Source organism: Capra hircus, assembly GCF_001704415.2.
Source record: "Capra hircus breed San Clemente chromosome X unlocalized genomic scaffold, ASM170441v1, whole genome shotgun sequence".
NCBI classification, from domain to species: Eukaryota; Metazoa; Chordata; class Mammalia; order Artiodactyla; family Bovidae; genus Capra; species Capra hircus.
Genome location: NW_017189516.1, coordinates 65,335,794 through 65,405,472, shown reverse-complemented (window position 1 = coordinate 65,405,472; position 69,679 = coordinate 65,335,794). Strand labels below are relative to the sequence as shown.

Genomic DNA, 69,679 nt, shown 5'->3' with positions numbered 1-69,679 from the left:
AAAAAGATGGCCATTCTGACTGGTGTGCGGTGATAGTTCAGTGTAGTCTTTTTTTTCCCCCCTCTCATTGTAGTTTTGATTTGCATTTCTTTAATAATTAGCAAAGTTGAGCCTCTTTTCCTGTGCTTATCGGCCATTTGTATTTCTAGAAAGATTCTTCTTAACGTTTGCTTTGTGGGGCCAGGGGCAAACTTTCTTGAGTAGAAAAGTCCTTGTTTCTTTGTTTTAGAGCGTCAGCCAGAATGAGAAGCCGAAGCAGAATTCTGAGCTCCATGTAGGTAATGCTCCTCCAGACACGTTATCTTCCTATTAAGCATCAGAATTTTTGTTGTCAGCCACGACTCTGGGATGAAAAGCCAGTAGCGCGTGTGCGCTAAGCTGCTTCAGTCATGTCCGTCTCTCTGTGACCCCACGGACTTGCCCACCAGGCTCCTCTGTCCATGGGATTCTCCAGGCAAGAGTACTGGAGTGGGTTGCATGCCCTCCTCCAGGGGATCTTCCCCACCCAGGGATTGAACCTGGGCCTCTTATGTCTCCTGCATTAGCCAGCGGGTTCTTTACCACTAGTGCCCATCTGGGACAACCAGCAGAGTGGGACATGAAACGCACAGAAGAAGCCGAACAACTGAGGAAGAGAAGAAGCTATATTTTGTCACAGACCATCTGATCGATGAAGTAACTATGCTGAAAACTAGGTATGTAAAAAAGACCTCTAGGAGAAGACTTAGCAGAAGTGTTCAAGAGTCCCAGGAAGAAAAGGTTCTGGTAAATATGCCCCGCCACTGCTACTAAGTCGCTTCAGTCGTGTCCGACTCTGTGGGACCCCATAGACGGCAGCCCACCAGGCTCCCCCATCCCTGGGATTCTCCAGGCAAGAACACTGGAGTGGGTTGCCATTTCCTCCTCCAATGCTGGAAAGTGAAAAGTGAAAGTGAAGTCGCTCAGTCATGTCCGAGTCTTCCTGACCCCATGGACTGCAGCCCACCAGGCTCCTCCGTCCATGGGATTTTCCAGGCAAGAGTCCTGGAGTGGGGTGCCATCTGATAGATATGAAGATGCTTGTTATCTGCTTCTATGGATACTAACACATCAAAGACATGTAATATCAACACATCACTCTACTTAAATTTTTAGCTGCTCACTTGTTGAATTAGCTCAGTGATTTTTTTTTTTCTTTATCAGACTCCATCTGGCTGCAGTTTGGGCATAAGGTATCTCTCCTTGCAGCACGCTGTCTAGCTTTGGAACACGGGTTTAGCTGCTCCACAGTATGTGAGAGCTTAGTTCCCCAATAAAACTGGCATCTCCGGCATTGCAAAATGGATCCTTAGCCACTGTGCCACCAGGGAAGTCCCTCTGATTCTCTCATAAAGAATTTTTAATTCCTTAATAAAGGAAGAATAATAAATAAATAAATGCTTTTAAAAATATGGGAGGTGCAACTCATGTCCTGTGGAAAGATTCAACCTCAAAAAATATATAGATATATATATTGCAAAATTAATCTGTATTTTTTAAAAAATTCCAATTGAAATGCTGATGACTTTTTGTTCTGAGATCTTGGTCCTTGAAATTTATCTCCAAGCAAAATTGGGCAAGAATGCGGACGGCAGTATGGATAATATTGAGAGACTTGCACTGCCATATTAACATATGAGATTTGCACTGCATTAAAATATGGTATAAAACACTCTACAATAAGCCAGAGAACAGACGCCTGCAGGTGTATTTAATGTGGGAAGAACTTCTGATTGCTGGGGAAATAACACATCAATACCTGATGTTAGAAAAAATGGTTTAATTGGTCAAAAAAATTAGATTTTTCATCTCATGCCTTAGAGCTATGTGAGTTACAAATGTTCTCAGTTTTGATATTTGAAAGTGACAAATATCTTAGAAGCTCGGAGGAGAATCTTTCATCTCAGAATGAAGCACTTTCTAAACGTGGCAAAAGAATTTTTTTTAAAAAATGAAAAAAAATGAAAGCAAGAGGAAGAAAATGAGAGATGTTTTCTTATTTCTCAACCTACAAACAATTTAAAAATGCTGTCGTTTCAAAAACTGCTGTTCTACAAACAAAACTGGAAAGCATGAGGACTGAAAAAAACACAAGTATTTGTGATGCTTAGAACAAGTATTAATGCCTTGCTGAGTATCTGCAGTATTTAGGACATTCGGGTGCCTTGTTATGTAAATTACTGTCATTGCTCAGACAGCAAAGTGTAAACAGCTCAAGAGCTCATAAATAATCCCATCGTGAAACGGACAAGGTATGTATTTTGACTTGTTAATGAAGAAGCATGAAAGACAGAAATACACGGGTATCTTTGAGCATGAAATTAGGGGTTCTTAAAATGGGAGAAGACGCTTGAGAATCCCTTGGACTGCAAGGAGATCCAACCAGTCCATTCTGAAGGAGATCAGCCCTGAGTGTTCTTTGGAAGGAATGATAAACTCCAGTACTTTGGCCACCTCATGCAAAGAGCTGACTCCTTGGAAAAGACTCTGATGCTGGGAGGGATTAGGGGCAGGAGGAGAAGGGGACGACAGAGGATGAGATGGCTGGATGGCATCACTGACTCGATGGACGTGAGTCTGAGTGAACTCTGGGAGTTGGTGATGGACAGGGAGGCCTGGCGTGCTGCGATTCATGGGGTCGCAAAGAGCCGGACACGACTGAGCGACTGAACTGGACTGAAAATGGGAGCAGTTCTTTGGCAGCATGTGCAGAAACATAGTGTCTTTCTATGCCAGTACAGTGGCAACAGAAATTGGAAAGCCTTGTAGGGTTTTGTAAGGCACTTCCAGAATGCTTGGCAAGAACCTTACAAATGTTCACACCCTTCAGGGTTGCAGTGATCTATCTCGGGACTCAGAGATTTATGGGAGAGCCTCTGCAAAGATGGCCAACCATGGAACATACCATCAACGGCCACCAAGAGAGGATTCAACTCTTCAGGGCATGTGCATTGAATGGGGTCTTAGTCTGACTGACGACATGGGGAAATGCATTCATATTGTTAATGTGGGAAATAAATGCGCCGATCACTATGTGTGCATGCTGAATCGCTTCAGGCATGTCCGACTCTCTGCGACCCCATGGACTGCAGCCCGCCAGGCTCCTCTGTCCATGGGATTCTCCAGGCAAGAATATCGGAGTGGGTTGCCATGCCCTTCTCCAGGGGATCTTCCTGCTCTAGGGATCGAACCCAGGTCTCTTATGTCTCTTGCATGGGCAGGTGGATTCTTTACCCCTACTGCCACCGAGACGCCCTAACACCATATAGTTTGGTTTATAAACAGAATATATGTGTGTATATGTGCGTCTGTGTGTGAGTGCATTTTCATAGTACCTCTTTTAAAAACAAGGGTAGAACGAAGTAAGTCTCACCGAAACAGATTCAGGAATCACTTCCTAAGACTTGCTAGTGGATGATGAGAAAGTGTAGCAACTTGAAATGAGGTTTTGTTGGAATATATTTAACATCCGTTTGTTTTGGAAAAGCTGCTAGTTAGGAACTATTTAGGAAATTATATGAAGAAAGCTGAGCGCCAAAGAATTGATGCTTCTGAACTGTGGTGTTGGAGAAGACTCTTGAGAGTCCCTTGGACTGCAAGGAGATCCAACCAGTCCATCCTAAAGGAGATCAGTCCTGGGTATTCATTGGAAGGACTGATGCTAAAGCTGAAACTCCAGTACTTTGGCCACCTCATGCGAAGAGTTGACTCATTGGAAAAGACCCTGATGCTGGGAGGGACTGGGGGCAGGAGGAGAAGGGGACGACCGAGGATGAGATGGTTGGATGGCATCACTGACTCGATGGACGTGAGTCTGAGTGAACTCCGGGAGTTGGCGATGGACAGGGAGGCCTGGCGTGCTGCAATTCACGGGGTCACAAAGAGTTGGACACAAAGGACTGAGTGACTCAACTGAACGGATACAACATTTACTACAGAATAAGGATTTTAAAACACTCAGGAGAGTACGAGCTTGCTGTGTGAAAACATTAGAAATGTGGTCTTCTCCTCCCCAAACGCCCCTCACCCCCGATCAGATCTGTGTTTCGTTGTTACTGTTGGTTAGTTGCTAAGTCCTTTCCGAGTCTTTGTGACCCCCGTGGACTGTAGCTCACCAGGCTCCTCTGTCTGTGGGATTTCTCATTTCTGGCTAAATTCTTTTAGTCTCTCCAGCAACCTGGCCTCGTGGTGGGTGGCCTTGTGAGCACTTTCCTGGTTTCTGCTGGAAAGACATCAAGAAAGATCACTTTTCCCCCCATTTTGAAATGGACTCAGTGTGGTATTTTCTGTAGGAAAAATCTCGGTGGTTATTATTATTATTTTTTAGTTATTAGTTTTAAATCCCGGCTTTGACAAAGAGTCTCACTTTCCAGAATCAACAAAAAGGAAATGAAACAGCGGTGGATAGTAATCCTGTCCCCTGAAAACTGTGCTTTTAAGCTCCTCTTTTAACTAGTAATTTAAAATAGACCTCTGGCTACTGCCATTGTCCAGGAAGAAAAACAGAAAAAAAAAAAAAAAAAGCTTTTACACAGAATCTATTTTTATAATCATTGAGAGAAAGATCTTGAGGAAGTCCATAAACTCCCAGCCTTCATCAGACTCAGAAAAAGTATCACTGAATTATCGTCACATATTTCACTGATGCTTATATACCATAAAGCAATAAGAAAAAAAAAGAGAGAGAGAGAGACTGCAGGAACCTTTACGGTACACAGGAAGTCTCTTGGATTTGTTTTACCATTATTTTTGAAATCACGTTGCCAGATCTTAATGGAAAAAATGTGTGAGTCGCTGAGGCATGTCTGACTCTTTGCGACCCCGTGGACCGTAGCCCTCCAGGCTCCTCTGTCCATGGGATGCTCTAGGCAAGAACACGAGTGGGTTGCCATTTCCTTCCCCAAATGGAGAAAATAGCCTCGCTTATGTTTTTTCTTCCAAAAGCCGTGTGTGTGGGTTTATTTTTTAAATAACGGAACGTTGAATGAGGTTTCTCACTAACAGTGAATCTGTGCTCCCTATCTCTTTACGACTGTAAAAATCAAAATACAGTATATTCGTTGTGTTCTTTTAAAAAGGTGCATCTGGCTGCACGGGGGTCTTAGCTGTGGCACACGGGATCGTGACTTGCAGTACCCACACTTAGCGGCAGCATGCAGAACCTAGTTCCCCGACCACGGATCGAACCCGGGGCCGCCTGCTTGGGGATCGTGGAGCGTCAGCCTTTCCAAGGACACTGTGGAAGTCTCAGTGGTATACAGTGCCTGAAAGTGCTTTGCAAACCATAGCCATTTTAAACTGGAGGGGAATAACAGCAAGACTTCTGGAAATAGCAATCCGTACTTGCATGTGTGTACACGTGTGTGAGTCGACTCAGTCATGTCTGACTCTTTGCGACCCGGTGGACTGTAGCCCCCACCAGGCTCCTCCGTCCGTGGGATTCTCCGGGGGAGAATACCGCAGTGGGGTGCCATGCCCTTCTCCAGGGGGTCGATCCCGACCCAGGGATCGAAGTCACATCTCCTCTATCTCCTGCACTGCAGGCGAACTCTTTATCTGCTGACCCAGTTTTGAACTATTTAAGTACGTCTCATTGCAACTGTCTTTACTAGAAGATTTTTAAGAGCTGAGTTTTTCAGGAATGCTATAACGAATTACACCAAACTGGGTGGCTTAAAACAAGGAATTCATCCATCCTTGATCATAGATACCCATATGTAGCTAGTTAGCTAGCTGGTATCTATCTATCTACTGTATAGGTATGTATCAATCATCTGTCTACATAGCTACTTCCATAATCCATCCATGCGTCCATCCACACATCTCTCTATATTTGTGTATCAGACATTGTCTATGAATCATATGTATCGTCCACTATATATTCATGTATGCCCTTTCCATACATTCTGGAGAAGGAAATGGCAACCCACTCCAGTATTCTTGCCTGGAAAACTGCATGGACAGAGAAGCCTGGTAGTCTAGAGTCCACGGAGGCACGAAGAGTTGGACACGACTGAGCAACTTCAGTTTCTGTACATTCATCTATCCACATACCTATTTATCTCCTCTATCATTTAGCTCTTATCTATCCTAGCTACCTATTTTCTGTCATCTCTTTTATCATCATTTAGCTAGCTAGCTATTACCTGCTATATATGTATGTATCCGAGCTTCCCCGGTGGCTCAGCTGGTAAAGAACCCGTCTGCAATGCAGGAGCCACAGGAACTGAGTTCGATCCCTGGGTGGGGGAAGATCCCCTGGAGGAGGGCATGGCAACCCACTCCAGTATTGTTGCCTGGAGAACTCCCATGGACAGAGGAGCCTGGGAGGCTACAGACCGTAGGGTCACAAAGAGTCAGACATGAATGAAGTGACTTAGCGCGCAGGCACGCCTTTATGTATCTAGCAATGATTTGTCCACCTATCCATCCATCCATCCACACATCTCTCTCTTATATGTCATCTACGTCTCTATGTGTCATCCATCTAGGTATCTACATAGTGTCTACCTATCAATCGTATCTATCTGTACATACCTATCTATACATGTACCTATCAATCATCTCTCCATTCGTCTATCCACATACCTGTTTATCTCATCTATCATAGCACTGAGAGGGTCAACTCCTAGGCAGGTTGATAAGAATTCTGGGGGTCCCCAAGGAGAGAGGGGTCTGGAATTCTCAAGGAGGAGGAAAGGACAGACTTGTTTTTTCCTTCTACATTCCTTAGCATTATATCACAATAATGTATCCTGCTTGAGGAGAGTTTCTGGAAAAAAGCCTTCTGGCTAATCCTGTTATCTTAAAATGTAAATTATGGGAGTGGGTCTAGTAAGGTCTTTCCAACGTCCAGACATTCTTCTGATTCACTGTAATAGCTAATTAAAAAGTGTAAAACTGGATTGCTAACACTAGACATTCTTTTGATTCACAGTTCAGTTCAGTTCAGTCGCTCAGTCGTGTCCGACTCTTTGCGACCCCATGAATTGCAGCCCACCAGTCCTCCCTGGCCATCACCAACTCCCGGAGTTCACTCAGACTAATGCCCATTGAGTCAGTGATGCCATCCAGCCATCTCATCCTCTGTCATCCCCTTCTCCTCCTGCCCCCAATCCCTCCCAGCATCAGAGTTTTTTCCAGTGAGTCAACTCTTCGCATGAGGTGGCCAAAGTACTGGAGTTTCAGCTTTAGCATCATTCCTTCCAAAGAAATCCCAGGGCTGATTTCCTTTAGGATGGACTGGTTGGATCTCCTTGCAGTCCAAGGGACTCTCAAGAGTCTTCTCCAACACCACAGTTCAAAAGCATCAATTCTTCGGCGCTCAGCCTTCTTCACAGTCCAACTCTCACATCCATACATGACTACTGGAAAAACCATAGCCTTGACTAGACGGACCTTAGATTCACTGTAATAGCCAATTAAGAAGTCTAAAACTGGATTGCTAACACTAGAGAGGGTACTCTTTCTGCCCTCTTCTGATGTCTATGTCTTTCTCTATCTCCTTCATACTTTAATGAAACTTATTACACAAAAGCTGTGAGCGATCAAGCCTTATCTTTGGCCCCGGATTGAATTCCTCTCCTCCAGAGGCCAAGAAACCCGGCGTCTTTCGTGGTTCAGCAACAACCTTTCATCATTGAGCTATTTTCTGTCATCTGCCATGTACTTATACTATATACTGACTTGATGGACATGGGTTTGAGCAGGCTCCGGGAGTTGGTAATGGACAGGGAAGGCCTGGCGTGCTGCAGTCCATGGGGTCGCAAAGAGGCGGATATCAGTGAGCGACTGAACTGATATTTATATATATCTATCAACAATCTATCCATCCATCCATCCATGTATGTATCATCTAGCTAGCTATTATCTATCAAACTGTATCTCAACTGAACTGATATTCGCATACATCTATCAACCACCCATCCACCCATCCATCCACCCATCCATCATGTATGAATCATCTAGCTAGCTACCTATGTATTATCTAGCAAATTGAATCTACTTAAGATCTCTCATGGTGGTTCTCAACTAAGGGTGAGAGGGGGGCCATTGAAAACATTTAGAGCCATTACTTCACTGCCACACACCTGGAGTGCAAGATGCTACTGGCGCTCCATGAGTATAGCCTACAGATGCTGCTAAACACCCCATGATGCCCACCACAGCCCCCACTCCAGAAGATGACCCAGCCCCCACTCCAGAAGATGACCCAGCCCCCACTCCAGAAGATGACCCAGCCCCCAAAGTCTGTGCTGCGAATGTTGACAAACCCTGTCCGAGATAAAAGCCTTTTGTCTCCGGAGCATGAACGCCTCAAGCAGGACATGTTTCCAACATATCTGGGTACCCCCCGGTACCCCATCCTGGTACCTGGCACATCCTAAGGGCTGTGGACTTATCCTTAAGCCCATAAATGGATTCGTGCCTGAGACAGCATCCACGCTTCCCAGAATGGTGGGAAGCCAAGCTCTCTTTTGCTTCAATGACTGCTATTTCTTTCCAGACTGGCGGCATGGTGAAAACTCACCTTCTTCCCAAACACTTATCTTGCTTTTTACCCACTTCTCGGCGCAGAAAGCCAAAAATTGTGCGCGGGGCATGCACCCAGGATGTCTCTTTCCTAAAGAAAATTAGCTGAAGGATTGCTGTGATACCATTATTTCAGCCTCGAATTGCTGTGATACCTCGAATTTCAGCCTTGGTTCAGATCGGAACTGTTTCCACCCTTTCTTCCAGTCAAAGGGGTCACCAGAACCACCCCCTTGGACTCAAGTTTCTTTGTAATAAAAAGAGTTTCAGAGAATGGAGTAATTCCAGTGCGGTGGATAAAAGCAATTTTTAACCAATCTGATTTATTAAGATTTTTTTGTTTTGTTTTGACGTGGCCCACCATTTTTAAAGTGTTTATTGAATTTCTTACAATTCTACTTTCATTTTAGGTTTGAGTTTTTTGGCCCCAAGGCATGTGGGATCTTCAAAGTCTTAACCCCTGGATCACCAGGGAAGTGAAAGCAACCAATCTGATTTAAAACTCAAATGCAACTCATGTGCTTTTGCCCTTGAAAAATATCACTGTCATGACTGCTTGGCTCTTTGGGAAATATTATTTTATTATCCAATGTACATTATATGGATCTTAAAAATACAGGAAAGCAGTCATGGAAATAACAGATGAACTTTCAGTGGACACAAACGGACAGGAAGAAAGCGATTTCCGGGCCTGTCCAGAAGGCAGGGAGTTTATTCTCTGGGGTCACAAGTTTGCTTTCTGCTCTGTCTCCTCTCATCTCCCTGCAACTTTCATGGGATAAACTTTATTACAAGCAAGGAAATTCAATATGTCACTCCCCTCCCCCCACCACAGGATTCCCTGGGAACAGTAATGTCTTCGTGGTTCAAGAATTTGAAGGAAGTTGAGGAGGAAACTTGCTTTGAATTTCCATGCCTGCTCTAATGTATCCAAGTCTTGTAAAGACCAATAATTTATTATTTTTAAATGAGACAGAAAGTACGTGTTTTGCTTTCTACTCTCATCGTCTGATTAGAAAGAAAAAATATATATATATATATAAAACACTATATAAAAAGTGAGTTCCAGGAAGAAAGCATTCTTATAAAACGAGATGTATTGTATGATACTGGTACTTGGGGGGGGGGGTGGAATTCAATCATTGTGGTTCTCAGCCCTTGTTGGGCAAAGCGGAATGTTGAAATAACGGAAAGATGGATACTCGTTCTAGAAGGTTCTATTGTGTTGAAACTGCAGCAGGTTAACTAGGGAACACATTTTGCAGGCGGGTAGCAAGGCACGGTGAATCTCTATGATTTATTTGCAGTGAGTGCTCCTTAGGGATCCTACAGATGCTCATTCAAGCGGCAGGGTGGTACCAGCAACTCAGAAGTTGAGATCCGCACCCAAGTCCCGTGAAAAGCAAGACCAGAGCACTTGGCATTCTGTAAACATGTCACAAAGTTCCCCCGGCAGCGGCAGACACCTCCTTACAGCGTTTGCGGTTGTTTCCCCTCATCATCAAGCGTGGGTCAAGGTCAACGAGAGCCTGAAACCCACCGACCTGGAGAGGGGCCGCCACTGTGGTTTGTTGTTGGGTCGCTCAGTTGTGTCAGACTCTGCAACCCCATGGACTGCAGCACGCCAGGCCTGCCCTGTCCTTCACCATCTCCCCGGAGTTTGCTCAAACTCATGTCCATTGAGTCTGTGATGCCATCCAACCATCTCCTCCTCTGTCACCCTCTTCTTTAGCCTTCAGTCTTTCCTGTGACGCCACTGTAGCGCCAGACAGACCCTTTTCGAGCTCTGACCTTCTGGCCCCAGCTGTGACCACCCCCCCCCCCCCAAAGCAGGCTTCATTTTAACTTCCTAAGCGATCGCAACCCACTCCAGTATTCTCGCCTGGTGAATCCCATGCACAGAGGGGCCTGGCAGGCTACAGTCCAGGGGGCGTGGGTTGCAGAGAGTCCCGCACGACTGAAGGACGAACACTTTCGCTTTCAGGCGACGTAGGTGGAGGCCTCGTCGCCCAGCGGGGCGGTTCAGTAGATGTGGACGTAGGTGGTCTTAGAGTCGCTGCCCAGGAGGTTTTTCGCAGTGCATTTGTAGAATCCAGCGTCTCTCTGGGTGGCCTGCTGGACGGTTAGGGACCCCTGCGGGTGCAAGAATCTGTTGCCATAGAGACGCGGCTGCGTCCCCGCGGTGAGATGAGACTTGTCCGGCAGCTCCCAGCTTATCTCGGCTTTGGGGATACCCATGGCCATGCAGTTCATCTTCACGACGCTGCCGGGGCGGGCGTAGATGACCGGCGTGGGCTCGCTGGTGATCCGCGGAGGATAGGCGATGACGATCACCGGCACACTCACGACGGAAGGGCCGTGTTCGCCGTCCGCGTGGCACACGTAGGTGCCCCGGTCGAAGACCGAGGCATCCTGCACGGTGAGGGTGCCGTTCTCCCAGAGGGCGAAGCGTCCCCGCACCTGCGGGCTGTCCAGCACCACGCCGCTGGGCAGCGTCCAGGAGGGGCGCGTCCCCCGGGCGCCCGGGGGTACGCAGGGCAGCCGCAGGGTCTCCCCATTGACGATGCTGACCAGGTTGTGGTAGCGCTTGCTCGTCTCGGGCTTCAGCCCCACCTTCAGGGACACCAGCCTCTCCGTGTGGCCCGCCGCGTTGCTGGCCACGCAGCGGTAGGCGCCGGCGTCCTCGGACGAGAGGCCGCTGACGTGCAGCCGGCCGTCCCCCTTGTGGAAGAACCTGTGTAGCCGCTGGCCGCTCCGCAGCTCCGTCCCGTTGGGCAGGGCCCACAGCAGCGCGGGCGTCGGGATGCCCGTGGCCGAGCAGTTGAGGCTGATGGTGTGGCCGGCCATGGCTGTGATCTTCTCGCTGACGGGGTCGTGGAAGACGGGCTTCTCCAGCGGCTCCAGGACGGTGAGCTGGACCACCAGGCGGGCCTCCCCGCCCTCGTTGCGGCCGATGCACGCCAGCTGCACCGAGTCGCTCATCCGCACGCTCTTGATGTCCAGGGTTCCGTTGCGATGGATGGTGATGCGGTTTCCGTAGTAGGGGGCGGGGAGGACCACGCCCTCGGGGAAGGCCCAGAGCACGCGCGGTGCGGGCACGCCTTCCGCCCTGCAGTCGATGAGCTTGCGGCTCCCGCCGGGGGCCACCTCCCGCACCGTGGTGATGGCCTCGGGGTAGCCGTTGATGGTGGGTGGCTGCACGTGGACATGGACCCAGACGGTCTTCCGGTCCTCCCCGGCACTGTTCCTGACCACGCAGGTGTAGTTGCCGCTGTCGGAGCGCTGGGCCTTTTGGATGAGGAGTGTGCCGTCGTCGTACACCTGGTATTTGTCGGACGAGGCGGGGATGAGCCGGTGGGTGGGAGACAGCCAGGTGACCCTGGGCGCGGGCTCCCCTTGAGCCTCGCAGGCCACGGAGACCACGTCCCCGTAGGGCACGTGGATGACCGAGTGCGTCTTGTCGCGGATGGCGGCCGGCTCGCTCACCACCTTGACGCGCACGTGCATCTGGTCCTTGCCCACCTGGTTTTCGGCGAAGCACGTGTAGTCGCCTTCCTCCCGAGGGCCCACCTCGTTGAAGTAGAGCGTCCCGTTGTGGAATACCACGTAACGCTTGGCCCGCCCGCCGCTGTCGTCCGCCTGCATGAAGGAGTTGACCAGGCTCCCGTCCGGGAGGCTCCAGGAGATCTCGGGGTTGGGGAGCCCCGTGGCCAGGCAGTCCACCTTGAGGTCGCCCCCGTACAGGACCTGGTGGTCGTTGGCTTCCTTGCGCTGGATCTTGGCGGCTTTCATGAGCACGTTCACCTTGAGCGCCACGAAGTCGTCGCCCACCTTGTTCCGGGCGACGCACAGGTAATCCCCTGCGTCTTTGTCGGTGACCGATTTCACCACCAGCGTCCCGTTGGTGAACGCCTTGATCCTGGGGTCGAAGCTGACGTGGGGAAAGAAGAAAAGGAGGAAGAAAGTCAGTCTCCCAAATGCTCCCTCTCGCCTGGCTTGAGAGCATCAAAGCCTGACAAAAACTTGGGGTTCTGAGAATTACCGATGCTCAGGCTGGTTGTTTACAGTCACTGAGTCATGTCCAAGTGTTTGCGACCCTGTGGCCTGTCACCTGCCAGCCTCTTCTGTCCATGGGATTCTCCAGGCAAGAAGACTGGAGCGGGCTACCATGCCCCTTCTCCAGGGGATCTTCCCCACCCAGGAATCGAACCCGCCTCTCCTGCATTGCAGGTGGGTTCTTTACCTCTGAGTCGCCTACTCTGTGGGGTTCTCCAGGCAAGAATACTGGAGCGGGTTGCCATGCCCTTTCTCCAGGGGATCTTCCCCCCCCCCAGGGATCCAACTCGCATCTCCTGCACTGGATGGCAGATTCTCTACCGCTGAGTCACCAGGGAAACTCCATCAGTACACAAGGCTGCCACTCAAAACGTCAGATGGTCTTTGCAGCCGAGAGGGGACACGACCCAAACACAGAAGCAATTTATTTACCGTGAATGAGAACTTCCCGGTGGAGCCTGCCCTCTGGCTGGCCCAGCCACGGATTCAAAGATGTGAAATGCAGCCTACGACATCAACCCTGTTAGTGTGTGTGTGTGGATCAAATATTTGCCTGCTGGCCAGTGCGGTGCTTAGGGGAATGATAAAATCAGATCAAATGCTACAATCACAGACAGAATGAATATGCATTAACCTTAGGAAGAGGTGAAATTTTTCCTAAAGAAAGCACTTTATGGACGATTTCTACCGTTGACAGTTCTTATGCTGCTGGACTGAACTGTGAGGCAAACGGAGGTAAGGCAGCAACACCATGGCTCACGGAGGTGTGGTGATCTGAAGAGTTTCGACGCTAAGGTAGGATGCTTCAGAACTTGATGCTGCTGGTCTGTGGTTTCTTCTCTAGAATGTGTCAGGGTCAGTGTGCTCAGCGGTTCAGTCGTGTCTGACTATTTGCAACCCCCAAAGACTGTAGCCCGCCAGGCTCCTCTGTCCGTGGGATTTTCCGGGCAAGAATACTGGAGTGGGTTGCCATTTCCTTCTCCATAAAGCTTACAGACCCTCACCAGCTCTCACTCCCCTATGCTGACATGCCATTTCTCCACGCAGCAGACCTACATTCACACGCTGCTGAGTTATTATGTAAGAAAAAAATTTTTTTTCAGCATAAAGGGGCAACATGGAAAGAAAGACAGAAATAGCTACCCTAGGTACAGGACATTTTTATAAACATATATTGGCATCTCCGCCAGCAGTGCAAAGCTAATGCTACTAATAACGGGTTAAGACATTTGGGAAGTTGCTAGTTTAAAAGTGTCCAGCATCCGAATTACTTATAAATGACCATTCTGGCTTCTGTAGGGGGAACTTGAACATTCATCCTTAAATATTTCCTGTACACTGCCTCATTCTCATAGCATGTATGGAATGGTTAATTAAAAAAAAATGCCTATGATGGAATTCAACCTGATAACCTCATTGGTGCTGTTGTTAAGTCACAGCTGACTCCTTAGAGACACCAGGGACTGCAGCCCGCCAGGCTTTTCTCTCCATGGGATTTCCCATGGCAAGTATACTGGAGTGGGTTGCCATGCCCCTTCTCCACGGGATCTTCCCGACCCAGGGATCAAACCCAGCTCTTCCTGCACTGCAGAGAGATTCTTTACCAACTGAGCTAGAAGCACCTATTGACAAGGACCAAAACAACTGTTTTTCTGGCCATGAGAAAGAGAGTCAAGTCTCCGTGAATTCATCGGTCACTGGAGAGCAGTGAAGACAGAGATGTTTTAATGTGTCTTGGAGTCAGACTCCAGAAATGTATACAGTAGCACATGGCTGAAAAACATTTAGAAATGCCTATGGCAGCAAATCCTAGCCTTGGTCACAATCAGAATCAACAGGGCAAGCCTGAAAAAGGCACCTGGCTCCACCGCACAGGAGACTTGGCTTCAAGACGCCAAAGTCCAATATCTCTGTTGTTTTTTTTTTTTTTTTTTTTTTTTAAACAATCCCAGCGTGTAGGCAGGGCAGAGCCTGCTCCTTTATAAAACTCCCATGGGCTGTTTAATGACACTTTTTTTTTTTCTTCTGAGAATGTAATTAGCCAGAAGCTAGGAATAATGAAGCTACAGAGACCGCCGTTTATGATTTACAGCGAGAAGCTGCAGAACGGCCCCCGTCGACGTTGGAATGACCATCCTTCATCTCAGCGTCCGTTCCACACTTGCCTCAGCCTTGCCAATGTCAATGGAAAACAGGCCTCCGCGTGGCAGGACACCGGCCCAGCTGGAAGACGTTCTGCGGAAAACTGGGTACGTGGTATTCCGGATCGAAAGTTCGCGAGGTACCACCCAGCTGCCTGAAGTTAAAATATACAGGCTGGGAGAATGCGACGGCAACATTTTTCTGCACTGGAAGGAGACTGGATGGCTGGACAGAACCCTGGATGCTGCTTTTTTTTGGTCCTGTCCCCAGGGAGGAACCCACACTGAGCTGCCCGGCTCTGCAGGCTGAAGAGCCGGGGAAGAGGGGGTTTCAACACGGTGTCATGGGTTTGGCTTTGCCTCCCTGCTGCCAAGCACTGTCTCTCTCCTCTGCAGCTTGAAACACTGAACAAAGAGATGGTGGCTTTGGGAGGAGCTAGCCCAGGACTTTGCAGCTTCGGCACTACTGATATCAGGGGCTGGGCGCCTGCCCACGGTGGGTGTCCTGCGCACGGCAGGGTTTGGGGCAGCTCTCCTGATCTGCACTAATTAAACAGCAGCGTGGATGGATGGATGGATGGATGGGTAAATAGACATGGAGGGATGGATAGATGGATGGATGGATGGAGGGATAGATGGATGGATGGATAGATGGATGAATAGATAGATGGATGGATGGGTAAATAGACATGGGTGGATGGATGGATAGATGGAGGGATAGATGGATGGATGGATGGAGGGATAGATGGATGGATGGATGAATGGATGGATGGATGGAGGGATAGATGTATGCATGTATGCATTGATGGACAGATAGATGTATGCATGGATAGACGGATGGATGATGGATGGATGGATGGATGGATGGATAGATGGAGGGATGGATGATGGATGGATGGATAGATGTACGCATGTATGGATGGATGGATGCATAGATGTATGTATGTATGCATTGATGGACAGATAGATGTATGCATGGATTGATGGATGGATGATGGAGGGATGGATAGATGGATAAATGGATGGATGGATGGATGGATAATGGATGGATGGAGAGATGGATGGATAGATAGATTGGTGGATAGATATATGCATGTATGTATGGATAGATAGCTGCATGGGTGGATGGATGCATAGATGTATGCATGTATGCATTGATGGACAGATAGATGTATGCATGGATGGATGGATGATGGATGGATGGAGGGATGGATAGATAGATAATTAGACAGCCACTTAAGCTAGGTCAGGGTTTCTTAGCCTGGTTTTCTCCCCACTCTCTGATGTGGGGCATCCTCTGCACTGTGGGGCGTGGAGGAGCATCCCTGGTCTCTACTCACCAGGTCCAGGAGCACCCCTGGCAAGCTGTGACAACCAGAAATGTCTCTGGATATTGTCAGATGTCCCTTCAGGGCCACGTCATCCCTGGTTGAGAACCACAGCTAGAGATGGATGGATGGATGGATGGATGGGTAGACACACATATGGATGGATGGATGGATAGATGTATATATGTATGTATGGATGGACAGATGTATGTATGTATGGATGTATATATGTATGCATGTATGGATGGATAGATCGATGGATGTATAGATGTATGGATGGATGGATGGATGGCTGCTTGGGTGGTTGGATGGATGGATGGATGGATGGGTAGACACACATATGGATGGATGGATGGATGGATGGGTAGACACACATATGGATGGATGGATGGATAGATGTATATATGTATGTATGGATGGACAGATGTATGTATGTATGGATGTATATATGTATGCATGTATGGATGGATAGATCGATGGATGTATAGATGTATGGATGGATGGATGGATGGATGGATGGATACATGGATGTATGGATGGACAGATAGATGGATAGATGTATGTATGTTTGTATGTATGTATGGATAGATGGACAGATGTATATATATATGCATGTATGGATGGATAGAGAGATGGATGGATGGATGGATGTATGGATAGATGGGATGGATGGATGGTTGGACGGATGGATGGGTAGACAGGCATATGTATGTATGTATGTATGATTGTATGTATGTATGGATAGATGGATGGATGTATGGATAGATGGATGGATGTGTGGATGTATAGATGGATGGATGGTTGGACAGAGAGATGTACGGATGGATAATTAGACAGCCTCTCATGCTAGCTGAGGGTTTCTCAGCCTCAGCCCACCTGACACCTGGACTGGATGGCTCTCTGATGTGGGGCGTCCTGGGCACCATGGGGTGTGGAGGAACGCCCCTGGTCTCCACCCACCCTGTGCCGGGAACCCCGCTTCCCTGCTCCTGAAGTCACATCAACCAAAAATGGCTCCCCAAATTGCCCAAAGTTCCCCGGGGGCACAAAATCCCCCTTGGGTTCAGACCCATCTCTCCAGATTCGTACATCTGGGGCTCGAAGACAGGGAAACAAGGCAAGGTGCGTTTCCTTGTAGCCAAAATGCACTTTAAGGATTTCAAAGGCGTGACCTTTCTGCTGCCACAGTGCCTTTCAATCTTTCTTCCCTCCTTTCCTTCTGTTGATACGTTTTAACATAACATCTGGAGCTTCTATGTGTTTTGTTGAAATTCGATTATAGAAAAAGGCGGCAAACTGGTTTTTTATCTATTCTTGGGTTGTTGCTATTTAGTCGATCAGTTGTGTCCAACTCTGGAACCCCATGGACTGAAACTCGCCAGGCTCTTCTGTCTGTGGGATTCTCCAGGCAAGAATACTGAACTGGGTTGTCATGCCCTTGTAGGGGGAATCTTCCTGACCTAGGCATTGAACCCAGGTCCCCTGCATTGCAGACGGATTCTTTACCAGCTGAGCCACCAAGGAAGCTCAAGGATACTGGAGTGCGTAGCCTGTCCCTTCTCCAGCGGATCTTCCTCACCCAGGAATCGAATCCGGGTCTCTCCTGCATTGCAGGCAGATTTTTCACCAACTGAGCTACCAGCGAAGCCCATTCATTCCAGACAAAGAGTTGTTCGTTTTTCTGTCTGACCCCACAAAAAGGTGTCTCCCCAGATCCCAATCATTGGAAAAGACCCTGATACTGGGAAAGACTGAGGGCGGGAGGAGAAGGGGACGACAGAAGATGAGATGGCTGGACGGCATAACCGACTCAATGGACTTGAGTTTGAGTAAACTCCAGGAGTTGGTGATGGACAGGGAGGCCTGGCGTGCTGCGGTCCATGGGGTCGCAAACAGCCGGACACGACTGACCGACTGAACAACGAAATTCCAACTGGAGGTGGAGGGAGGTGTCCCAAGAAGAAAACTGCAAGGGGAGGCGCGCGTAGGTGTTCCCGGGAGCGCGCGGAGGTGCCCGGGGAATGATGGCGAGTCCGGAGCGCCCCCGTACGTACGTACCTGAAAAGTGCATCAATCATCCGCTTGGATGGCAGCCTCCAGACGATGCGCGGCCAGGGGTCCCCGGAGGCGCTGCAGTCCAGGCGGAGGGTGCCGCCGTAGCGCACGTCGGTCCTCTGCGGGGAGGTGCCGGTGATGCGCGCGTTGGCGGCCGCACGCTGCACCAGGAGCTGCACCGTCCGGCGCGCCGAGCCCACCAGGTTGGCGGCCACGCACTCGTAGCGCCCGCTGTCCTGCGGCGCCAGGTTGCGGATGTACAGGGTCCCGTTGGGGAAGACGAAGAGGTTGCCGTGGACGAACTGCGAGGGGCGGATCTGGGTGCCGTCGCGGAGCACCCAGCGCACGCTGGGCAGGGGCGCGGCGCGGGCGGTGCAGTGGATGTGGATACTAAGGCCGGGCGGCAGCGAGATGTTCTCGGCCTTCTCCTGGTGGATGACCGGGGGCAGGGCCGCCACGTGCAGGCGGATGGCCAGGCTGTCGGCGCCCGCCGCGTTGCTCGCCACGCACTTGTAGACGCCCCTGTCTTGGAAGGACGCCTCCTTGATGCTCAGCGTCCGGTTCTCGTGCAGCGTGACCCTGCCCTCCACAGGGGACACGGTCTGCCACACGCGCCCGTCGGGGAAGACCCAGGAGATCTGCGGCGCCGGGGTCCCCTTGGCCAGACACTCCATGGCGATGGTGTCGCCCAGGTAGACGGTGACGTCCTTGTAGTGGGAGGCCAGGATCTGGGGCTGCTGCACCGTGACCGACAGGAGGACCACCCTGCGGTCGGCGCCATGCAGGTTTTTGGCCGTGCACATGTACTGCCCGCGGTCCTGCACCTGGACGCCCCGGATGACGAAAGTGCCGTTCTTCAGGACCTCGAACCGCTGCAGTCTGGTGTTGGGCGTCATCAGAGCGCCTGGAATTCAAACAATAGCTGCCGTCACATGCAATGTACACCGAGCCCTTTCCACAAGCATGGAATAAAGAGTGTTAGTTAATGGATCTGTGCGTTGCAGCTGCCCAGGCGCTAAGTCGTGTCCAACCCTTTGTGACCCCCCCCACTGGACTGTAGCCCGCCAGGTTCCTCTGTCCGTGGGATTCTTCCAGGCAGGAACACTGGAGAGGGTTGCCATTTCCTTTCTCCAGGGGATTTTCCAGACGTATGGATTGAACCTGGGTCTCCTCCATTGGCAGGCATGTTCTTTCCCACTGAGCCGTCAGGGAAACCCTTTAATCTGATGCTTCTCTTTATGTCCAAACAGCAAAAAAAAAAAAAAAAAAAAAAGGCAAAAGGCCCAATCCCCAGGACTTGCTCTAATCTCATTTGTGTGCGTGTGCTAAGTCACTTCAGTCGTGTCCAACTCTCTGTGACCCCGTGGACTGCAGCCCACCAGGCTCCTCTGTCCGTGGGATTCTCCAGGCAAGAAGACGGGAGTTGGGTTGCCGGGCCCTTCACCAGGGGATCTTCCCGACCCAGGGATCGAACTGGAGTCTTCTGCACTGGCAGGGGGGTTCTTTACCACTAAGCCACGTGCGAAGCCCTTTAATTTATTGACTTCTCCCCTTTAGGTCCACACAGCAAAGAGCAAAAGACCCACCCCTCCAGAACACACGCGATTGTGGAGGTACTGGGGGTGGGTCTTTCTTCCTTTGCTGTTTGGTGTCGCAGAGAGTTGGACACTACTTAGCACTACTACACCATCTATTTCTTTCCCCCTTAAAATGTGCTGCAGTCCATGGGGTTGCAAAGAGTCGGACACGCCTGAGCGGCTGAACTGAACTGAACTGAACTGACGGATGATAAATCCTGGAGAGGGTGTGGAGAGAAGGGACGCCTCTTGCACTGTTGGTGGCAATGGAAGCTGATAACAAGCAGGATGGACTAGAGCATGGAGACTGCTTAAAAAACGAAACACAGAATTAGCATATGACACAGCAATCTCGCTCCTGGGCATATACCCCGAGAAAACCATAACTCAAACAAACAAAAAACACATGTACCACAGCCTTCACGCAGCAGTGTTTACAGTGATGGCACGCAGGCAACCTGAGTGTCCATCGACAGATGAACGGATAAACAAGCCGTGGTACACACACGCGCACACACACACACACACACACACACACACACACACACACACTGGGATATTACTCAGCCATGAAAAGGAACGGAATCCAGTCCTTTGTAGAGAGGTGGATGAACCTAGAGTCTGCCATACAGAGTGAAGTAAGTCAGAAAGTGAAAGTCACTCAGTGGTGTCCCACTCTCTGCGACCCCGTGGACTATGAAGTCCAAAGAATTCTCCAGGCAAGAAGACTGGAAGTGGGTAGCCTTTCCCCTCTCCAGGGGATCTTCCCAACCCCAGGGATTGAACCCAGGACTCCCACATTGCAGGCGGATTCTTTAGCAGCTGAGCCACCAGGGAAGCCCAAGAACACTGGAGTGGGTAGCCTATCCCTCCTCCAGGGGATCTTCCCGACCCAGGAGCTGAACCGGGGTCTCCTGCATTGCAGGTGGATTGTTTACCAGCCGAGCGACCAGGGAAGCCGTTACCCAGGCACCCCGGTGTTCACGGCTGCACTGTTCACAAGAGCCATGACCCAGAAGCAACCTAAGTGTCATCCACAGAGGCGTGGATAAAGGTGTGGTACCCGCACAATGGAATATTACTCAGCCACGAAAAGGAACAAAGCTGAGCCTGCTGCAGAGACGCAGAGGAACCTAGAGTCTGTCGTACAGAGGGAAGGAGGTCAGAAAGAGAAAACCAGATATTGTAATACTAACGCCTACATGTGGAATCTGGAAAGGCGGTCCTGATGACCCTGTTTGCAGGGCAGGAACACAGGTGCAGATGGAGAGAAAGGGCGACAGGTGGACACAGCGGCTGAAGGAGAAGGTGGGGCGAATCGGGAGAGCAGCGCTGAGATATACACATGACCGTGTGTGAGACAGAGGGAAGCTGGGGTGTAGCCCAGGGAGCTCAGCTCGGGGCTCTCTGACGACCTAGATGGGAGGCTGGGGGCTGGGAGGGAGGCTTAAGAGGGAGCGGATATATGGATACTGGTAGCTGATTCACGTTGCTGTACAGCAGAAACCAACACAGAATTATGTAAAGCAATTATATTAAAAAAAAAAAGTGGAGCCAACTAGGAACAGTGTTAGTCACTCAGTCGTGTCTGACTCCTTGTGACCCCCGTCAACTGTATCCCACCAGGCTCCTCTGTCCATGGGGATTCTCCAGGCAAGAATACTGGAGTGGGTTGCCGTGCCCTACTCCAAAGGAAAAGCTGGTGCTAAGAAGCATAATCCCGGTCAGGTAGAAGAAGATGCATGATGGTCTTGGGAGGAGGCGTGGTCCAGGGGCATTCTACGATGGAACAAGGTACAGAGGACGCTGAGGACGAATGCAAATGGGGTCTCTTCAGTGGAGGGACATGCCTTCCATCCGAAGCCGAGTCCTTTCAGAATGAAAAACCCCGCGGTGTCCCCGGCTCGCTTCCTCCATCAAATTCCTCATTAAATCATTAGGGAAGCGTTTGGCATCCGGCGTGGAGACTATCAGAGATGTCAGTAATCCGCCTGCGTCCAGCACCTCTTCTCACAACTGGAAAACGTCCAGCATACGCGAGGTTAGCAGAGAATGTACAGCTGTCTCTAGTGTAACAGCATCGGTCACTTCCTGGGTTATCCACATGGCAGATGGAGGGGAAAAAAAAAAAAAACAAAACCCAAGCTCCTGAACCGAATCCAAGCCTGAAGGACACAGCTGTGCTCGAGAGAGGAGGAGAGACAAAGAGGAAAAGGGAGGTACGTTCACGGAGACTGCAGGGCCGAAATAGAGACGCAGATTTGTGGACACAGCAGCGAAATGAGACAGTGGGATGAACCGAGAGAGGAACACTGACATATATACCCCACACGTGTAAAATACAGACATCGACTGGCAAGCTTCTGAATAACACAGGGACCTCAGCTCGGTGCTCTGCGGTGACCTAGAGGGGGGCTCATCACTTTTAGTTCCTCGCGTCGCCTAGAATCTGGACATCCAAGCAGATGGGTCGTTTTGGAGGAAGCAAAGTGGTCTTTGCAGCACCCCGGCCTGCCAAGGAGAGACCGTTGTGTGGACCCTTGTTATATGGGCTGAATTTTGTCCTTCCGCCATCAATTCCTATGCTGGAGTTGGACCCGTCCCCTCCCCCCCGCCGTTGCCCCTAGAAGCTCAGAATGCGGCTATGCTTGGAGATTGTCTTTAAAGAGGGGATGAAGGTAAAAAATGAGGTCTTCGAGAATGTGTCCTGATCCCATAGGGCTGGGGTTCTGATAAAAAGAGGAGATGAGGACACACAGACGGATGATCACTTGAGGAGAGGCCACTGACACGCCGAAGAGGATTCAGGAGGAATTAGCCCTGCTGTCACCTGGATCTTGGACTTCCAACGTCCCAAACGGTCAGAAAATAAGTTGGCTGCTCCAGCCGCCCCATGTAGGGTGCTCAGTGATGGCAGACGGAGCTGACTCATTGAAATCACAGCTCTAGGTTCAAAGCAAACCAACGCCTGCTGAGCTGAGACCAAACTCCAGCGACCTTCCAAGCCAGTGGGAGGATGAAGGGGGCTTCCCCTCACCCTCCCTTCCTGCAAGCCCCTCGTGGCTTGCGGATGACTTCTGTACCGAACCTCACGGGGATAAAGCAAGAGGTTCCTGTGCGGAACATTTCTAAGCCTCGGTTTCTCATCATTTAGTCGGTAAGTCACATCTGATGCTTTGTGACCTCGTGGACTGTAGCCCGCCACCCTCCTCTGTCTGTGGGATTCTCCAGGCAAGAATACTGGAGTGGGTTGCCATGCCCTTCTCCAGGGGATCTTCCCGACCTACGGATGGAACCCACGTCTCCTGCCCTGGCAGACAGAGTCTTTACTTCTGAGCCCCCTGGGAAGCCCTAAGTCCCGCTTAGGAATGCTACGTATTTCCACGGCTGCTTTAAAAAACAAAAAAACCCTCACACCCTTGTTCATGTTTTTACTCCCCCGTCTCTGTAAAGGGATACACCCGTCGATAAGATTCTCTGGAGTCCTTTCCCATCACACCTACCTGTTGTCCTCTTCTGAGAGTCTCTGCTTCTACGTGGACTTCTTATGCTCAAGGAACCGACCCCTCTTCACCTACCAGCCCCGCTTAGGACGCCTGACGTGTAAAGGCCCTACCTGTGGACAGCTTGGTCCAAGTCACGAAGGGCTTGGGCTTCCCCGTGGCCTCACAGGGGAATGTGACGTCCGTCTCTGCGGTGACGGTCACGGCCTGCGGGGATTTGGTGACGATCTGCGGCTTTTCCCCGAGCGTCCAGAATTTGGACGCAGGCGGCCCTCCAGCAGAGAAGAGCTTTCCGCTGCCGTGATGGAAGCTTCTGGAGGGCGGGGCGGAAGACATCGCGAAGGGGATGGAGCTCCGGGTGGAGGAGACTGGGGGGATGGTCCGTACGTTGGTGGACGGGAGCGCTGTGGTCCTGGGGGGGTGCAAGACAGGAGGCGCTGGGGGCCCCAGGTCCACGTGGAAGATGCTCTGAGAGTGTATCCGAGTGTAGGGACCTACATTGACCTTCCTGTCTCTCAACGCCGGGGCTGGAGAGCTGGGTCCCTGAGGTTTTGGAGTACCTCCTAACTGGGGGAAAGAGACGGTCCTGTTGATAAAGAAAGGGAATCTTCCGCCGGGAAGAGGAGGCGCTCTTGAATTCAGAAGCTTGCCCACGGGGTCTCTTCTTAGATCGGGCAGGTGGTTATTTGCAAATGATCTGGAGTTGCCCTGGAATCGGTCAGCTCCTTGGCCAGTCACTGTACCTGGAACGCTAGGTTTGGACCCAGGCCACAAAACCACCACGGGAGTCGTCGGATAACTCGGTGATCTCGGAGTCGTCGTGTGCCTGCCCTCCGGCCAAACCCTCGACGGGTACGTGGTGACTCCCAGTTTGCGGGTCAGGTGATGAGGGGGCTGGAAGGTGACCGAGTATCTGAAGGGGCTTTGTGTGACCTCGTGCGGGGGTCTCACGGTTCCTCTCGGTGGGATCGGTGTGGCGGGAACTCTGGCTGGTTGGTGGAAAACCGGGACCCTCCCAGCCTCGTCTGGACGGTCTGGAGCACGGGGAAGCACGTTTTTCATTGTACCATCAAACGCTTCCTTTCTTAACGCCTCCTCTGGAGTCAAGGTGAACCTGTCCTGCTTGGAAGAGGGCGTGGATAACTGGTCTGGCTTCACCAGATGCCGAGTCACTTCGTTATTCACGGAAGGCGCTTTGGTTTCTGGGGTCCCCACGTAATGGAAGGAGATGTGGTGTTTGGAAACTTCCCAGGCTGGGGACGTCCCTGAAGTAAGAGGTGGTGTGGGCTCTGTGGTGGTCTCTGCGAAGGGCATCAAAGTTGTGGGTGGGAATGGCAATTCTGGCTCCTCCACTGGGGCGTGAGTGGACACGAGACTCTGAGGTCCGATTTCAGAATGGACGGTAGCTTGAGCGGTTTCACGGCCTCTCTGATCACGGACGGTGGTTTCCGCCGGACTCGAGGATGCCTCTACTTTAAGGACGGGGAGAGTTGTTGAAGGAGCCGCCCGCTGGGGTTGAAACAGCGTAGAGACTGCCGCTGAAGGAGAAAACTCAGTAAGCAAACCTAGATGCACCGGCTCTCTCACAGAGGGTGATTCTGTAACAGCTTCCGAAGGGCTGGTAACAGGTGGGTCTGTGTATTCCATCCCAGGCTGGGATGCCCCATCCCAGCTCGTCGTTTTTGGAAAGGGAGACGTCAGAGACGCCTCCTTGAACCCTCTCGCGCGGGAGACCTCGGCCACAGAAGGTGATGCTGCGTAAGTGAGTGAGCCTCCAGGGACCACGGTTTGATAGTCCCCGAGGGCTGTGACACCATGCTTTTTCATATCCTCTCCATCTGATGCGCGCTCACGTGTGGCTGGAATGGTCTCTCGGAGTCTGCCAGGAGATGAATGTGTTTTGCTGATGCTGGCTGTGCTATAAGCTTCCACGCTGGTTATCTCCCGTGGGTCTCCAGTAGTGAAAGAGACGGTGGTAGGGGAAAGCGCAGCTTGGGAACTGGGGGGAAAAGAGGCTTTATGCTTATCTTCTGGAGAAAGGCTGGGCTTGGACACAGAAGCCGCAGAGCTCAGGGTGGAAGTGATGTATCGGTGTCTGTTGCGCCTCTTGCCCTGTCTCCTGTGTGGGCTGCCCCTGGATACGGGTTCAGCGTGGTCCTCCATGTCCAAGCGTCCGGTGGTACCTACAGCGCTGTTAACCCAGGTCGTAGGAACCAGAGAACTCGCCACGTGAAGGCTTGGAGTCTTCACTTCGGGGACTTGGGTCGGTGGAGTCGAGAAAGTGTCTGTTGGGGCAAACGTCGTATGCGGGGTCTGTTTATGGCGGTGTCGGAATTTGTGGGGTCGGAATCGCCTCCTCCCGTGGGGCCTCTTTCGAGAAGGAAGAGTGGTCAGCACCGATGGTGAAGTGTCCTTTTGGGCTGGTGTGGTCACTGGTGCCATGGTTGTGTCCTTGCCAAACACGACGCCAAGCGTGGACTCCCCGGGAGGCTGCAAGTCAGTGATGCTATTCACCACTTCCAGCGTCGAGTCAAGCGGAGTAGTCGGGTCTATGGCTTGCCCATTTCCCTTGATGCTTCTGGAGTCTGTGGGGTGAGTCTCTAGCATACCCCCTTCCTGAAGTGTCTGAGAAGTCTCCTCCGTGTCCTCGATAGTCAGTGGGTGGCCTGGAGTGCTTAAACCAGTTTTCACAAGCTGCTGGCTGGCTGTCTGTTCCTGGAGGCGCGTTTCAGCTGGGATGTTGGGGTCCCCTAAGGTGGGGTCTTCAAAAGGCTCAGACGTCGTGGCCTCAGCAACCCACGAGGCGGGAGTTGGCGTGAAGCGTGTGGAGGCCTGTTCTTTCACGGTCTCAGCTGGTTGTGAATTTGTCCCCAGGTCGGGGTAAAAGTAGGTCACAGTCTCAGACTCAGCCAAGGGTACGGCGTCCATCGGAGATTCTTCCTCAGGGGATGTGGACTCCGGCACAGATCCAACATGGAGGGTAGACCAGCCGTCTGTGGCTACGTTTTCCTCGGTGGGCTCTTTGTGTTCCATTTCCAGGGTCTGCAGAGTAGAAGATTCATAAAGTACAGATGCCGGTGTTGTGGCTGGGGTCTGGTTGGAGTCAACTTCAGTGGGAGCTGCACCCACGGTCTTCTCAGAAGAGTCCTCGTCGATAAATTCTCCCGCGAGAGTGCTTGTCACTCTGGGTTCACTACGAATGACTCCGTCGTGGCCAGGTTGGAGCGGAACGGTCCTAGGGGAGGAGACAGCACTGGAAACCTGCTCTTCCTCACCAAATACGGACACATCTCCCGAGGATTCTTCTGCACTGCTCGTGGTCTGCCCAGGCGATGCTGAGCCGGGAGCGACGGCAGGCGGAGGTGCAGTCACTTCCTGCCTCATCAGTGAAGGCGAGCGGACTGTGATGACCTGCGGCCCTTCCGTCCCCTTAGGGAGATTTCTCCCACGGACTCTGGCTAAGATATCTGCCCAGCGTTCTGGGTTAATCTGCTTGTTGGCCACGTTTATCCTCCGCCTGGACTCGAAGACTCTGCGGCCTTCAGCGACGTTGGTCTCCGGCTCTTTTGCAGGGTGCTTCCAGGGTTTCAGCTTTCTGCGCCCTTTCCTGGTCTTCTTACCCCCGCCGCCGGCGTCATCCGTTGCTCTGATTAACACCTCTTGGTCCTGCGGGTGGAGGAGTGTCCTTGATGCGTTCTCTCCATCTCCCATGCCGGATCCGCCTTCATCCTCCACGATCCCGCCTCGCCCTCCGGGAAGAATCCTGCCTCCTGGGCGCCCGCGTCTTTTCGGAGACCCCTTCTTGCTCACCTGGACCCCCACCGTAAAATGATCTGCCCCTCGCCGGTTGGCTGCCACACATCTGTAGTAACCGCTGTCGCTGCCTTGAACCTTGGGGATGGAAAGAGTGCCGTCGGCCAGCACGTAGGCGTGGGAGGCGTTGGCCATCGTGTTCAGCAGCCTTTTGTTTGGAAGGATCCAGCTGATCTGGGCTTCCGGTACGGCCAGTGCCTGGCAAGGCAGCATCACGGGCTCCCCTGGGTTCTTCTGAACGGTCACTGTATACGCGTCAGGCTGAACAACTGGGGGCTGCACCAGGACCCTGTAGAGCATCCGGTCCGTCTCATCCCTCACTCGAGCGACGCACTGGTACAGACCAGCATCCGAAGGCTGCGTCGACCTGATCTTCAGCCAGCCACTGGTGAGGACGGAGAACCTGCCGTCGCGGTCTTCCATCGGCGCTTTCACGACGGACCCGTCCGGGAGCACCCAGGAGATGGAGGGGCTCTCGGAGGCCCTCACGTTGCAGCTCAGTTGGCAGGAGCTCCCCTCCAGGACGGTCTGGGCTGTCTGCACGGCTCTGCCGGGCTCGATCATCACCCAGCTTCTGCTCCGAGACAGCCTCGCGTCCTTGGCGGACAGGACCAGGGCGTGCTGAGACGAATAGGACAGCACCACCAGTTTGGCCGAGCTCAGACGCCGGTTGAGCTGCAGCTCTATGGACGGCTGCGTGACCCACTCCGGCTCGGCGAGGATGTGTGCCCTGACGCCCGTGTAGTACAGCGTGGTGTCATCGTCGGCATCTTGCCTATACTGGTAGCCGAGCCTGGGGTCTTTGCCGAGTGCGGGTTCCCGGTGGAGCTTCACGGGGACCTCGCTGTAGTAGGCGATCAGCTTCCAGAGCCTCTCGTAGCTCTGCCGCGTCATGGGACACTCAAAGTCCAAGGCAACCGTGGCGTTGATCTCTATCTCCTGGGGGTCCGTCTGGTTCAAGTGCAGCCTGGACACGTCGGTGGGCTTCTTGATGTCACAGACCAGGTGGACCGTGTTTCCGTGCTCGTCGCTCATGTTCACGGACACGTTCCACCCGGGGAGGTGGAGCCCGTCCGGGGAGAAAGCTGGGTTGTCAGCATCCTCGTCTTCGTCCTGATCTTCCTCGCTACTCCGGCTCCGGTTCTGTCTCAGCGGGGACTCGATAGAGGGCTTCTGACAGCGGACGTCCTGCAGCTTCTGAAGCTCCTGTTGGTGCCACTTGTTGGGACTGAAGCACGTGGAACAGAGCTGACCCCCTTCGTATGCTTTGTCCTTCTTACATTTCAGGACCCCTGAAACACAGCAGCAGACGAATGAGCTCTAAGTCAGTGACCTGAAGAATGGGCACAGGATGAAGCCTCTATTTCATCTTTATCACCTGGGTGCATCTCAGCCAAGATTCACCTACCTGGTGTCCCTGATGTCACCTAGGAGCTTAAATCCATTTAAGCCTCTGTGTGCTAACTAAGGGTCTGGGAAGTTCTCGACAGGGAGTACTTTTTAAAAAGATATTGTTAGGGACTTCCTTCGTGGTCCAGTGGCTAAGACTCCATGCTTCCAACGCAGGGGGCCTGGGTTCCATCCCTGGTCAGGGAACTAGATCCCACATGCGGCAAGGAAAAGACATTTTTAAGTTGACAAGGAATCTGTCTCCATACATAGGACGCAATTTTCCTTTTATGAAGGTTCAGGAGAACCTATGTAAGTCTCTGCAAGCCATGAACCTATTTCCAGGTGCTAGAACCAACTGTGGGGCTTTCCTGGTGCCTCACGTGGTAAAGAATCCCCCTGCAATGCAGGAGACTGGGGTTCGATCCCTGAGTCAGGAAGATCCCCTGGAGGAGGAAACGGCAACCCACTCCAGCCTTCTTGCCTAGAGAATCCCACGGACAGAGCAGCCTGGTGGGCTACAGTCCACAGGGTTGCGAAGAGTCAGACATGACTGAGTGATTAACACTTCAGAACCAACTGTTGGCATAACTCATTTCATACCGGCCTTTCATAACCACATTTTCTTTTGCAACAGTTTTTCATCTCAGGCAGTATTTTCTTTTTTGGATTCACATTCTTACTCTTGGCTTCCTGGACAGTCAATCCTCCAGAGTTTTGTCCTTCTCTGGCCAACACTGACGCTTTCAGCGATTCTCTGCCCAACTCATTATGGATGAACGATTCCTGGACTCGGTCTAACACCCCTCCCTTCTTGCCCTGCCCTGTCACTGAGGGTCTCGCCCACGCGGGTGGTTTCAATTACCGTCTACTGGCCGACGATGAGTTCCGTCTGTGCTTCTCCATTCCAAACCCATCCTAGGAGAGGCACACCGACGCCCTACTTGACAAGCCCGTCAAATGGTACAAATGCTCCTCAAACTGATGTCTACAGAATCAAACTACATTTTCCTCACTGCTAAACGTCTCTCGGCTTTTCTGTATTCATCCGGGCCAAGTCGCTGTAGTCGTGTCCGACTCTTTGCGACCCCATGGACTGTAGCCCCACCAGGCCCCTCTGTCCATGGGGATTCTCTAGGCAAGAAGAACTGGAGTGGGCTTCCCTTTTCTCCTCCAGGGGAATCTTCCCGACCCAGGGACTGAATGCAGGTCTCCCGCGCTGCTGGTGGATTCTTGACCGTCCGAGCTGCCTGCGCGGTCCCTACCTTTGGATTTGGCGTCCCACTGCAGAAACCAGGTCATGTCACAGTCACAGGTCCACGGATTGCCATGCAGGTAGAGGTTCTCCAGAAGCGGCATGTTCTGGAGCATGCCGGCGGGGAGAGTGCGGATGGCGTTCTCGGCCAGGTAGAGGTGTCTCACGGTGGAGAGCCTGAAGTGGTCCAGGAAGGCGAAGGTGGAGAAAGTGGCGGGGTGCAGCTGGTGAAGCAGGTTCCCCTCTAAGTGGAGGAGCCTCAGGGAGGTTAAGCCCCTGAACGCTTCCGGGTGGATGAACTCGATCTGGTTGTGGTCCATGTGGAGCCTCACCAGGTTCCACAGCCCCTGCAGGGTCTCGCCCGTGATGACGCGAAGCTTATTGTAGCTGAACTTGAAAACCTACAAAGACCAGAAGTGGAAAATGTCGCTCAATCGTGGGACAGCCTTTCCCTTCCCCAGGGGACATTCCCAACCCAGGGATCGAACCCAGGTCTCCTGCATTGCAGGCGGATTCTTTACCAGCTGAACCACCAGGGAAGCCCAAGAATACTGGAGTGGGTGGCCTATCCCTTCTCCTGGGGATCTTCCCGACCCAGGGATTAAACCGGGGTCTCCTGCATTGCAGGCGGATTCTTTACCAGCTGAGCCACCAGGGACGCCCTGTTTATAATTTAAATAAAACACCACAAACAGGAACAGAAAGCAGAACAAAGGTCATGGAAGGACAGACAGGAAGCTCGTTTCTCATGTTTAGAAAAAGTGGCCGCTTCATTCACTGTGGAGGAGGATTTTAAAGCTGTCCCTCTCCACGGCTGGTGGTTAGAGGCTGCAGTTAGTGCTGGTCTTATTTGCCCAGTCTGTTTGTTTCTAGTAGCTAAGTTGTGACCGACTCTACGACCCCTTGGACTGTAGCCCACCAGGCTCCTCTGTCCATGGGATTCTCCAGACACAAACACTGGAGTGGGTTGCCATGTCCTTCTCCAGGGTTAGGGTTAGGGTTCCCCACCCAGAGAGTCTCCCAGAAAGGTGTGTGTGTGTGTGTGTGTGTGTGTGAATCGCTCAGTCGTGTCAGACTCTTTTGCAACCGTATGGACTGTAGCCCGCCAGGCTCCTCTGTCCATGGGATTCTCCAGGCAAGAACACCGGAGTGGGTTGCCATGCCCTCCTCCAGGGGATCTTCCCGACCCAGGGACCAAACCCGTGTCTCCCACACTGGCGAGCAGATTCTTTACCACTGAGCCACCTGGGAAACCGCCACGCCTGGTTTACCTGGAGCGAAATGAGGTCTCTCAGAGCCCCGTCGGGGATGCTGGGGATGTCATTTCCATGGATCATGAGGAGCTCCAGCTTCGTCAGTCCGGCGAACGACGTTTCCGACAAAGCCTGTATGCTATTAAACCTAAAAAAGAAAAAAAAAAAAATGGAAAGTCATTTCTGGAAAAAAAAAAAAAAATCATTGGGGCTGTCCCAACAGGAAAGAACAACTCTTTCTTTCAAAACAGGAAAGAGCCACTCTTTTTCTTTCAATGCTGAATGAGAACCCTAAAAAAAACATCTGTGTGGGAATGAAAATCAGGAGCGCTCTGCCAATAACTGGTCATTCCCCGAGGGTTTTCAACCCTTTGCAGACTGCTAACAGGCAACGCAGACCCTGAGTTCTATCTGCGGTAGACACTGCTGTTTTCTCTTTTGCTTTTTTTCCCAACAAAATGCACCATGCCAGCCTCGTTATCTCCTTTGAGGCTGGACTTCCCTGGTGGCTCAGATGGTGAAGAAGTCACCTCCAGTGCAGGAGACCCGGGTTTGATCCCTGGGTGGGGAAGATCCCCTAGAGAAGGGAATGACAACCCAGTCTGGTATTGTTGCCTGGAGAATCCCATGGACAGAGGAGCCTGGAGGGCTACAGTCCATGGGGTCACAAGAGTTGGACACGACTGAGCGACTGACACTATGGAGAAACAGTGCTGTGATATTATGAGTGATATTCTCCTACTATGCGTACTTAATTTTTTCTTTAAATTTTCAATTGGACGATAATTGCTTTACAACATTGTATTGGTTTCTGCCATACATCAACACGAATCAGACAATAAAACCATGGTACGCTGAATCCAGTTACACATTAAGCCAGAGGGAAGTATTATGTGTTGGTGCCGTGAAACTAGTCCTGGTCTTTTTATTTCTTCTTCTTTGGAAGGACTGATGCTGAAGCTGAAGCTCCAATCCTTTGGCCCCCTGATGCAAAGAGCTGACTTGTTGGAAAAGACCCTGATGCTGGGAAAGATTGAGGGCAGGAGGAGAAGGGGACCACAGAGGATGAGATGGTTGGATGGCATCACTGACTCGATGGACATGGGTTTGGGTGGACTCCAGGAGTTAGTGATGGACAGGGCGGCCTGGCGTGCTGTGGTTCATGGGGTCAAAAAGAGTCGGACACGACTGAGCGACTGAACTGAACTGAATATTATAGAAAACCATCTCAAGATACTGTTGGCGGAAGTAGGAAAAAGAGTCATTTTGGTATCTGTCTTTGCTTCCACTGGCAAAGTCTTTGCGTGCTCATTTGCTAAGTCGTCCCACTCTTTGCAACGCTATGGACTGTAGCCCTCCGGGCTCCTTGGCCCATGGGACTCTCCAGGCAAGAATACTGGAGTGGGTTGCCCTGCCCTCCTCCAGGGGATCTTCCCGACCCAGGGAATGACCCTGCGTCTCCCGCGTTTCCTGCACGGCAGGCAGATTCTTTACCGCTGAGCCACCGGGAAAGCCCAAGAGACAAGAGTGATCCCAGATCAACTCTGTTTTCCTTTCTACAAACTCGCAGCGCCCGCTCTACCCTGATTCAAACAGCTTTAGTTCCTCTTCTGCATAAATCAGAAGACTGTGAAAAGGAAGCTGGTTTTAAAATTGTCAAACGATTTAAAGATTATAAAAAGGAAACGGTTACTATTCTCTCTTCTGGCAAAGCCAACGTCTTTTCCCTGTGGAGTGATCATCATCGTGGTTAGATTTTTTTTTTTTTTTCAGACAGTCGAGTTTGCCAAGCTTTTTTTTTTTTTTTTTGGAGAGAGCTATTTCATGGTCCATCGCTATGGATTTGCAAAGTGTTTATCTCACTCTCTTAACTGCCCATTCCGTCACCCTTCTACTGGACCTTCTAATCGGTAAAGGCAAGAATTTTCGAGGCTCTGTACTCAAAGAGGACTTTGTCTTACTAAAATGTCTATTCATCAAACCCTAAATAGTTGTGTTGTTTTATACGTGGGAGGAAGTAGCTAGCATATTTTGCTCAAGAACTCCAAGTGATTGTTTACTATTAGAATTGTGCACATGAGGGCTTAGTATGAAAATTTTATGAGTACCTATAATTCACGGAAATGGACACTTAGGTATAGAAAGTATATATGGGTATACAGGAAAACTGAAACATAAAAATTCTACCCGAAATGCTGCACTGAAATATGTGTTTAGGGGGCTTCCCTGGTGGTCCCAGGTGCAGCGAGGGGAAAAGCACCCACCTGCCAATGCAGGAGATGTAAGAGACGGGGGTTTGATCCCTGGGTTGCGAAGATTCTCCGGAGGAGGGCAATGGCAACCCACTCCAGCATTCTGGCCTGGAGAATCCCCACGGGCAGGACAGCCTGGTGGGCTACAGTGCATAGCGTCGCAGAGAGTCGGACACGACTGAGCAACTAACACTTTCACTTTCTGATGGTCCAGTGGTTGATACTTCGTGCTCCTCCCAATGCAGGGGGCTCAGGTTCAACCCCTGGTCTGGGAACTAGATCCTATATGCCTCAGCTAAGACTTGGCCTGACACAACTAAAGATTCTGTATGTTGCCACTAAGGCCTGATGCAGTCACATAAATAAATATATTTTTAAAAAAAACGGCTTAAAAGACATCAATATTTTAAATAGGCAAAACCTGAAAGAACTCTTATTTCATCAAAGTCACAATTGAGTCATACGGATAATTTACAGGGTCAAAGATGTCTCCCTCATTCTATTTATCACTTTGTAATAACTGCTGAAATCTATTTAAACGCTATCAGCATATTTATGCACGCGTCATATATTCCGCATCTGCAGTGTATTAAAGAACTGTTATTAATGGAAATTTATGAAGGAGCTGAAGCTGTCTCTGATGGGTCATAAGCTTTCTGACAGAGATTTGTGCTGATTAATTAATTCAGATACTGGCCCCCAAAGGACCACATTTAGTAGAGTTATACATGTCCTCTTAATTAGGCCCACATCATGCAAGGCACGGTGACCCACAGACGAATGCACACTCGCCGTCACGTACGTGCTCACACACCCGTACACGAAAGACGAAACCCACCCGCCTGCCCGCCCGCTCGCGAGGAGGCTGAGATGGCTCAGAAGGAATGTGGTACAAACCCCAGATTGATTCTTTCCACATGTGGAGAGATCCCAGCGGGCACAGAGGCCAAGGAGCGGAACGTGCAGTGGACTTCGCTGGGGACGTAGCAGGCGCAGGGGTGGGGGCAGGCCAGGGCCACGTGGGGGCGTCCCCAGAGCAGAATCAGCACCATGGAGAGGGCTCGCCACCGCGCCCATGTCATCGGCATCTCCTCCGGGTGGGCCATCCCGGCACACCTGTCGGGGAACCACACAAAGCCAGGTGTCAGACAGCACTACTGCCAGCTGGTTTCACCTCCACTGTGCCTCACGACACTAAGCTTCGCAAGGCGTCAGCATGGGACATCTGAGTGACGCAAAGCGTGCGTGTGGAGCAACACAAAACTTTAAAAAAATTTTTTAATCATCGTTCGCAACTCAGTTTAATACAACTGTAGAATACAGCCTTCACTCCTGACATTGATATTACGACTTGGAAATGTCGCTGTGTTGTAAGGGAGGGTATGAAATTGACAGGCCCAGTGGAGTGGGCAGCTGCTCCCTTCTCCAAGGGGATCTTCGCAACTCAGGGATCAAACCCAGGTCTCCCGCGTTGCAGGCAGATTCTTTACCGGCTGAGCCACCAGGGAAGCCCAAGAATACTGGAGTGGGTAGGCTATCCCTTCTCCAGGGGATTTTTCTGATCCAGGAAGCCAACCAGGGTCTTCTGCATTGCAGGCAGATTCTTTAGTAGCTGAGCTACTAGGGAAGCCCTGTACATACCAACAAATACACAAATGGGTGTATATATACAAATATATATTTGTGTAAATGTACGAAAGGTGAAAGGAAAGGGTTAGTCAGTCAGTCATGTCTGATTCTTTGCAACCCCATGGACTGTAGCCCGCCAGGCTCCTCTGTCCACGGAATTCTCCAGCCAAGACTACTGGGACGGGTTGCCATTTCCTTCTCCAGGGGATCTTCCTGACTCAGGGATCAAACCCAGATCTCCAGCATTGCAGGCAGATTCTTTACCAGCTGAGCCACCAGGGAAGTCCTGTATACATAAATATTTATTTGTAAAAATGTATATATACAGACACAAATGTACAAATATATGTATATGTAAATATGTATTTATATAAATATAGATATAAGAGCTTCCCAGATGACTCAGTGGCAAAGAACCTGCCTGGCAATGAAGGAAAGTCAGGAGACACGGGGTTCAATCCCTGGGTCAAGAAGATCCCCTGGAGGAGAAAATGGCAACCCACTCCAGTATCCTTGCCTGGAGAATCCCATGGACCAAGGAGCCTGGCGGGCTACAGTCCATGGGGTCACAAAAAGCGTTGGACATGACTTAGCAACTGAACAGCAATGTATATATACACACAAGTATATACTTGTATAAATGTGTATATATATATATTTGTGCTTACATATAGCAGTGAGAAATTCCATGGACAGATGAGCCTGGTGGGCTATATAGATCACGGTGTTGCAAAGAGTCAGACAGGACTGAGCCACTAACACCCACACATACTTGGATGCCAGATACATTCATGTTTCAACTCAGAAAAGTAACTGTTATCTGCCCACCTCTGATGTTTATCTCAAGCCGTACATACTCTGTATAACTGAATAACAAGCTTCTCAGGAAATCCATTATGACCAGAAGTATTTCCTTCTTTTAATGGCATTCCTTAAAGTTTTACTCAGACCGTCTTCAAGGGCTTTATAGAGATGTTCACTAAAGCGGACTGTATTCCATTGTATGTGAATTCGTCTCCTCTGTTTAATTCCGCGCCCCCCACCCCCCAACCTTGGAAGAACCAAAATGTTGAGAGGAAAAAACATTACTCTTTTACCAGGGAGCAAATTTGGAGAAACGTCTGAAAAATCTGCCATGCGAGAAAGAGGCAAGGAGTAGCCTGATGAAGAATCTTGAGGGAAACAAAAAAGGTTAGTAAGACCCAAAAAGATACAGAGAGAGGAAGGACAAAGGATAGGAAAGAAGGGAGGTCAGAGGAGAAAAAAGGGAAAGATGAAAAAAGAGAGAGAAAGAGAAGGAAACGATCAGTTACAATATTAGGTTGCATCAGCCGCTATCTCCTGCAGAAAGTCAGTGACTATTCCTTCATGCATCAGTCATGCCTCCATGAAATCAGGCTTTCGCCAACTCCTGCTTGAAGGTTATGGATCAGTAAGTAACAACACACGGAACACGGTTAGAGAAACGCGCCGGTTCCCGACGGCGGCGACCCCTGACTTCTGATCACAAACGCTGCATTTGCTCCCGCGCTGTAGGGACACCCCAGATGCGCGCACAGCGTTTGCTGCCCCTTAGGGGGACCTGGGAACAGACGTTTTCTGAAGCCTTAACGCGTTTCGCTTTTCAGCTGCTCCTAAAGAGCTGACGGTGCAAGCAGCTTTGCAAACACCGAGCCCAGGCGCCTCCTCTGCGCCTTGGCACCGACTGGCTTCCACGGAGCTCTTTTCGGTTCTCCAGGCCCCGCACCCGCGCGCTGGACACTCCACACGGGCTCATGCCCAAGCCCTGTGCACGCAGGCGGACCTGGCCCCCGGCGTCCCGAAGCCTCGCTCCCGGCTCCCTACCCAGGGCGCCCCCCGGAAGACCGCAGGGACGCGCCCCCGCGCCCCTCTGAACCCCAACCCCGAGGCCTCGCGGGGAAGCCTCCCTGCGTCTGCGCGACCTCCGGGCACGCCCGGCGAACCCCGGGAAGCTGGACTCGGGGCGCGAGGCGGTCGGCGGGCGTCCACCCGGCCGGGGGGAGTCTGGACGGGCCGGGCGCGCGGCCTTACGCCCCTGGCCGGCTTCCAGCGCGCGCTCCGGACGCGCCCGGGCAGGCTGCGCTGTGACTTCACAAAGCTTTCCCCGAGCGCTTCTCGGGTTACCCCGAAGGTCTCCGAGGCCAGAGACTCGGACACCAAAGGGCGGCTCTCCCCCAAATCATGACTTCCCCAGCTTGCGCGCGGCTCAGACACTCCCCCCACCCCAAACCCCCGTCCCCTGGCAGAGGAAGGGGGTTGCTTTGCGTCTCCCCACTTTGCAGGGCAAAAGAAGGAGGTGGGCGGGGGTTGGGCGTGGAGAGTCTTAAGGATCTGGAGAAACTGGGGAGACGGCCCCGCAACTGTGACTTGCCTCTCGCCACCAACGCAGGAGCGCAGCCGGTTACACTTGAGGGTCTTGTTGGGGGTCCCGGGGGGAGGTGAGAGAGGCCACTTTGGAAAGGGGACCTTAGACCTACTCTGTGCATCTTCCGGCACGATTTCTGTGCTGGACGGCGCGGTGCTGTGCTTAGCCGCTCAGTCGTGTCCGACTCTCGGCGACCCCACGGAATTCCATGGGATTCTCCAGGCCAGGATACTGGAGTGGGTTGCCGTTTCCTTCTCCAGGGGTATCTTCCCCAGCCGGGGATCGAACTCAGGTGTCCCGCATGGTGGGCAGATTCTTCTACCAGCTGAGACACCAAGGAAGCCCGTTCTGGATGGTAGCTGGAGCTTTAACGGAGCGCCAGGAAACAATTCCAGAAGTCTTCTTTGCCCTCGCACCCTGCTCCCCCCAACGCAACACCGGTCCCCTTTCCAACTCTCTCCACCCCTTGCAGACAGAGCCGCCCCCCCACCACCTCCCCAGCAACCGCCGGGGGCGCCCCGGCAGCCCTCGGTCCTCACCTGTCCGTCGGAAGCCGGGACCCACGGGAGCGGTGCGCCCAGAGCATCCACTGGGCCGGGGCGCGCGAGTCACCGCCGGGGGTCGGCCGGGGCCATGTCCTGCTGCCCGGGGGGCGAGGCAAGGCGGCTCGGCTTCCCAGCGCGGCGCCCTTTTATTCCCGTCGCCGAGAGCCTTCCCCGAGAGCACGCCTCGGCCCAGCCCCACCCTGCCCCACCCCGGGGAGACGGGGCGCGGGGGACCCTGGCCGCGCCGCCGCCGCGCGCTCAGCCCTCCTCTCGGCTCCGCATGGCGCCGCGCACGGCCCGGGTGGGCACGCCTCGTCCACGCCGGTGGGGCGAACCGCTGGTGCCCCGCACACACACGGCCGGCTGGAGGAAGCTGGAGGGGCTGGTGCGGGGGTCGCGGGTGGGGAAGTATCCGGGCCCCTTCACCCCCCCGAGAGGAACTCCGGGGGGTACCCGAGGGACGGAGAGATACCCGGGAGCGCACAGCCGCGAGGTCTGCGCCCGCAGCGCCCTTCCCAGCAAGACTTGGAGGAGGACTATCTTTCTTTTCAGTGGGGGGAAGAGAGAAGGAACACGGCTTGCGCTCCCCCAGGCGGGCTGGAGTTTTCTCTGGCGGCGCCTCCGGACCCCGAGTGCAGGCTGCAGGCAGCCGGGGGCGCCCGCCGGCATCTCCGGAGGAGCCGTAGGCGAGGCTGCAACCAGAGCCCCCGGCCACGCCCTCCCGCCTCTCCTGTGGCTCCTGGCAGCCACCATCCCTCCTCCAGCCTGAGTCCTCTTGCCAAAAAAAAAAAGGTGGAATGCTTTCTTTTTTTTCCTCGTCCCGGTTTGGAGAGTCTGAAGGGGCTGGGCCGGGATGAGCGCTTTGTGGAGCCCCGAGGTACTGGCGAGGGCAAGTGAGGTGGAGGGCTGGGGAAATCAAGGCTGGAGACGACAGTGCTGTCTGTAGCGCAGAAGGGGAAGGAAGGGGGGAGAGAAAGACCTGTGTTGGTTTCCAGGAGGAAGGACAACTGGGAAAAAAGGGCAAGGGGTCAGGTGAGGGAAGAGAGAAAAACAGGCTGAGCATCCGAAGAACTGAAGCTTTCCAACTGTGGTGCTGGAGAACGCCCTTGAGAGTCCCTGGGACTGCAAGGAGATCCAACCAGCCCATCCTCAAGGAGATCAGTCCTGAATATTCATCGGAAGGACTGATGCTGAAACTCCAATCCTTTGGCCACCTGATGCGAAGAGCTGATGTACTAGAAAAGACCCTGATGCTGGGAAAGAGTGAAGGCGGGAGGAGAAGGGGACGACAGAGGATGAGACGGTTGGATGGCATCACCGACTCAATGGACATGAGTTTGAGCAAGCTCCGGGAGTTGGCTATGGACAGGGAGGCCTGGCGTGCTGCAGGCCATGGGGTCCCAAAGAGTCACAAAGAGTTGGACACACACACTAGTGGTTTTTGGGCTTCCTGGGTGGCAACAGTCCTAAAGAACCTACCTGTCAGCTTCTTTAAAGACTCCAGGTTCTTTTTGGACTCTTAAGGAGACTTAGTCCTGGCTTCAATCCCTGGAGCAGGAAGATTCCCCCAGAGAAGGGCATGGTAACCCACACCAGCATTCTTGCCTGGAGAATCCTGATGGACAGAGGAGCCTGGCGGGCTACAGTCCAGGGGGTCACCAAGAGTCAGACATGACTGAAGTGACGTAGCACACATCACCACCTCTTTATCCATCCCTATGTTGATGGACATATGACTCAGCAATCCCACTCCTGGGCATCCACCCGGGGAGGTGGGGAAGAAACATAATTCAAAAAGATACATGGACCCCAATGTTCATTGCAGCCCTGTTAACGGTAGACACGACACGGAATCAACGGTAAAGACCAGGGGGTTGCAAAGAGTCGGACAGGACTGAGCGATTTTCGGTCCCATTGCTTAACGGGGGTTGTAAAAGTGAATCCTGCCTCCACGACCACTACTCACCCTCCATCAACAGGGGGACAACTGACCCTCAATATTCTACGGTGAGTGGAAACAAAAGGGGGTGAAGGAAAAAAGAATCTGCTCAGGCAATGTGTACTTGCCCAAGCCGCAGAATCCCAGGGGTGCGCTGGTATCTGATGGGGAAACAGCATCTTTATTTGAGCAGAAAGAGACTTTGAGGAATGTTGCATGTGAAACTTGCCCCCCCGCCCGCCGTCTCTCTAAGGGGGAGCCTTAAATGAGAATCCAAGCTACTGGCTCTGAGAATGAGGGGTTATTTTTGGGTTTCTTCCTTCGTTCATACCACAGTCGGTGGAAGTCTCCCGTTCCATGGCGTTCACTCAAATGTTTCCAGATTTTTCTCAACTGCGTATTTCAAAATAGAAAAGAAGAAGGACCCATCAGAGGGAACCTCCCAGATCTCCTGAGCTCAGCTGAATTATTTCTGCCAAACAGGCTGGAGAAATTCCTGGTCAACCCTGAGGGTAGCCACGCAAGGACGTGAACCCAAGAGTGACCCATCATTGCGGGGCTTACGCGAAAAGGGATTTCTGGAGAAAATGGAGACGATTTTGCCATAATTGCTCAGTCCGTGTCGGACTCTTTGTGACCCCATGGACTGTCGCCCGCCAGGCTCGTCTGTCCTTGGGGGTTCTCCACGCAAGAAGACTGGAGTCGGTGGCCAAGCCCTCCTCCAGGGGATCCTCCCGACCCAGGGATCAAAGCTGCAGCTCCTCTGTCTCCCTTACTGCAGGTGGATTTATCAGCCGTTGAGGCATCGGGGAAGCTGCTGAACTGGGATGAGCAGGCTCACTTACGCATGAGTTTCCAAAGAGTCGTCCGAGTCACTTGGACAAACAGACGAGACGGTGGACCGCCAGGCAAAGTCCTGAGATTCCTGTTCTAAACAAACCACCCACCTGCTCCCCTAGGCATCCTTCAAGAGCCTCTCAGGAGAGCTGACTCTGTTTATTCAACTCAACATCCTGTACCCTCAAGTGACACATCTCAGGCTGCGATCTTAGGTAACCGTCTTTCTGAGACAGAGTAAACATTTCCCAATGGTGAAGGAAGTTAAAAAAAAAAAAAAAGAGCAAGGGACATGATCATATGTAAATTTCAACCCTGGGGCCAACACACCTATGAGACGCCTGCAGAATTATATATATATCGCTATGCAGTGTGTTTTGTGAAGGAATACAGATACGATTTACAGTTTCCGCATCTGGGAACAGTCCATGCCTGCTCAGTCACTTCCGTGGTGTCCGACTCTTTGTGACCCCATGGACTGCAGCCCACCAGGCTCCTCTGTCCATGGGATTCTCCAGGCACGAATACTGGAGTGGGTTGCCATTTCCTCCTCCAGGGGGTCTTCCAGACTCAGGGATCGAACCCGCACCTCCTGCATTGCAGAAAGGTTCTTTACCAAAATTAGTTTTGTGTTAGTCACTCAGTCGTGTCCGACTCTGTGCGACCCCATGGACTGCAGCCCACCAGACTCCTCTGTGCATGGGATTCTCCAGGCAGGAATACTGGAGTGGGTTGCCATTCCCTTCTCCAGGGGATCTTCCCCACCCAGCAATTGAACTCGTGTCTTGCTTTGGCAGGCGGATTCTTTACCACTAACGCCACCTGGGAAGCCCCCAGAAACAACAGTCTGTGTGTATACTTGGCGGGGGAGGAGGCACTGGGCTAAGTTAATTGGAAAAGTAATACACTGTTCAATAGCAAGTTCAATCTTGATGGGGGCGGGGGATGGTACAGACCCAGAGGAAGTCAGATGACCTGGATCCTTCCGTAATTTTAGTGGTTAGGAGACCTATAGGGTTGTTTTTCAGTTGCTCAGTTATATCCAACTCTTTGCGATCCCATGGACTGCAGCACACCAGGCCTCCCTGTCCATCACCAACCCCTAGAACTTGCTCCAACTCAAGTCCATCGAGTCGGTGATGCCATCCAACCGTCTCATCCTCGGTCGTCCCCTTCTCCTCCTGCCCTCAATCCTTCCCAGCGTGAATAGACAGCCCATGGGCTGAACTCAGGACCGCTGGTGTGCAGGAACCTTCGGAAAAACAGGTTAACTGTGCTTCAGAAGGAAATAAAATTCAACAGTGGGCAGCTTCCAACCTGCTTATATAGTTCCCATCTGATTTTATCACCTCATCAAGGGCTACATTAATTCCATACCATTCCTGCCAAGCTCCCAGCCAGACTACCTAAGTTGCCCGCCTCCCACGATACGGGCTTGAGTCTTTGAGAGGCAGGCCAAGCTTCGTTCCGTTCAGCCCTATAAATCCATGTGTCTGTAACCTTCGTGGGTCATAGCTATGCCTGCCCCGAGGGGAAGTGTAAGACACCTAGGAGTACTTCACCTCCCTGTCGTTGTTCAGTTGCTCAGTTGTGTCCGACTCTTTGCGACCTCATGGACCGCAGCTTGCCAGGCCTCCCTGTCCATCACTATATCCCGGAGCTTGCTCAAACTCATGTCCATTGAGTCAGTGATGCCATCCAACCATCTCATCCTCTGTCGTCCCCTTCTCCTCCTGCCTTCCATTTTTCCCAGCTTCATTTTTCAACGAGTGTTCCTCTCCCTGGCTGTCTTTTAAATGTTAAAAAAAAAAAATCCCTATGCTTCCTGTGATTTACTGTAGAAATAAATACACGTCTGTGCGCGTGTCTTGGTTAAAACCCTTGTACCAGCCGTTGCTTTTCTACATTCTTTCAAAACGGGTCTTCCCTGATGGCTTAGGAGGGAGTCTGCCTGCTAATAAAGGAGCCACAAAGACGCAGCTTCCATCCCTGGGTGGGGAAGATCCGCTGGAGGAGGGCAAGGCAACCCACTCTGGTATGCTTGCCTGGAGAATCCCACGGACAGAGGAGCCTGGCGGGCTGCAGTCCATAGGGCCGCAGAGAGTCGGACACGCCTGAGCGCCTAACACTTAATCAGTCAGAACACTGTCCATGAGCTGCTTACGCCCTCTTTGAACCACTTATAGAAAAGTCCTCAATACGCCTTCCTAGTGTTAAGCCTGGCAGAAGACGTGTACGAAGAAAATACCCTCAGACAACTTGACTATTTGAAGATAAGATACAAGAATAAGTAAAAACGGAGTGGGCATGTATATTGCTACAGGCCCTGTGGAGAACAGTATGGATGTTCCTTAAAAAGCTAAAAATGGAGATACCATGTGATACAGCCATCTCACTCCTGGGCATATATCCAGAGAAAACCATAATTACACACATCCCAACGTTCGTAGCAGCACTGTTTACAACAGCCGAGACATGGGGACAACGCAAATGTCCACCAGCAGATGGATGGATGAAGAAGACGTGCTAGCTGTATACGATGGAGTATTACTCGGTCATAAAAAAAAGAATGAAGTAATGCCAAGTGCGGCAAGATGCCTGGCCCCAGGGAGTGTCGCCGTAAGTGAAGGGAGTCAGAAAAGGACTAATGTCATGTGATACCACTTAGATGCGGCCTGTAAAACAGGCCAGAGACGCACTCATTCATAAAACAGAAACAGACTCACAGGCATAGAAAATAAGTTTATGGTAACCAGCGGGGAGGCCCTGCCTCGCAGCTCAGTTACCTGCAATGCAGGAGACCCAGGTTCCATCCCTGGGTCGGGAAGATCCCCTGGAGAAGGGAATGGCCGCCCACTCCAGGATTCTTGCCTGGAGAGTCCCATGGACGGAGGAGCCCGGCCACGGGGTTGCAAAGTCAGAGACGACTGAAGCCACTTAGCATGCACGCACGGGTTGTAAGTAGACCGAATATCAGACTCTTTGTTGCCAACAGAATAATAATAATTATCGCATCAACAGAGCAGTAATAGTGCTTATTCTCTTTGTAGAATAATTACTCTATAACAGCTATTTGGCCTCCCTGGTGGCTCAGAGGTTAAAGCGTCTGCCTCTAAGGTGGGAGACCTGGGTTCGATCCCTGGGTCAGGAAAATCCCCTGGAGAAGGGAATGGCAACCCACTCCAGGATTCTTGCTTGGAGAATCCCATGGACGGAGGAGCCTGGTGGGCTACAGTCCACGGGGTTGCAAAGAGTCGGACGTGACTGAGCGACTTAACTAACTGTTATTTGAGGCAGATGGAGAAATTCTTCCAGGAAAGACAACAATGTAAAAAAAAATTATTGTTGATAATATAGTACATTATATAATTAATCAATATAATACTTTCTATATAATAATGTTTAGTAGTTATTATATTATTGCAATAATATATAGTAATAGGTATTATTGTAATATATATTACTGTACTATATATACTTCTAATAATATATATTATTAATTATATATTGTATACACATTGCAATAATACATACCATCATTATTGTATTATATAGTTATATACACATTGTAATAATATATACTATATTATATATACATAGTAATAATATATAGCATTATGCTATATATTATCACATATACATTGTAATATATGCATATTATTGTTATATATGTTATAATACACTGTAATACATAGTATATATTGCTATATATACATTGTAATTATTATATATGCATTATAAGAGTATTATTATATAATATATATATTATATAGTATTATTGTTGTATATTATCATGTACATTGTAATAATATATAATATATACATTGCAATAATATATAGTATTACATTATCATATATACATTGAAATAATATATATTATTAGTACATGTATTATAATGTATTATTACTATATTCTATATATATTGCAATAATATATAGTATTATTATATATTATTATATTTGGTAATAATATATAGTAGTTAATTATATATTATATATGGTAATAATATATAAGTATTATTATATACGGTAATAATATATAGTAGTATATTATATATTACATATGGTAATAATATATAGTGTTACTATATATGGTAATAATGTATAGTAGTATGATTATATATTATATATAATATTATATAGTATTATATATGGTGATAATATATAGTAGCATATTATATATTATATATGGTAACAATATATAGTGTTATATATGATAATAATATATAGTATTATTATATATGGTAATAATACATAGTAGTATATTATATATTATATATGGTAATAATACATAGTAGTATGATTATATATTATATATGATAATAATATATAGTATTATTATATATGGTGATAATATATAGTAGTATATTATATATTATATACGGTAATAATATACAGTAGTATATTGTATATTATATACGGTAATAATATATAGTAGTCCATTATATCATTTATATAGACACTGCAATGATACATAGCATTAGCATTATTATTGTTATCTTGCTGTCTTTTGATGGAAGAATTTCTCCGTCTGGCTCAAACCCCACTCGTTAGGAATCATCCATTCAAATTAAACCTGCTTGCTGGCCCGCGTTTCTCCTTTCTTCTCCCGTCTCCCGGTCAGGAGGCTAACAGACAAATCGTTAAACCCACAGGAAACAGAGGCTCTTCTCTGAAAGCAGAAATGCGGCCGAAAGTATTTTAAAACTTTCCTCCCCGTGTGTGACACCATCGTAAGCATCCTATGCTGCTTTGATGACTTTCAGGCCCCTGCCTTCTGGGTGTTTTTAAAGGATGCCTTTTGCATTTGCAAACTATTAGAGGACCAGCATTTGGAAAATAGGAGCAGCATCCTTTCAGAAGGTTGGAAATGTCTTTGTTTTAGCTCTGGAGTCAGAGGTCACCTTTGATGTTCCAGACAGACGTTGAATCTTTAATTCAACTACATGCAAAAGAGGGGGAGGAAACTGATATTTTGAGACATTTCCATTGGAATTGTTTTTACAGAGGGACCACAACACACACAGAAAAATCTGCCATGATTTTCCTGTATGAAAAGCGTCAGTGTTACTCACTAACTTGTATCCTCTTTTGCGACCCTGTGGACGGTCGCCCGCCAGGCTCCTCTGTCCATGGGAGTCTCCAGGCAAGCATTCTGGAGCGGGTTGCCAGGCCCTTCTCCAGAGGATCTTCCTGACCTAGGGATCGAGCCCAGGTCTCCTGCATTGCAGGCGGATTCTTCACCATCTGAGCCCCCCTCATATAATATAAGATGATGCAATACGGTGGAGATTCGAAAATGCAAACGGTGAAGATTCATTACGAGTACCAGACATGAATGGAATCATCCCCAATCTACAGCGTGTCAGTGTGTAAAGGAAAAAAAAAGAAAAAAGAAAATTTAAACTTAATAAAGAGAAGCAAATGCCTCCGCTTTGATGATTCTGGCAAAAGACCTTGAAAACTGCAGCTGTTCAGAACAAACGCACAATTTCACTGTCACGGAGCAGGTAGATGCGAAGAGCAGAGAAAGTGGTGGTCAAAAAAATAACATGATGAGAGGAGTTTTAAATTGAGTACAACAGATGGCAAGGGGCCGCCGCTTAAGCCACTGTACATCTTGGAAGACAAATTCAAAGAGGAAGCCAATTTCCAAATTAAAAAAATAAAGCCATCGCGGAAAGAACGGTTCCTTTCCCCCCAACACACACAGTTTATTTTTTCTTTCTTCTTTGTGAGCTGTGCCTACTTGCCCCGTCACCAATCATCTGGGAATTTGTGGTGGCGAATTTTTTATGTATAATTTGTTTTTAAGAGTTCCATGGTGCCCTGGAATGGGAGTGGATGGTTTGAGGGGATGGTTAGCTTCGGTCTAAGGGGAAAAAAAAAATGATGAAGCGTCAAAAGATTCTTTCTCAACACTGTTGACTTTGAAAAGAGGTTTCAGGTTTGTTTCTGGCTCATCATGGATACTGTGTTAAATTAAAGGGTTGAGGGCAAGCATCTATTAAAGAGATCTAAAAATAAAATAAAAATGCAGATGCTGTGTGTCTCAAGTCTAGCGAAGGAGGTGCTGGGGGCGGGGAGAATGTTCTCATGGATGGACCGCCTGGTAAGAGCGTCTTAAAATAAAAAGTCTTTCTTATTTCAGGAGATACAGTATTACGTGTCATGCTTTGCAAGAAGACCCCACAACATATGGGTTGGAGAAATCTTGCTAGGTTACTGCTTCTAAAGCCTCAACGTTCTTTTGAGTCACCCAGGGGTCTTGGTACAGTACACATTCTTATTTGGGAATATTCATTGGAAGGATGGATGCTGAAGCTGAAACTCCAATACTCTGGCCACCTGATGTGAAGAATGGACTCATTGGAAAAGACCTTGATGCTGGGAAAGACCAAAGGTGGCAGGAGAAGGGGACGACAGAGGATGAGATGGTTGGATGGCATCACTGACTCAATGGACATGGGTTTGAGCAAACTCCGGGAGTTGGTGATGGACAGGGAGGCCTGGTGTGCTGCAGTCCATGGGGTCGCAAAGAGTCGGACACGACTTAGCGACTGAACAAAGATGGCTCTGGTGCTAAAGAACGTGCCCACCAATGCAGGAGAGACAGGTTCGATCCTTGGGTCAGGAAGATCCCCTGGAGAAGGGAATGGCAACCCACTCCAGTATTCTTGCCTGGAGAATCCCGTGGACAGAGGAGCCTGGTGGGCTACAGTCCATGGGGTCGCAGAGAGTCAGACACAACAAGAGATTCTTACTAGACGTATCTGAAGCAGTTGGCCCCAAATTGTGCATTTCCAATGCCTCGCGGGTGATACTGGTGGTCTGGATCCATGGACCGCAGTTTTTGAGCGGCACATCCATTGAAACGGAATCTCCTGGATTGAGAACCTAGCCGTGGAATTCTTCTTCGGCTCCCCAGGCCACGTGACCACGTAGCCCGGGTTGTAAAACCGACATTGCAGCTTGCCTGGTGGCTCAGTAGTAAAGAATCCGCCTGCCGACGCAGAAGACACAGGTTCGACCCCTGGTCCCGGAAGATTCCCACGTGCCATGTGGCAACGAAGTCTGGAAGCTGCAGCTACTAAAACCATCATGCCCTAAGAGCCCAGAGTTCTCCGCAACAAGAGAAGGCACCGCAGCGAGAGGTCCACACACCGCAACCAGAGAAAAGCAAGCCATACAGGACTGAAGCCGCCTTCGCTCTCTGCAGCTAAATGGCGCAGGGCTAAAAAAGGCAGGGGCCCTCCGAAAACTCTGTCCTTCCAGAAAGAAGTGACTTCTTTTTCACGGCCGCGAGCGCTGCACCAGAATGTTAAGAAACAGGTTTGCACAGTTCTCTTGTTGAGAAACCGCACACAGAGAAATGTGCTTTGTTAAAGTTCCCTGGCGGTCCGGTAGTTCAGACTCTTGCGTTTCCAATGCGGGGTCACTGGTTTGATCCCGGGTCAGGGAACCGACATCCCACGTGTCCTTCTACAGAAATAAAAGGGGACTTTAGAAATCTGTTTAAAAAGAGAGAAATATCCCTTGGCCCTTCGGAGAAAGCACCAGGAAAGGACACTTCCAGTTTCAAACTGGAGGGCGTGATTAGGAATGGGTTTCTGATATGGTCCCACTCCTGCCGTGTCAGTCGCTCAGTGGTGTCCGACCCTTTTTGGCCGCATGGACTGCAGCCCGCCAGGCTCCTCTGTCCTAGGGATTCTCCAGGCAAGAATACTGGAGTGGGTTGCCATGCCCTCCTCCAGGGGATCTTCCCCACCCAGGGATGGAACCCAGGTCTCCCGCTTTGCAGGCAGACTCTTAACCATCTGAGCCACTGGCTTTATGGTAGAATAGAAATGCAATAACTGTCCGTACCTCCCCCCTGCCCCATCATAAACTATTCTTACTTGGATCATCATTTTGGTTTTCCACCACCCCCCGCTTCCCCCACTTTGAGTTACAGTCTTCTCCTTGGAGGGAGCTGAAATAGAAAAAAAGCAAAGGAAAAAAAAAAAAAAGATTTCTAGCAAAAAATCTGTTTCACACACACACACAAATCCACATTTATTTATGTGTTGAAAGAACTCCAAGATCCTGATGTGAAAACACAAGAAAAGAAAAAGGAGCCCACTTATAATGATGATGCTGAGCTCTGAAAGGCTTTCTTGTGTAGACAAGTGGCTTAAGCACTCAAGAGACGGAAGCCAAACCCTGCGTTCAGGCTTCAGTTCCCACTTGGATCATCCTCAGAGCCCCGGCTCCCAAAAAAATAATTTTCCCTGAAGCCATCAGCCCAGGACCGATCACACACAGAGAGGACTCTCAGAAGCTACCACCGCGGTGACTTTCATAACACTTTCAGAAGTCGGTTCATCGCCGTCTTGATGGTTCACCCATCCAACAATTAGCTCTTTATTCCTCTTCTTAGCATTCCAGACATGCTGCCTACTGAGAAGACGTTGGGATGACTTAAGAGACGTGTGAACACACAGGAGGGGCCGCCGTGGAGATGTGGAAACATCCCTGGAGAATCAGCAGAATAACAGATGCCAGGAGAAAAAAAAAAAAAAAAAGGACCAGCAATAGGAAAAGCAGAAAATATGATTTATTAGTATCCGGGGCTTTTGCCAAAAATGACCTCACGCAAGCAGCGCTTTAGGTAAATCGTGTGTGGGAGGTTTCTCACTGAAATATATCCAGTGTATGTGTTTGGGGAGAGGGGAAGCAAAAGGTGAATTTGGGTGGGAGGGAGGCGTGAAGAGGGAGGGGATCCATGTCCACACGCGGCTGATTCACTCGGGTTGTGCAGCAGAGAGCCACACGACATTGTAAAGCAATTATACTTCAATGTAAACAAAGAAAATAAGGGGACGTGACGGAAAGGACGTCATCTCTCTCGTACCACAGAGCCGTCTGTCGCCGGCTTTGTGGTCAAAGACCCAGGGTTGATGGGGGCCAGCCCACGCCATCTGTGTGAGCGCGGCCAAACACACAGTCTAGACATGGAGATAGCGCTCTGATTAGAGCCCAGCGCGGGATCTTTGTAGGGAGTCCAGCTGCAAACGTCAAGCTCAAGAGGCCGCCTGCCCTAGCTCACCTCCAGCAGACGCAGGAAAACAGCTTAGGACGGCTTCTTTGGAAGCCGGGAACATATTTCCCTGGCAGGGGAGTTTCATTTGTCTGCTTCATCTTGGAGGGATTCTTTTTTCGGGTGGGGTTGGTCCTATCCGCCAGGTCTGTGTGTACAGCGGCTCAGGCGTGTCTGACCGTCTGCGACCCCGTGGACCGTGGCTCGCCAGGCCTCTCTGTCCTTCACTATTTCCCGGAGCTTGCTCAAACTCGTTCCCATCGAGTCGGTGATGCCATCCAACCATCCCATCCTCTTTCGTCCCCTTCTCCTCCCGCCTTCAATCTTTCCCAGCATCACATTCTATCCTAACAAGTCAGCTCTTCGCATCAGGTGGCCCGAGTACTGGAGTCTCAGCTTCAACATCAGTCCCTCCAACGAATAACCAGGGTTGATTTCCTTTAGGCTTGACTGGTTGGATCTCCTTGCAGTCCAAGGGACGCTCAAGAGTCTTCTCCAGCACCACAGATTGTAAGACTTCAGTTCTCCGGTGTTCAGCCTTCTTTATGGGCTGTTTCTATCGTATTCTTCACGCTCTGTTGGTGTGGGGTGTATCTGTCAGAAATGGAAACCCACTCACGGCTTGACCTCGGTTCATCTTGTACTCTGTTGTGACATCTGCTGTATGGCAGGCAGGTTCTTTAGCGCTGAGCCACCCGGGAGGTCCTTAACAGTCTTATATTTAAAGAACATGAGCCCCAAACAGACAGAGTGATGAAACACGGGAAGCTGTCGGGTGGCTGGATGCAGAGTTCTTTTCTGAGACTGGAGACTGGGAGGAGGATGAACGAAAAAAAAAAAAGGAGGGGAGGAGAGACTGAGGAGGGAGACAGGAGGGAGAGAAGGGGCAGCCCAGGGGTGAGGATGCTACATGGCAGAGGACACGCGACGGGGAAGGCGGGCAGGACCCCAGGAGACACTAACCACAGCGTTTCTGCTCCTGCTACCGGAATCCTCGCGTTTCCTCGGCCCACCCTCCCTGGGGCTTCCGATCGCTCCCCGTGCATGCTCTTGTCCACCGCGTGGGAGGCGAGTTTCCGCTCCAGCAAAGTCGGTCCCGCTGACAGTCGCCAGATTCTCGCCCGCAACATTTCCTGTGGCCTCCAGGAGACCACGGTGCACAACGCGAATCCTTGTCAAGTTCTTTTAGGAAAGACGGATCTCTCTCAGCTCCTCTGGGATTTCCCTGGCGGTCGGGGGGCAGGGGCGGATGCTGACTCCTTGTCCTCCCCTCCCTGGACCAGCTCGTCTGCCCCTTTTCCTCCCCAGGAGGGCTGGCTGCTGTCCACACTCCAGCCACACCAGCAGATGGATGGCCTGAAGCATTTGGCCAAGAAGTTCTCCAGAGCGTGGTCAGCAGGCTCGGGGTGTAAAGCACGTTTGCAGCTCAGCTGCTGAGCCGAGACTTGCTGACCCCAGCAGGTTTATCTGGGTAACAACTGCTTCCCATGAACAGATTCTGGGGGGCAGCAAGGACCTTCCCCGTAAAGAACGCCAAGCACCGACAAGCTGATGCTTCTGAGCTGTGCTGCTGGAGAAGACTCTTGAGAGTCCCTTGGATTGCAGTTGCTGCTTTTAAACTGTGACGTTGGAGAAAAGACTCTTGAGAGGCCCTTGGCCTGCAAGGAGATCCAACCAGTCCATCCTCAAGGAAATCAACCCTGAAGAATTCCCTGCAGTCCAAACAACTCTCCAGAGTCGTCTCCAACACCACAGCTTGAAAGCATCTGTTCTTCCGTGCTCAGCTTGCTTTATGGTCCAACTCTCACATCCATACATGACCACTGGAGAAACCATAGCTTTGGCTAGATGGACCTTTGTCGACAAAGTGATGTATATGACTTTTAATATGCTGTCTAGGTTGGTCATAGCTTTCCTTCCAAGCAGCAAGCGTTTTTGTTTGTTTGTTTGTTTGTTTTAATTTCGTGGCTTGCAGTCACTGTCTGCAGTTGATTTTTGGAGGCAGTCACTTGGCCAAAATTCTCTTCTGCATGAGGAAGCTCTCCTTCCTTAGATTTTTCAGAGCTTGCCACGGCTCTTACCATGGATGATAGCGCTGGCTCCCAAAGGATGATATCGTTGGCTCGACGCATAAGGTCCTAAATTGTGGTCCTTCTCTCCATCCCCGGTCTCACTTTTCTAACCCATCTCCCCTTTTGCCATGCCCTCCAGTCACTCTGTCTCTCCTTCCCCTTTCACCTCCATCCGCTGGAGATCTTTGCATGTACTGCGTCTTCCGTGGGACATCCATCTCCGACCGGCCGGACCAACCCACTCTCTCTCTGTTAACACACTGTCTCCCAGCAACCTGTTTATTCGCCTCACAGCACCTACCACAGTCGACTCATCTGATGTTCTAATGAGTCTGGTCGTGCTCACTTCGTAACCCCAGCCACCTAGCTTTGGATCTGGCATCGAGCAGGCATGTTAACAAAAACAACTAGAATCTCACATACAAGGACTGCGCCGCAGAGCTGCTGAAAGAGTTCGCTACCAGGAACTGCCTGTCTTGGACGAGAAAGTTAAGCAGGAAACTGCGTCCCTCGGGAGCTGCTCTCGGGGGGTGGGGGGGGGGGGCCCTGGCGATGATTCTCAAGAGCAGAGAACGTACTTGGGAAGCTCAGACTCCACAGATTGTGACGGCGTCTGAAGGGCTTCCTTACTCCACCCGTGGAAATGCACTGTGTTTAATGCCTTTTTGTTTCGCATCTGAACACTGGCATCCGGAGCATAAAGGATCAACGCTGTGCTTGTCTCAAACGCTATGAATGCTAATAGCTGCCTGATTCTGTTTATGCCTCGGGGCTGGCGAGCGTGTTGGGATCCGTCTTCTTGAGCTGCCAGGAGTCGGGTTCAAGATGCCTGACTTGGGGTGAGGTAGTTAATGAATGGCGAACATTCTTTCTCGGCTCGAATGGAATAATTCTTTTTTCTTTAGATTTTTCAATTGAAGAATAGTTGATTTACAGCGTTGTGTTAGTTTCAGGCGCACAGCAAAGTGATTCAGTTAAGGATATACGTATCTGTCTGCAACGCGGGAGACATGGGTTCGATCCCTGGGTCTGGGAAGATCCCTTGGAGAACGGAATGGTTACCCACTCCAGTATTCTTGCCTGGAGACCTGATGAATCTCATGGACAGAGGAGCCTGGTGGGCTACAGTCCACGGGAGTTGCAAAGAGTTGGATATGACTGAGCAAGTAACACACACACACACACACACACACACACACACATGTTCTTTTCATACAGGTTATTATAAGATACGGAATATAGTTCCCTGTGGTATACAGTAGGATCATGTTGTTTATCTATCTTATATACAGTAATGTGTATCTTCTAATTAAACTTCTAATTTATCCCTCTCTCCCTTCCTTTTTGGGTTTCCCTGGTGGTAAAGAATTTGCCTACAATGCAAATTCTGGGTTTGATCCCTGGGTTGGGAAGATCCCCTGGAGGAAGGCATGGCAACCCACTCCAGTATTCCTGCCTAGAGAATACCAAGGACAGAGGAGCCTGGTGGGCTACAGTCCAGGGGGTGGCAAAGAGTTGGATATGACTGAGCGGCTAAGACTTTTTCCCTTCCTTTGCCTTTGGTAACCAGAAACTTGTTTTCCAAGCCTGTGCATCCGTTTCTATTTTGTAAATAAGTTCACTTGTATGGTCTTTTATTCTTTTTCAGATTCTTTGAAAAGGAAAACAACTTTGATCCACCATCAGAGAAGGCAATGGCACCCCACTCCAGCACTCTTGCCTGAAAAATCCATGGATGGAGGAGCCTGGTAGGTTGCAGTCCATGGGGTCGCTGAGAGTCGGACACGACTGAGCGACTTCACTTTCACTTTTCACTCTTATGCATTGGAGAAGGAAATGGCAACCCACTCCATTGTTCTTGCCTGGAGAATCCCAGGGATGGGGAAGCCTGGTGGGCTGCCGTCTATGGGGTCGCACAGAGTCAGACACGACTGAAGTGACTTAGCAGCAGCTGCAGCAGCAGCCTTCTGGTTATATCCTGAAATGATGGGCTCCTATTGTTCCATTTCCTCAATTGCTTCCATGGAGGTATGTTAGTGACTCTGGGAAGACGTAGCAGATGAAAAAAGGCGGTGGAATGTATACGCCTATTTGCATATGGAATTCCATCAACATTAAATGTGTGTTTTTGTGTTTGGTTTGGATCTAACAGATGAATGGATAAAGAAGTTGTGGTACATATATACAATCAAATATTGCATGCGTGTCTGTGTGTATCTGTGTGTGTGTGTGTGTGTGCCTGCTCAGTCCCTCAGTCACGTCTGACTCTTTGTGACCCCATGGACCATAGCCCGCCAGGCTCCTCTGCCCATGGGATTCTCGCCATAAGACTGGAATGGGTTGCCATGCCCTTCTCCAGCGGGCCTTCCTGACCCAGGGAATCAAACCCAGGTCTCCTGCATTGGCAGGCGGATTCTTTACCGCTGAGACACCTGGGGAATAGCTAAAAAAAGTAACTAAAATTGTTTAACACTTGCAAGCTTGTTTGGCTGGTGTGTGCAAAAAGACCTGTTCAGTCATTTCAGTTTTCGGTGCAACAGTAACATGAACGTTGCAAGCCTACTCCTGCAAAAGTATCTATTCTAATCCTCTGCAAGATGGGAGAGAGCCCGGCGGTTTCATCTTTGTCACAAAGGGATTTTCTTTTTCACTGACACAACCAACCGTGAAAATCAATCATCTGCTAACACAGGCCGTCCTTTGAAGGTGGGACAAGCTTTGTTTGTTTCCCAGGGTCGTGACTGTGAATTTTTCTTGACAGTTCCTTTGGAAGTAAAGAACAAATTTGCCAGGTGGTGCCCATACATTAATTAATACGTGAGTTCAATCAATGCAAATCAGTCAATGAACGCATTCAGGGCAAAAAGGAGTGCCTACCAGTGTTACCCGTCTCAAGATTTTAAGAACTGTATTTACCTTGGCAACAAACTGCAATTATTTTTCTGGGGAAATTTTTGTTCCTTAAAGAGATAATTTCCAGTCTTTTTCCATGCAAGATTTTTTTTTTTTCTGTGTTGAGTCTTCGCTGCTGTGGGGTTTTCTCTAGTAGCGGCACACAGGGACTATGATCTAGTTGGGGTAGGCAGGCTTATCACTGCTGTGGAGCAGAGACTCTAGGTTCTCTTCGTATAAGGACCCCAGTCCTATGGGATCACAGCCCACCCCAGTGACCTCATTTCACCTTCATCCCCGCTTCGAAGACTCTCATCTCCTAATACAGTTTGATTCTCAGGTACTGAGGGTCAGAGCTTCAACGTAAGGATTTTGCAGGGGACAGAATTCAGCCCACAGTAACCTTCTTCTCTATAAACATTATGGTCCTTGACCCATTTATTAAAAACAATTTTTTTTGGCTGTACCAAGGGGATCTTGACTTCCCTGGTGGTTCAATGGTAAAAAAAAAAAGAATCCACCTGCCAGTTCAGGAGATGCAGCTTTGATCCCTGGATCGGGAAGCTCCCCTGGAGGAGGGCATGGCAACCCACTCCAGTGTTCGTGCCTGGAGAATCCCACGGACAGAGGAGCCTGATAGGTTACAGTCTATGTGGTCACAAAATAGTTGAACATGACTGAGCGTGTGCACACACACACACACACACACACACACAGACGGGGCTTTTACTTCTCCAACCATGGATCAAACCTGTGTCCCCTGCCTAGAAGCGTGGATTCTTAACTATTGGACCACCCCAAAGTCGCCCGATTAATTTCCCAGACTCAGACACCGGACACACACACACACAAACACATTGCTAGAAATAGCCACCGGATAAATAGAACATCTCTAGCTTGCAATTTTATTTGTACCTTTAGAGTTACTCCTGGATTCAGCCTTGAGGGCCATTCAGCCCTCCAGAATATATCTCGATTTGAGGTGGTCAACAAACTCAATGTTGTTACTTAGTCGCTAAGTCGTGTCCAACTCTTACCACTCACCAAAAGACATTTTCTTCACGAGCTTATGCGCAAATGCCTGTAAACTGGGGAAGACGGGTCTCGATTTTGTCTTATATTTTACGATCTTGAAGTAAAAGTCGCTTCAGTGCTCAGTAAATTCTAAGAACATGAAAAACAGCTGTAAAAGACAGGCAACTGATGAAAAATGCTTAATGGCAGGTACACCTGTTTTTCCAGGAGAGGTTGATTCTGCTTCCTCCACGTTCGGGTAATGGCTTTCAAAAGGATAAGATCCCCTAAGAACGAAAATGCATATGGATGTGCTCTGTTTCTTGGAGTTCCTGTCTGACGGGGTTAAGAAATCCGGAAGAATGAATTCTCTGGAAGTTGAACTAATCATTGCAAGGGAATTATATATAGAACCATGTGCGTGTGCCTCTCACCCAATCCACGTTTCGGGAGACAATTCTTTTATTGTTTAAATCTTAATTTCACCCAAATATTGCCACTAATTCAAGAGCCCAGTCTTAAAAGAAAGTGAAACTATGTTTTCAGTGCGTGAAACTGAAGTTGCTCAGTCGTGTCCAACACTTTGTGACCCCATGGACTATACAGTGCATGGAATTCTCCAGGCCAGAATACTGGAATGGGTAGCCTTTCCCTTCTCCAGGGGATCTTCCCAACCCAGGGATCCAACCCAGGTCTCCAGCATTGTGGGCGGGTTCTTTACCAGCTGAGCCACAAGGGAAGCCCCAGCATACTGGACTGGGTAGCCTGTCCCTCCTCCAGGGGATCTTCCTGACCCAGGAATCAAACCGGGGTCTCCTGCATTGCAGGCAGATTCTTTACCAGCTGAGCTATCAGGGAAGCTCACCGAGGGCATACCATTGCTAACTAATTCCACTTTCAATATGACGATAAAGATACAGTGCTTAAGTGGCTTGCCAACTTTAAACAGTCCCTTGAGATTTAGTTCAGGCTTTAATTGAGGATCAGTGACTCTACCAGGGCACTTTTGCCAAGACTCTTCTGGTTTGCCATTTGTTGCTGTTTTTTGGTTGCTAAGTCACGTCTGAGTCTTTGCGACCCAAAGAACTGCAGCACGCCAGGCTTCGTGCATCACCAGCTCCCGGAGCTTGCTCAAACTCACGTCCATGGAGTCAGCAATGCCATCCAACCATCTCATCCTCTCTTGCATCACCAGCTCCCGGAGCTTGCTCAAACTCACGTCCATGGAGTCAGCGATGCCATCCAACCATCTCATCCTCTCTTGCCCCCTTCTCCTCCTGCCCTCAATCTTTCCCAGCACCAGGGTCTTTTCCAATGAGTCAGCTCTTCACATCAGGTGGCCAAAGGATTGGAGCTTCAGCTTCAGCATCTGTCCTTCCAAAGAACACTCAGGACTGACTTCCTTTAGGATGGACTGGTTGGATCTCCTTACAGTCCAAGGGACTCTCAAGAGTCTTCTCCAACACCACAGTTTGAAAGCATCCTAGGTGTGACCTGGATGAGCTGAGGGACGTCAGGGGAAAGATGATTTGGGGTTCATGAAATCAAAGACTCCACAGGGGTGGCAGGCATGACAACCCACTCCAGTATTCTTGCCTGGAGAATCCTATGGACAGAAGAGCCTGGCGGGCTACAGCCGGTAGGGTCGCAAAGAGTTAAGACTCGACTGAAACCACTTGTCACGCACGCACACACATCCAAGACAAGTGAGGGGTAACAGGCATGAGTTTTTACAAACTTCACAAAACATTAACAATCCTAACGACCCAACCTGAATACCATTTGCGTGCTCGGCTGGCCCAGAGGAGCCATAAAAATAACTGAACGCATTTCGAAGGTTACCGGAGACACAAGAATCTGTTTTCTTCATTCCTCTGGCATTTGGGGTAGGTGTACTTTATTACGATCATGAGTCTTAACGTCACTTTGTGTGCCAGTAACATCATATATATATATATATTTTTTTTCTTTGTGGAAATATATAAATTTAAGAAGAAGGCACACTGACATGATAGATGATGAAAATACTTTAGGAAGAGAAAACTTGTTAAATTATTTTCTGGGAGTGGTTTTTGGACATGCCTTCGGAACCAAAAAGAAAAACAGGTGACACCAAGCCAAGAGCTGGAAAGGAAAAAAAAAAATTAGGATGGGGAAGATGAAAATTCAGAGTTTGGATTCCATTCGCGGTTCTTTTACAGTCTTTTTAATCCAGGAAGAGAGAGAGAGAGAAAAGAAAAAAAGCAGCCTGGTTTAATTCTTCTTCATCAGTAAACAGACTCGAGGTCATGACAACAGCTAAGTGTTTGGAAGCCAAGTGGCGTCTTAATGAACTGCTATTAAATGTTTCATCTCGGTAAAGGTTTCTTACTAGTACGAAGTAGCTGAGTCTCAGCTAGAGCAGAAAGTGTGTTTCTGTTGGCAGAGATGGGCCACGGACTGCACAGCCCATGGGATTCTCCAGGCCAGGATACTGGAGCGGGTAGCCTTTCCCGTCTCCAGGGGGATCTTCCCAACCCAGGGAACCCAGGTCTCTCGCGTTGCAGGAGGATTGTTTACCAGCTGAGCCCACAAGGGAAGCCCAGAGACATCCTGGTCAGAAACCAACTCCTGGGTCATCCCCCAAATCTGACACGTGTGTCCAGAGAGCTATCACCCACGACACTGAGACATGAAGCCCGTGAGGCCGGCGGGAGCTGGGCGTTCACGCATCCACATTCAAGTATGGACCTTGCTCGTTCTTGTTCTGAACAAGCAAACCCATCAGATGGAATCCATGGTGGGCCCCACGTGACGGACCGGTGGATGGTGCAGTCGTCGCCTCAAATTGCCCTGACAAGGCCAAATCGTCCTCAAATGGGGCTAAGAACAAAAGTCCTTCCTGGAGTAGCTATAAACATGTGTGGGTGTGAGCAAGCTCAGTCGTGTCCAAACCTTTGCAACCCCATGGAGTGTAGCCCGCCAGGCTCCCCTGGGCATGGAATTCTGCTGGCCAGAATACTGGAGCCAGTTGCCCTGGTCTCCTCCAAGGGATCTTCCTCACCCAGGGACCAAACCCGCGTCTCCAGCATTGGCAGGTGGATTCTTTACCACTGAGCCACCAGGGAAGCTAAGTGTTTAATGGAGCTTCCAGAACATAATAAACGCTCATAATGGTTTGACGGCATTTCAGAAAACAGGACTATTAGTTTCGCTGCATAATCTTTAAAAAGCCCTGGTCAGATTGCTACCTTAAAATTGAGATAATTTTTTTTTTTTTAAACACACAGTTTAAATGGGTTTCTGCAATTCTATATTTTGGTGTTCTCTGCGGGTGGACGTGACGTGGAACTGGTGAAGCCAGGTGGTGTCAGGTTAGAAAAAGGAGCTGCTTTGTCCATGGAAGTTAATTTTTAAAACAAATTTTCACTGAAGTATAACAGCCTTGGGCTTCGCAGGTGGTGTTAGTGGGAAAGAACCTGCCTGCCAAGGCAGGAAGTGTAAGAGACGCATCTCACGGGTCTGGCGGGTTCAATCCCTGGGTCGGGGAAGATCCCCTGGAGGAGGGCATGGCAACCCACTCCAGTCTTCTTGCCTGGAGCATCCCCATGGACAGAGGAGGCTGGCGGGCTACAGTGCATGGGGTCGTCAAGAGAGGGTCATGACTTGGCGACTTAGCCCACATGCAGGCATGGTTGCTTTGGAGTATTCTGCCAGTTTCCATTGTACAGCAGAGAGACTCAGCTAAATGAACACACATCTCCCCGCTTTTCCGGATTTCCTTCCCATTTAGGTCACCACTGGGATTTCTTTGGAGTGAGTGATGCTGAAGCTGAAACTCCAGTACTTTGGCCACCTCATGCGAAGAGTTGACTCGTTGAAAAAGACTCTGATGCTGGGAGGGACTGGGGGCAGCAGGAGAAGGGGACGACAGAGGATGAGATGGCTGGATGGCATCACTGACTCGATGGACGCGAGTCTGAGTGAACTCCGGGAGTTGATGGACAGGGAGGCCTGGCGTGCTGCGATTCACGGGGTGGCAAAGAGTCGGACACGACTGAGCGACTGAACTGAACTGAATTTAGAGCAGTGAGGATAGAGTTCCCTGCGCTGTGCAGTAACTTTTGGTTAGTTTTCTATTTTATACAGAGTATCAATGGTGTAGATATGTTCGTCTCAATCTCCCAATTCATCCCACCCCCTCATACCTTTCTTCTCTACCTCTGTGTCCCTATTTCTGCTTTGCAAATAAGATCGTCAGTACCTATGTTTTTCAGCTTGCACATATATGCGTTAATATACCGTATCTGTTTTTCTCCGTCTGGCTGACTTCACTCTGTGTGACAGACGCTGGGTCCATCCAGGTCTCTGCACAGGACCTGATTCTGTGTTTCATGGAACGTTAAAGCCTGCTTTGCACCGGGTGACAAGACGGAGCCACGGGCATTCTGCTCAAATTGCTCACTGACACGGAGTCTTAGAGGTTCCAGGTTTCACACGTCCCGTGCGGACAGGATATGAGCTTTGCCCTGCTATATAGGGCACCAATTAGTTCTGTATCGTGTCACCAGGCCTCTGTGCTAATGACGGAAAAGCTACAGAAATATCCCGCGTTAAGCTCTGCTTGTCAGGGACACGTAGGAACTCGGCCTTCAGGGCATGCGAATGGAAACAGAGTTTCCTTTGGTTTTAATAAATGTCTTTAACAGCACTGAAGATATCTAGATAAAGCTACAATGATAATCACTGTCAGGTAAAAAAAAAAAGAGAGAGATTTACTATACAGTTTTTAACTTTTATCTTTTGGAAAGTTTTTTTTTTTTTACTGTGGGAAAATAAGTTGCTGTTTACTGCCTTCAATTCAAAGCTTTTACAGGTATTATTTCTCCTGTATCACCTTCAAATACACACAGAGCTTGTGTTCTGATTCGGGAAGTGTTGTTGCTGTTGTTCAATGGGTAAGTCGTATGTGACTCTTCGTGACCCCGTGGACTGCAGCATGCCAGGCTTCCCTGTCCTTCACTGTCTCCCTGAGTTTGTTCAAAGTCATGTCCATTGAATCTGTGATGCCATCCAGCCATCTCATCCTCTGTCGTCCCCTTCTCCTCCCGCCTTCAATCTTTCCCAGCATCAGGGTCTTTTCCTGAGTCAGCTCTTTGCATCAGGTGGCCAAAGTCTTGGAGTTTCAGCTTTAGCATCAGTCCCTCCAACGAACACCCAGGACTGATCTCCTTTAGGATGGACTGGTTGGATCTCCTTGCAGTCCACGGGACTCTCAGAGATGTTAAAAGGATAGTAAAATGGATTGCTGTTCAATTTACCCCGAAACTGTAATAAAATACCTTCAGTGATCGAAGCTCTCATACCACAAGCACCAAATACTGTGTTTAGAACAAAAATCCTATTTTGCAATTTCCATTGAAATCCTTTCCTGATACTGTAAATACATGATCTATTCTAGGCAATCCATATCTGTTAGAACCATTATTTTTTTTAAAATGTCCTCAGGTATAAACAGAAATAGTTTTTCCTATTCAAAAGTATTGGTAAGAATCAGGACAAATGTATATATGGGTTACGGTAATAAAAAGAGTCATTTCTTGGAGAAAACACCTCATTCCTAGGCGTGCAGTGGATAGATTTTGTAAATGGTGGGATTTTGATGCTGGAGGTTAAGACCCAAAACGCGCCGTTTTTCATTACCGTTTCTTCTGAGGTGATGTCCAGATGAATTTGGTAAGATGGATATACAAATTCTGTTACTTTCTATGGTTCCTGTTCTGGCCTGTGTCTGTGATGTGTTTCTCAACTTACTGCATTCTGTACAGAATACATGGGAGTCCCTTGGGCCGCATGGAAATCAAACCAGTCAATTCTAAAGGAAATGTACCCTGAATATTCCTCGGAAGAACTGACGCTGAAGCTGAAGCCACGACACTTTGGCCACCTGATGCAAAGAGTCGAGTGCTTGGAAAAGACCCTGACGCTGGGAAAGACCGAAAGCAGGAGAAGGGGACGACAGAGGCTGAGATGGTCAGGTGTGTTTGAGCGAGCTCCGGGAGATGGTGAAGGACAGGGAGGCCTGGCGTGCTGCAGTCCGTGGGGTTGCAAAGTCAGACACGACTGAGCGACTTCACTGGTAGTGCTAAAGAACCCGCCTGCTTTGGCAGGCGGCAGGAGATATGAGACCTGGGTTTGATCCCTGGGTTGGGAAGATCCGCTGGAGGAGGAGGGCATGGCAACCCACTCCAGGACTCTTGCCTGGAGAATCCCACAGCCAGAGGAGCCTGGTGGGCTACAGTCCACAGGGTCAGAGAGAGCCAGACACGACTGAGGCAACTTAGCAGAGCACACAGCATGTAAAAATAATTGTACCTTTTCCCAAAGTGGAATAAGAATGTATCATAACCTCTATTCCTGTACGGTCAAGTACAGACTTAACGAGTCATCCACTTAATGACGCTAAGTGGAAATCTTACACGTGGGCTTATTTCAGAGTAAAACCTGGGTCGTGTTTCATGAGAAAAAGGGACGGTCAAAGGCCCGGGTATCTGGAGAAGAAAATGGCAACCCAGTCCAGTATTCTTGCCTGGAGAAATCCCATAGACAGAGGAGGAGCCTGGTGGGCTCCGGTCCATGGGGTCACAAAGAGTCAGACACAACTTAGCAACAACCACAAAATACCAGCTACGTAGCTTCTTCCCTTTCAGATCAGCTTCTTTCTGAGTTTTTGGAGTCTTGTGCAACTTGGGACTCATTCACTATTCCCCCGTCAAAACCAGACCTTGAGGTTTCCTCCCTGTTTAGAACGCCTACATTGCTGTCTCTGGGGTCGAAGACCATTTCTTATATTGTCTTCACAACAAGGCTAATTGGTGTGGGGGGAGGAGGGAGTAGGAACTGTGGTTTATAACGTGACCCACTCCGGCAGTCACGATTTTAGCTTTCTGTCAGGTCCTAGGCTGAGCTTTCAGCACTTTGCAAGATACGGCCACAAGCCACGTTCTATCCCAATTCCAGATCTCCGTGCTGGGTTCATAATACCCATTGGGTCCATTCCTCACACAAAAATCCCAGTAACCCCGGCAGTAACTACAAGTGAAACGAATACCTCTGCTGTGAACATTTTAGGAAAAGAAATCCTAACAGTTTTGTAACTAAAAGCAAGCTACAGGGTTGAGTACGGATATCAGCTTTATGGTCCACGTGGATTCTTAACATTCACGGGGCAGGAACATCCTTAACATTGACATTAAGGAAAGTGGGCCTAGTTATTGCACAATAAAAAGAAACCAACTCTTAAAAAAAAAAAAAAAAAAAAAGACCAGAGCTTCAAACCTGGGTCTCCTGCGTTTCAGGCAGATGCTTCGTCTGAGCCGCCAGGGGAGCCTTAAATTCCCCCTGGCCATCTGTTTTACGAGTCGCATGTGGATGTTTGCACGAGGCTCTCTCTTAATTCATCTTGCCCTCCCCTTCCCCATCTAGGCCTGCAACTGTGTTCCCTGTCTGCGTCTCCATCGCTGCCCTTCCAATAGGTTCTGTCTTAGGAATGAGCTACTCGTGTGAGATGACAACGTGTCCCCAAGTCCCTCAAAGCCTGGGACAGCAGGTGCTAGGTGAAGTCTCTCGATGGGACGATTACCACGGGAAGAGACACACCCCTGTGCCAGGACGAGTGAGAGCTGCCCTCACCCCAGCTTTTCCCTCCGTCCCTGTCTTTCCCGGGATCCCCGGCAGACTCAAGGACACATTCTTGGGAGGGAAGTGCAGAGGACGAAAAAACACACGAGCACGGTCGGCTTCCTCTGGCAAGCGTCAAGTAAATTCTTCTCCGGCCCCCGGACGATCACCAGAGGGGAGGGTTGCATTCTTTGACGGGAGACCAGAATTGAGAAAGTGCTGACTCCAGTGGGTCTGTACAAACCCCAACTCCCCATGGAGACGGGTGGGTTGAACTGAGGTTTTGCGCCAAATTCCTGGGTTGAAATCCTGATTCCCGCCCCCCAGGGACCTAAGGATGTGACTGTATTTGGAGAGGGGGTCTTTAAACGGGCGGCGGGGGAGGGGATGAAGGTCAAATGAGGTCACGGGGTAGGTCCTGACCCCATCTGGGGTCCTTATAAGAGGTGAGGAAACAAGACACACGTTAAGAATAAGCATGTTGAGGACCCGGGGAGCAGACGGCCGTCTACACGCCCAGCAGAGAGTCCAGCCCTGCCCACACCTGGCTCTCAGATTCCATATAGATGCATAAATATTCAGTATTTCTTTTTAAATTGGAGGATCGTGACTTTCCAATGTTGTGTTATCTGCAGCTCGAGAACAACACGAATCCGCTATGACTGTTAAAACATCCTCTCGCTCTCGAGACTTTCTGTAACTCTGCTTCCCATCCCTCAGCTCCCTGGGCTGCGGAGCAGCTTCCCACTTGCTGTCTCTTTGACACACGGTTGTGCGCATACGTCAGAGCTAGTTTCTGAAGTAGCTCTCCCTCCTCGTTTTTTTTTTAAATTTTACTTTATTTTAGTTTACAATACTGTATTGGTTTGACCACACGTCAACATGAATCCACCACGGGTGTCCATGAGTTCCCCATCCTGAACCCCCCTCCCACCTCCCTCCCCACACCATCCCTCTGGGTCATCCCCGTGCACCAGCCCCAAGCATCCTGTACCCTGCATCGAACCTAGACTGGCGGTTCGTTTCTTACCTGATAGTATACACGTTTCAATGCCGTTCTCCCAGATCATCCCACCCTCCCCCTCTCCCTCAGAGTCCAAAAGTCCATTCTGCACATCTGTGTCTCTTTTGCTGTCTCGCATACAGGGCTATCGGGAGAAGGCACTGGCACCCCACTCCAGTACTCTTGCCTGGAAAATCCTATGGACAGAGGAGCCTGGTGGGCTGCAGTCCACGGGGTCACTGAGGGTCAGACACGACTGAGTGGCTCCACTTTCAGTTTTCGCTTTCATGCATTGGAGAAGCAAATGGCAACCCACTCCCGTGTTCTTGCCTGGAGAATCCCAGGGACAGCGGAGCCTGGTGGGCTGCCATCTATGGGGTCGCACAGAGTCGGACACGACTGAAGAAACTTAGCATACAGGGTTATCGTCACCATCTTTCTAAATTCCATATATATGTGTTAGTATACTGTATTGGTGTTTTTCTTTCTGGCTTACTTCACTCTCTATAATCGGCTCCAGTTTCATCCACCTCACTAGAACTGATTCAAATGCATTCTTTTTAATGGCCGAGTAATACTCCATTGTGTGTGTGTTTTTAAATTATTTTATTGGAGTAGAGTTAGTGGGTTAGTGTCTGGGTTAGTGTCTGCTGTGCCGCGACGTGAATCAGCTCCACGTATACACACATCGCCTCTTATTTGGATTTCCTTTCCCTTGAGGCCACCACACAGCATTGGGTAGAGCGCCCTGGGCTGGACTGCGGGTTCTCATTACTCACCTGTTTTATCCACAGCATCCATAGTGTGCATGTGTCCATTCCAATCCCCCAGTGGACCCCACGCACCCCGTTCCTGCCTTGGGCTCCGTAACGTCTGTTCTCTATAGAGCGTCTCTATTTCTACTTTGCAGACAGGTTCATCTGTACCGTATTCATCGACAACTCTGATCTCCCACTCTTTTTTGTTCGGTTTTGTGTGAAGTGGTACCTCACCGTGCTTTTTTATCTGCATTGGTCTAACGCCTACGGCTGCTTGGGGGCTTCCCTGGTGGTTCAGACGGTAAAGCGTCTGCCTGCAGAGCAGGAGACCCGGGTTCCACCCATGGGTCAGGAAGATCCCCTGGAAGAGGAAATGGCAACCCCACTCCAGGACTCCTGCCTGGAGAATCCCGTGGATGGAGGAGCCTGGTGGGCTACAGTCCACGGGGTCGCAAAGAGTCGGACATGACTGAGCGACTTCACTTTCACAGATTCATCGACCGTTCATACACCTTTGCACAAACACTTATTGGAGTCCTTTGCCCATTTTTAAACATTGGGTTGCTTTTGTTTAGCTGTTGTTGTTCCCTTGGAGAAGTTCTTTACATATCGTAGGTATGCATCTCTTATTAGGTCCATGGTGTGCAAATATTTTGCCCCAATTCTGGGAGTTGTCTTTCTCCCTCCTGAGTGTCTTTTGATGCACACAAGTTTCTAGCTGGGGCACAGTCCCATTTAGTTATTTATTTTTCTTCTGTTGCCTTTGCTTTAGGGTCATGGGGTTTCCAGGTGGCTCAGATGGTAGAGAATCTGCCTGCAATGCAGGAGACTCCCGTTTGATCCCTGGGTGGGGAAGATCCCCTGGAGAAGGGAACGGCTGCTGCTGCTGCTGCTGCTGCTAAGTCGTTTCAGTCGTGTCCAACTCTGTGCGACCCCACAGACGGCAGCCCACCAGGCTCCGCCGTCCCTGGGATTCTCCAGGCAAGAACACTGGAGTGGGTGGCCATTTCCTTCTCCAAGGCATGACAGTGAAAAGCCTTGGGAATGGCTACCACTCCAGTATTCTTGCCTGGAGAATCCCGATGGACAGAGGAGCCTGGCAGGGTACAGTCCAGGGGGTCGCAAAGAGTTGGACATGACTGAGCGACTAACGGGTACCTAGCATTAGTGTCAAAGCCAGAAATTATCGTTAAGTGTTTGAAAACGTTTCTTCTTCTTTTTTTTTTTAATGAAAGCTAATGTGTGAATAGCGGACTCACTGGAAAAGACCCTGATGCTGGGAAAGACTGAAGGCAGGAGGAGAAGGGGACGACAGAGGATGAGATGGTTGGATGGCATCACCGACTCGATGGACGTGAGTTTGAGTAAGCTTCAGGAGTCGGTGATGGACAGGGAGGCCTGGTGTGTTGAGGTCCATGGGGTTGCAGAGTCAGACTTGATTGAGCAACTGAACTGAACTGAGCTTAACATGCACCCAGAGTGGAAAACGTAAGCTCTGGTTGGACGTCTCTCTCCCCAGGAATCCCTGAGTCCGATCAACTGCCCAGACATCTAAGCACGGTTGCCCCTTCCTTAGCTGCGCTACAGCTCATCGCCAAGAAGACAGTGTTCCCCGGGACGCAGCAAGACCCGCCGATTTCGGCAGAAGTACAAGCGGTCACCGTAGACCCTTCCTTCACTCCCCAGGAAATGACTTGACAGGAGGCCTTCTAACAATAGCTCCGCTGCACTTCCCATCGGCCAAGCGTGACAAATGCTCCTGGTGTCAGTTTGAGAAACTTCTCTGTGTTTTTATCTTTCCAAGTTTTTTCTTTTTCCAGAGAAATGAGTAAGTCTGGACTGCCAGCGAGACCTTCTTTGTCGCTCCAACACGTTATCTTAAAAGAGGATGCTTTTGCAAAAGCATTTTCCGACAGGCTACGTATCCCCTCCCCGCGCTGCTGCCACCCCACCCCCCCCCACCCCCCCCGCCTCCAAGGCCGGTGATATTTGGAGATTTTACAAGGATGATATGAACGCCCCCAGGGAGGGTTTTTGGCTACAAAGGCGGTAGATAAGAGCGATAAAGGGTGTAAGATCTCCTCCCAACTCTCTGCAGACACCACAGGCTTCAGTCTTAGCAGTGCTGTGCCTGCCTTTTCCAGACCCAGTTACGTCACCTCCCCTGGAAGGGCTGGGACGCAGCTGTCTGCCCAGAGGCGCAGAGCAGAGTGCAAACCTCCAAGATGATAAATCTCCAAGCTTACTGTGTCTGATACCTGAGCTGTCTGCCCGCACCATCCGTCCCAGGCAAGGACTCATTCCTGCCTCGTGACTTTCAGGGACTGTGTTTCCGTGGAGACGGAGGTGGGGGTGACTTAAAAAAGGCGAGAGTTGCAAGTTCAGTTTTTGCTGTTGGTGTTGTTCAGTTGCTCAGTCGTGTCCGACCCTTTGCGACCCCATGGACTGTAGCACGCCAGGCTTCCCAGTCCTTCACTTCCTCCCAGAGTTGGCACAAACTCTGTTGTCTATCAAGTCGGTGATGCCATCCAACCATCTCATCCTCCGCCAACCCTCTTCTCTTGCCTTCCATCTTTCCCAGCATCAGGGTCTTCTCCAGTGAGTTGGTTCTTCGCCATCAGGTGTGAGGGGCAAAATGAGGGCTGAGACAGCACCTCACACAGTTCTGAGACCGCTCCAAACAGGCAGGGGAGGAAGGTCAATACATATATGATTTTGGCCAAGGGGGAAGTTCACGCAATAACAACTTCTGTAGAAAGTTTTTGTGCGTCTTCTGAAATTTGTGCTAGTCACAAGGAGGAATCATCACTGTGAAGGATTTTAGTGTTTTTTCTAGATAGGATGAGATACAAGAATTGGGCTCATGAAATTAGCTCCTGAAAAACATCTAAACATCTGAAAACCTCTCATGCCAGTTTTTCCAGGAGCACAAATGCCTTATTCCCGCTCCCCAGCCTCAACTCCTTTCAGGGGATGTTGAAGGTCGGCAGCGGCAGCAGCGCTTGATTTAATCTTTGTAGAGGTGTCAGTTTGCAGCTGACACGGGGAACTCTTAACACAGCTGTGCACGGTGGCCGTTACTGACTAGGACCTACATGCAAAATAATGGTCGCCGTGATGCAGCTTTTCCTTTGGATCTGAATTGCATTCCCCAACCCCACCCCCGCCCCAAATATACCTCTGCCAGGAGCTGGTTTTGTTGCTCAGTCGTGTCCAACTCTTGCGACCCCCCTTGGACTGTAGCCCACCAGGCTCCTCTGTCCATGGGATTCTCTAGGCAAGAATACTGGAGTGGGTTGCCATTTCCTTCTCCAGGGGATCTTCCCAACCCAGGAACTGAACCTGGGTCTCCCGCACGGCAGGCTGATTTCTCACCAGCTGAGACAGCAGGGAAGCCCTGATGCAAAGCTGTGTGAGCAGTGGGACAGAGCTACCCATCGAGGACTTAACAAACATTCACAATGCAAGAGTTGAGAGCGAATGCTTCATTTGGCGGGAATTTTTGGGACTTTAAGCCTGAGAGGCGGCATCTCAAATGGCCCTGAGTGCACTGCTCCAAGGAGGCAAGGGGAGGAATCAGATGGTAGAGAAAGTTTTGCAAGAAAGGGCAGGTAGTCTGAACATCAAACGATCATTCTTCACGGAAGGAAGGTCAGCTATCTCGTTAGGGAATGGAGTGTGTTTCTGTTTACAGGAAGATGTAAGGGTCTAGGCTCGCTGGAATCATTCCTTCGATCGGTACCACAGCTGCCGAGGAGCCTCCAGGTGGCTCAGAGGTAAAGAGTCCGCCTGCCAGTCCAGGAGACACAAGAGACACGGGTTCGGTCCCTGGGTCCAGAAGATCTGCTGGAGGAGGAAATGGCAACCCACTCCAGTGTTCTTGCCTGGAGAATCCCATGGATAGAGCCTGGAGGGCTACAGTCCATGGGGTTGCAAAAGAGTCAGACGAGACTGAGCACACAGCTACGTGGGGCCAGTATCCTGTGTCTTCAAATCCCGAGCTTCCTCAGGGCTCACTGGCTCACCATCCACGGTGGCTGCAAGGGCTAATGACTCAGTTCAGTTCAGTCCCTCAGTCGTGTCCGACTCTTTGTGACCCCATGGACTGCCGCACGCCAGGCCTCCCTGTCCGTCACCAACTTCCCGAGTCCACCCAAACTCATGTCCATCGAGTTGGTGATGCCATCCAACCATCTCATCCTCGGTCGTCCCCTCCTGCCCTCAATCTTTCCCAGCATCGGGGTCTTTTTCAATGAGTCAGCTCTTCGCATCAGGTGGTCAAAGCACTGGAGTTTCAGCCTCAGTATCGGTCCTTCCAATGAATATTCAGGACTGATCTCCTTTAGGATGGACTGGTTGGATCTCCTTGCAGTCCAAGGGACTCTCAAGAGTCTTCTCCAACACCACAGTTCAAAAGCATCAATTCTGATGACTGTGACACCCTTTCTTTAGTGATACGGCAGGAAATATTCCATTTCACACCATGGATCTCCTGGCCCTGAGTCTAACCATATGTTACATTTGGAAGGGCATAGAATCTGTTCCTTATCTTTCTCAGAGGTCAGTGTGAGCTATAGGAGGATGGTCGATAGAAGCGATGAATTTGGGCCTCAATACTCTCTGTATCTCTGCGTGTTTATGAGACAGTGTTCATGTTAGACGAGATTAACCAGCACGGACATGAGCTATCCAAT

At 50.1% G+C, this 69,679-nt stretch overlaps 1 protein-coding gene across 2 annotated transcripts; it reads right to left on the bottom strand.

Moving 5' to 3' along the window:
• Window positions 1–9,111: 9,111 nt before the first annotated feature.
• MXRA5 (matrix remodeling associated 5) lies at window positions 9,112–37,877 on the bottom strand. Of its 2 annotated transcripts, none has more exons than XM_018043831.1 (7): window positions 37,727–37,877; window positions 34,070–34,288; window positions 30,939–31,068; window positions 29,678–30,068; window positions 23,324–28,315; window positions 18,134–19,034; window positions 9,112–12,481 (listed from the first exon to the last, which is right to left on the bottom strand). In XM_018043831.1, the coding sequence occupies exons 1-7, from the start codon at window positions 37,771–37,773 to the stop codon at window positions 10,573–10,575; spliced, it is 8,589 nt and encodes a 2,862-aa protein (XP_017899320.1). In that variant the 5' UTR covers window positions 37,774–37,877; the 3' UTR covers window positions 9,112–10,572. The 2 variants fall into 2 exon arrangements, with proteins under 2 accessions (XP_017899320.1, XP_017899322.1); XM_018043833.1 differs by lacking the exon at window positions 37,727–37,877 and adding an exon at window positions 37,300–37,355.
• Window positions 37,878–69,679: the final 31,802 nt, after the last annotated feature.

What these genes read in the sequence shown, in the direction of transcription:
- MXRA5 (XM_018043831.1), bottom strand. Translation starts at nt 37,773, where the DNA reads ATGCTCTGGGCGCACCGCTCCCGTGGGTCCCGGCTTCCGACGGACAG. An exon ending in TCCCGGCTTCCGACGGACAG is followed by an intron (nt 34,289 to 37,726) that starts GTGAGGACCGAG and finishes GTTCCCCGACAG; the next exon opens with GTGTGCCGGGATGGCCCACC. An exon ending in GAGACCTCATTTCGCTCCAG is followed by an intron (nt 30,069 to 30,938) that starts GTAAACCAGGCG and finishes TGGTCTTTGTAG; the next exon opens with GTTTTCAAGTTCAGCTACAA.